At 36.1% G+C, this 72,089-nt stretch overlaps 1 protein-coding gene across 2 annotated transcripts; it reads right to left on the bottom strand.

Annotated features, from left to right (window-relative positions):
* Positions 1-22,493: 22,493 nt before the first annotated feature.
* On the bottom strand, positions 22,494-59,150 carry CDK5RAP1 (CDK5 regulatory subunit associated protein 1). 2 transcript variants are annotated; one of them, XM_003759059.3, is made up of 14 exons: positions 59,029-59,150; positions 55,381-55,723; positions 54,379-54,482; positions 51,812-51,846; positions 50,827-50,927; positions 48,748-48,958; positions 48,351-48,471; positions 43,858-44,088; positions 40,069-40,166; positions 39,359-39,414; positions 36,120-36,250; positions 35,783-35,932; positions 23,478-23,618; positions 22,494-22,730 (listed from the first exon to the last, which is right to left on the bottom strand). In XM_003759059.3, the coding sequence occupies exons 2-14, from the start codon at positions 55,700-55,702 to the stop codon at positions 22,650-22,652; spliced, it is 1,782 nt and encodes a 593-aa protein (XP_003759107.1). In that variant the 5' UTR covers positions 55,703-55,723; positions 59,029-59,150; the 3' UTR covers positions 22,494-22,649. The 2 variants fall into 2 exon arrangements, with proteins under 2 accessions (XP_003759107.1, XP_031809934.1); XM_031954074.1 differs by lacking the exon at positions 59,029-59,150 and adding an exon at positions 58,772-58,945.
* Between the last annotated feature and the right edge of the window lie 12,939 nt (positions 59,151-72,089).

Genomic DNA, 72,089 nt, shown 5'->3' with positions numbered 1-72,089 from the left:
TTTTAGAGTCAGATCATATTTAACTCTGCCCTAATCTTTCTTTTGAGCTACCCAATTGCTGATGTCAGTCTTAAACATATGCTATACATTTCTATGTAAAAAACATAAAGAATTTGTTCTAAGTTCCTTGAAATCTTTGATATTGACTCTTATATGTTACATTTTCTATTCAGTTTGGGTTTGGTTGAAAGAAAGTTCTGAAAATCTGAAAGTTTGTCAAATGTCCATTTTTTTCCCCGTTCAATATTATGGATAATTTTGCTGGACATGGTTTTGTTGCTGGTATATGTGATTTCAGGATTTGTGGCCTTTTATTGTGGTTGCTGATAAATTTTTATTATAGCTCTAGTGTATTTGAATTTTTTTTCTTGTTTCTTGCAAAATTTTCTCTTTGATCTGGGAGTTTCAAAATTTGGCATTAATATTTCTATGTTTTTTTTTAAACAAAGAATCTCTTTAAGGTGGTGATTGGTGGATTTTTTCTATTTCTTCTTTCCCTTCATGTTCTATCACTAAAGGACATTTTTTTTGGATTATTTTTGCATTGTTTTATTTAGGTTCTTTTTTTGGTCACAGCTTTCAGGTAGTCCAATTATCTTTATATTTTCTTTTCTTGATATGTTCTCTAGATCTTTTGTTTTTCTTAGTAGATATTTCACATTTTGTTCTTTTTTTTTAATTCTAATTTTTAAAGAGTAATTTTCATCTTTAAGACTCTATATCTCCTTTTCTAGTTGGTTAACTGCTTTTTCATAATTTCTTGTTCTACTTGGATGATTTTTGTTACTAGTATTGTTGTTATTTAGTTTTTCCTCAATGTCTCTCATTTAATTTTTAAATTCATTTTTGAGTTCTTTTATAAATTCTCTCTGGGCAGTGAGCCATTTAATATTACTCTTTGGGATAGAAGAAACTTTTTTTACTTCAATGTCCTCCTCTGAAAATGAATCCCAATCTTCCCTGTTCTCATGCTAAGTTTCTATGCTGGTTCTTCTTTGCTGGTTCATTTTTTTTTTAAATGAGAAGTATTAGTGTAAGCACCTCTAATCATGGGGTGGGAGGAGGATAGTGCCTCTAGCTTCACTTCAGCTTTCCCTTCTGACCTAGAACTCCAAATCAAAAGTTCCACCCAGCTGCAAGTGCCAGCAGCCAGCAGTATCCCTGCCTCACTGCTTTTTCACTCATCTGGTGTGCTGGTTCCTTCTCACCCAGGGCCAGGTCTCTGCAACACAGTTGGTCTTGGAGGTTCTTTCTGTCTTCCCAGACTCAGACCTTGGACTCCACATGCTGTCTGGGAGATGAAAGTTTCTATGGTTCCCCCTGAAGCTCCAGCCAAATCTAGCCCTTGGAGTACCCACTTGCTAGCCTGGAAGTACTTGTTGCATACTGGCTAATCCTCCCATCTGGGGTCTTTCTTCAGATTTTCTTGGGTTGTACCAAGAGATTCCCTTTTCTTCCCCAAGTCTTCCTGATTTTTCACCAGTCTATGTTTGCACTGAGGCGCAAAATTGTTCTATTTGTGGGAGAAATCTAGAGAACTTGAACTTTTCTGACCTACTCCATCATCTTCACAGAATCCTCCCTCTCTTCCTTTAAGATGCAAACTCAAGCCCCTTTAATACATGAAAACTTTCATGATTCACCCCCAAACTCTCACTTGTTTATTTACTTTATATTTATGTCGCATATTTTACATAAGTATTTATTGCTTCTCCCATTAGAATAAAAATTCCTTATGAGCAGGAATTATTTCATCTTTGGCCTTTAAATCTTAGCATTCTGCTTGGTACTGCAATAAAAATGAAAAACAAAGAAGAGAAGTTGCAGAAGGGAAGGTTTTGGTTAGATATCCAGAAAAAAAACCTCTCCCAATGAGAACTGCCCTTCACATCGGGAATGCCTCCAGGGGGAGGGTGATGTTAGGGGTATGAGAGGGGAGATTTTCATTCTTCACACCACCTTACTGGCTGAGTCATTCTCTCTTTAGTGATTCTCAACCACAGTCACCAAATAACCCACTCCTCTCTCTACCTTGAGTCTTGCCCCTAGATGGTGAGAATGCTCACTATGTGAGGCTGAGGATGCCACAAGGGATTCATGACTTGTCATATGTAAACCTGTTTTGTTTTTTTTTTTAATTCTTTTCAGCTGTGAATGACAGTGTACCAGGAGTTATAAAAGACATGTTTCAATATGTTGAAATAACAATGGGAGGTTTGTTAAAACTGGTTTTGTCCATGATGGATCTGGAAAGTAGTATAGGGTAAGATGGCAATTTTATACCTGCTGCAAGGGGTTCTTTCCCTCTTCCCACTGATACTTTGCTTGATGTCTTCAAAGCACAATCTTTGAATATGCCATGTTCAAGTGATTTGGTTGATCATACTTCTATGTGAAGTTGAGGACAGCACAAAGGATTCATGACTTATTATATGTTAACCTGTTTTCTTTTATTTTTTTCAGATTTGAACAGCAGTATCACAGAAGCTGTGAAAGATTTGTCTAAGTGTTCTGACGTGTCGTTAGGAGGAATGTTAATGCCACTTTTGTCCATGGTGGATTTGCAAAGTATTTTAGGGAACAATGGGCTTCCTGGGATGGGTTCTTTACCTCTTCCCATTGATAATTTGTTAGAGCTTCTCAGCTTGCAGTCTTCTCTTCCCATTGATACTGGTCTTCTCAAAAGTCTACCTTTAAGTGATTCGGTTGGTCCTATTTCTGACTCGCTTCTAAAGGGAAGTGGACCGATCGCTAGTAATGAAGAACTAAGCAATGTAGTTTCTGGAAATGGACTTCCACTGCCAGACACTGGAAGTTTGCTGTCATCACTTTTGAGTGGTAATAAAAATGAAAAGAACAGCAAAGAGTCAGACAAAAGTGAAAATCCAGCCAGTATTAAAAAACCTGCCTCTTTAGATGGAAGTGCGATATCTGGTAAAGGCATGGATGGCATTAAAGACATGGTGAAGGATCTAAAGTAAGTTGATTCCTTAGTCAGAAAGCATGCTGATTGATTAATGAAGCCAGTGGGTTTAATCTAGAGAAGATATGACTGGGGTATATGACAGCTATCTATCGTATATAAAGATCTGATATGTAGAAAAGGGATTAGATTTGTTGTATTTGGCCATACAAAGCAGGATTTATACCATCTAAATGGGTGGGGACTCTCCAGTTAATCAAAGTAGAAGATGAATGACCCACTTGTGCCATCTGTACTCTGGAAAGCATTCTTGTTCAAGTACATATTGAACAAAAAGTCTTTGTACTATCTTCCAGATCAGAGAGTCTGCAATCATAAGTTTTTAACTAAGGAACAGAAAAAGTAGATCCCATTTTTGTAAATAAATAGCATCTTAACATAGAGGCAAATGGATCTTCTGAAGTCAGTAGCTAAATGCATTGAAGAGATTCTTGGATTTTCCTCAAGATCAAGGAGGCAGTGAATTTTAGACGGGAGTGGGGAGAGGTAAATAAGAAAAAATGATTAGATGGAGAAGAAAGTGTGGGCAGAATTGGGTCTCAACTCTAATTTCAGATTTGTCTTTATTTATATAAACATTTGCTTTTGTAGCTTGGAAAAAGTCCCTCTGGGCACCAGGTTGACATTTTTCTAAAACTAAAAAATCCCTAAAAACAGAGAGTAGTTGAATAACAGAGCCAGAAGATACTTTTGAGGCCATCTAACCTACTTCTTCATTTTACAAAGGGGACAATATATAAATTTAAAGGAAAAGCTGTTTTTCCAACAAACTAATGTTCACATTCAATCATTTATTCCTTCAATAGCCATTTATTAAATATTAATTATATGTAGAATACCACACTATGGGAAGAACAATGATGCAATTGTAGACTTGGGCTGGACAGCTTCAGTGAGGACACACCTTGGATAACAGTATTCAGGCAGGTAGATTTAAAACTTGATATATGGAAGGAAAAGTTAGTAATATCTATCCAGAACTATCCAGCAATGGGATGAATTTTCAGATGACAGTGACTTTCAAGTTATAAAATTATTTACTGTTGAAACTAAAGAGAACCTTGGGATCCTCAGGTCCTGTCCCTTTCTCTTCAGATGTAGAGACTGGTATGTGGTGGGATAGCGTGAAGATGAGAAATGACTTGGGCCACAGCAAGTGGCACAAGGGATTAGTAACTGTGCTAGTAGATGGAACAAATGATGATTAACTTGGAAAAGAAGGTATTTGGGGAGAGGAATCTGACTGATATCTTTAGGTGTTAGAAAGGATGTTACAGAACACAGAGATGTGCCTTGTCCTGCTTGTTCTCAGAAAGAATAACTAAAAACCGTGGAGGGAAATTCCTGAGATGCATATTCTGAGTGTAGGTAATACTAAAACCAAAAAGAACTACCCTGAGATACCATGACCTCTCAGTCATAGAAGTTATGCAAATAAGTTGATCACCACTTACAGAGAGATTTTCTTCTCAGCTACAATGGCCCCTCAGGTCCTGCATGCTCTGAGAATCTGTCACTGTAAAACCTGGTCTTCATTATTGCTGAGTATACATTGAAAATCAGCCTAGTAGAATGGATAGAGAGCTGGCCTTGGACATGGGAAGAAATGGATTTTCGGTTCTATTTTGATGCAAAGTAGCTCTATAACTATGAATAAAACATTTTACCTCTCATACAACCCTCTGAGCCCACAAATAACTTTCTAAGACAATCAGCTATAAATCAGTTGCTAATCTGCAGTGATTTTGGGGAATTTTGAGGAAATAGAAGATTTGGACTTCTCCTTCTCTGCTCTCTACTCCCCCAAATTACAATCTACTCAAACCAAATTCAAGTTCTAAACTCCAAAACTGGTTCCCTAGTTGAAAATCTGATCAGGGTTCAGGAATCTTCTGTTAATTGGGAAGAGGGAAGAGAGTAAGAAAGGGTTCATGGGTTTTAAAGACTATCCCTTCTACAAAACGTTAAATATGCCCTGTGGAGTTGGGTTTAGAAAATATTTATCAGGTGTGTTGAAAAGGTGCCCTCCCCCACTTAGAGAATCCATTTCCCTGAGTTTTGTCTGACTCTGTCTTGTGCCTTACAGATTTCATGCCACCAATATCGTTATAAAGAATATGACTACAAAAATGGAGGGCAACTTCATACATGTCACAGTTGATATTAGTGCAGACATCAGTGGACCCCCTAGGTAAGCTTCTTTCTACCTTATTCCCCTACAGTCCAAGGATCTACCAAGGCTCAATTTTTGCAATGGCAGTTAATTTCTTCTGATAAACACTTAATCTTTCCTTAATTGCTCACTATAGTCATTGTCCTTCCCCCATAACAACTTAGGACCTGAGAGTTTTTGTTTCCTGAAGTCAACCTTGTCCTTTCACATTTATGTAGCTCAATCTTGTGTCAAGATTCATATTTCCCTTTAAAAACTCAAGGTTTTAACTTTGCCTGATTTTTATTTTTAATTTATGATAATTAAAGCCAGGCAATGTTTATATCTGGCTGAAAATGTTCTAGGAAAACATATAAATTTTATTGGAAGATTCATAGGTTGGCTGTACTTTGGATTAACAAATAGTTCCTTACTAAAACTGCTAAATCTTGCTTTTTCTTTAGCCTGACAGGTCTTGCCGTACAAATAATGGGTTTCCAAATGGACGGTGTAGCAAAAATAAAACTTAGTGTTGCTGCAAACAATAGTATATGTACCAAATTCATTTCTGAAGAAAAAAGTGTGGAGGTTCAAAATATGAAGGTGAAACTACTTGATATGTAAGTAGGAGAAACTTTTACTCATTTGTGGCACCCTCTTTGTTTCTCTCAAGGATAATCAGAACTGAATCACAGAACTGTAGAATGGCTAATGTGAAAGGGACTTTACAGAAGGCCAGACCAGCAAAGGAATTAAGAAAATAGAATCTTATGGTAGGAAGCAATATTAATACATGGAACATAGAATGTTAAGAGAATAACATTTGTAGGTTTTACAGTTTACAAGGGACCTTCCTCATAATAGAATTGTAGGGGAAAGGATCTGATTAGCATCATTATAAAAATAATTTTGATCTCATCAACCCCCTGAAAGGGTTTCAAGCCTCCCCAGGAGTCCTTGTATTGTACTTTGAGACCTATTGATCTACTCCAACCGTTTCATATGGAGGAGAAAACTGAAGCCAAACCACATGCAAGTTCGCATAGCTAATAAGGAACAGAAACAGATTTTAAATCAAGGTCCTCTAACCCCAAGTTCGATGCTCTTTCTACATATGGAAAGTTGCAGAAAGTGAGGAGGTCAACTAGGATACTTGAATGTTAGAGCATTCAATAAAGCAGAATGACCCAGAAGGACATTTCCTTATTCATTGGGTTTCTGAGTGCTTGTGCTAAAAACTTAATACAAAGAACCCATCCCTTTGCTTTTCCAGTCTCAAAAATGAAGAAAAAATTATTCCACTTCCAGTGTCTTCACTTGTTTCTGGCCTGATCACGTTAAAAATGGACTTTTCGGTAAGTTACAAGGTACCACCTCAGTGTTGGGCATGGTACTTGACTGGGGAAAGATGTATCTGGTGCTCTTCAGGTCTGGATATGGGATGCTAGATTAAGGGTCAGCTGCTTCTTTAAACTTGGGGATCACCCCTAAGCTTAACTGATTTGGAAGCAGGTACTGGCAAGCTGAAGGAGAAATAAGACAGGATGGAAGATCTAAAGAAAAAAGAGATTCAGATCTTCAGGTAATGATTACTGGCTTAAACATCACTAGGGGTACAGTTCTCACAGTCTACTCATTCCCAAATGAGACATTTGGCTTCTTAACCTGAATCTAAAATAGCTTTTTCAGAAATCAACAAACTCTGTGCGTGTATGTGTGTGTGTGTGTGTGTGTGTGTGTGTGTGTAATTTGTTGTTGTTCTCTTTTGTTTTAGTGAATGAAAGTTTAGTGAAAGTCAACAGTGTACCAGAGCATGCAAGTCTCATAAACTCATGGTATCTTAGACTGAATTAAGAGAAGAATAGTGTCCATAATGGAGATCATCATACTGTTCTTCTCATGAGACCACATAGGGAGTTCTGTGTTGAATTCTAGTGGGCTAGTAAGGGGCCATTGAATTTATACCAAATGAAGCCTGCATAAAGGAACTGGACCTGGTTAGCTGTCTTTGAAGGTTTGTCCCAGGAAAGGGGGATTAGACTAGCTCTGCTTGGCTCTCACGAGGAGCAATGGGTACAATGCAAAGAAGTAGCTTTAGGTGGGTTTCAGAAATATAGTTTTCTAAAGTGTGCTTCCTCCTTTGGGAGATGATAGATTCTCCCTCAATGAAATTCTTCAAGCAAAGGCTAGGGGACCTCTTATCAGGCACATTGTGGAAGGAATGCTTGTTCAGATGGGAACTAGACTAGGTTGTCCTCTGAAGTCTCTTTCAACCCTGAAATTCCCACTCTGTCCTCCCTGAAGCCCTACTGTGTCTATGTTACAGAAAGAAGAATGCCCTATTGATTTCCCGAATCCTTGGTGCAAAAATGGTGAGTGCTACAAACCCAAACACACTGGCTGACTGATTTTAAATGATGAAATGCCTCTGATAATAAGTCCTCATTACGCAGACTAAAGATAATGGTTATGAAATCAATATAAAAGCAAAAGGGGTTCTAAGAGGCTGAGTTCTGTCATTCCCACAATGCTTTCAGGTTTACGAAGCACTTTCTTCCCAACCATGTCAGGTAGTATGAGCATCATTATTCCCATTTTGCAGAGGAAGAAACTGAGGCTTAGAAAGATTAGGTGAGTTATCCGCCCAAGAAGTACAAGAGATAGGATTCAAATGCAGGTATTTCAATGCTAACTCCAACTGCAAGTTCTGAAGCTGGTGCCTTAGAGGTTCTTTAAACCAGGGGCCCTTAATCCTTTTGTTGTATCAGATTCCCTTGTTAATCTGGTCAAGTCTTTGTACTCTTTCTCAGAATTGTGTTTTTGAAGGGAATATTAGATTTCAGCTAGAAGTTAGGGAAAAACAAAGCTAACTTTTTCCCATCCAAAGGAAATTTATTCATGTACTATTTGGGGATTCATTGACCTCAGGTGAAGAACCCCTCTTCTAAACTAAAATACTCTTTTCTAAGGTTTTCTAAATTTTTAAAAATCTCTTTAATCCTAGTGGACAGGAAAAGCACTTTCTTGGGTCAGAGTATATCAGCATTCAGGTCAGCTCAGCCACTTAACCACATGAACCACATGACTAAAAAAGAGCCTTTTCCCTCTGCATATATCAAGAGCTTCCTCTGTAAAAGGCAGAGGTTGGACTAAATCAGTGGTGTCAGACCCAAATAGAAATGGGGGCCACTCAGCCATACATGAGGATCCTAGTAGGTCATATGTTAACTTAGAAAACCATAAATTAGTATCATCCATGTTTTTATTAATATTTCCCAATGATATTTCAATCTGGCTCAGGCTGTACTTAGCACTTTGCAGCCTGCTGGTCTTGTGCTTAATATCTCTGGATTAGTAGATTCTGAAGATCTCAATTCCATGCTTCTATGATCTACATAAATGGTCACCTAGATCGTGGTTGCTATTGTCTTAGTCATTCCCATTTGCAAATTATTGGGACTGATGCTGAGATTCTTTGATTGATATATATTGCACACAATAGAACTTTAAAAAATGCTTGGCATAATGTATGAATCATGCACATGTGCCAGATCACCTGGGCATTAGTTGTGTTCTGCCCCCAAATGCCCTGAAATCAATTATTCAATCAACTATTTGGATGGAGGGTTTTAGGGGTGAGGGCAATAAATTGCCCATAAACCTTGCTTCTTCATCTGTAAAATGAGGGTATGAGACTGGTGTAGTGAATGGATGCTGGTCCTGGAGTCTGGCCTTGGATACCTAAATGAGCAAGTCATTGAACCTTATTTGCTCATCTGTCAAATGATCTATGTCGTGTGTATGTGTGTATGTGTGTGTGTGTGTGTGTGTGTGTGTGTGTGTGTATGTGCTATAAAATGGATGATCTTTGGTGCTTTTTGGAATCAGGCTCCATAAACTAACCTTATATATATCAGCTACTGAGATGGTTTATCCTTCAGCAAAATGATTTTGAATGTAAACCCCATCATCTAAACTCAGTGACTGTTTAACTTTTGTTGACACGGTTCTAACATTTTCTTTCTGTGTCTGCCATCAGCAACTGTACCTGATAAACAAGATTTATTTAAATACACTTTTAAAAACTGCAATTTCATCTCTGAGAGCCTTGTGTGTGCCTATTGTGTAAGTACTATTTTTCATACAATGGTGAGACTAAAATGGGATGTACTTCTGAATTAAAATATTTTCTAGTAGAATAGGAAACTAGATCCATCTCCTGTCTGATCCCTATTCCTTTAATATGGGTCCATCCGGCTCTAATTCTAGGACACTGGGCAAATATCAAGACCAGCTAAATGAGATTTCTTATTCATTTTCCTCCATGACAGGTTAAGATAGTGGCTGGGATGGAAATCAAGCCAACAGGTTATATTGATGATGCCCCCAGATCAGTGCCAAGTTGTAGGGAGGATAAAGGAGGAACATAAACGAAGAAAAGAGGGTAGATGCAGCTGGGAATCTGGGAATTTACAGTATGGTTAAAGAAATGTCTTATTCACAAAAACTATTAGAAACCAGTAATTACCAAATTTTGTAGTTCTCATATTCAACATAACTTTATTTCCCAAATAAAAACTCAAGGCATTCTTTTCTTTTCTTTTCTTTAATGTGCAAATTTATTTTTAAGAAATCTTACAAATATTTTAAAAAATTAAATTGTGCTGAATCTTTTATTTGAAGAATGACTGAGAGGAAGATACTCACAGAGAATTAGGTAGATTATTTGAAACTGATCCCATCTGTGGAAAATCCCAAGTCTGGTTGCCGGGTACATTGAGGCTGTACAATTTGGGGTGGTCCCTTCCAGCACCAAATCTTATGAACTTATGAGGGAGTTAAGAGTAGCAGAAACTAAGGGGGCCCAGGGCAATATGGGAAGACTACTACGCAGAGGATGAATAACTGGAGTTAGGCAGGATTTGGAAAAGTAGGCAGGAAGGGGACAACTTTCCAAGTGGGCCAGGGTGGGGATGGGGCTGGATGCACAGACCAGGACACAGAAAAGGGACAAAGCATGATATTTGAGGGACAGCTAGAAGACAGAACTTCCTTGATTTTCCTAGCATTCCAATGAGAGATTTGAACTGAGTTTGGGAGAGGAAGACAAAGCTAGAAAACTGTAATTCGCCAATACCACGAAGACAGCTTGGGAACTGATTTTGCAGTGTTTATTTTACTCCACTCTGAGTCTTTGATTGGCACTTTCAAAGCCTTCTTTGCATGAGGCTGTTGATGAAATTCAGAATTACAGTCCTTGCTAAGCTCTTGGAAATGGGTTTTTGAGCCAGGAAGTGCAGTGCATCTAAAATGCATTTCAAGTCTTTACCTAAGATTGGTAGCTGAGTTTTCCCTGATTTCCCAAAGAGCCTCAAGTATATGCTGAGCAAGATTGTGCAGAATAATAGAATCAGCATAGACTTAAGTGATATCCAAGCAGACGGACATGTTGCTTAGAACGTGAAATACTGACTCTCTGACTTTCTCTCTAGACTGAGATAAATTATAACGATAAATCAGTCCCTGTGGCAGGTGGGCAAGCTCCTAAATTGCCTGCAGGTGCTAATGTTGCCTTGGAAGGCCATCACCACCTGGTAAAAGCAACAATTACTCATACTATGAAGAAAGTCTCTATAAAGGTAAGCATCGGCAAGAGAGATTTCCAAAGGAAGTATCCTTGGGGCAGCTAGGTGGGGCAGTGCATAGAGCACCAACCCTGAAGTCAGGAAGACCCTAAGTTCAAGTTCAAATCTCACCTCAGACACTTAACACTTCCTGGCTGTGTGATCCTGGGCAAGTCACTTAATCCCAATGGCCTGGGAGGGGGGGAAGTAAAAAAGAAAGGCAATATCCTTGGTCTGGGCCCTTTTCATTCTGAACTCATTTGAAAAGCCATTTTATTTTTAAATCTCTTCAAGATGGAGTAGTGTGGTAGAAAAGGGCCTGCAATCAGATTTGAAAGGTCTGAGTGCTATATTTACTAAGTTAGGTGGCATAGTGGAGAAAATACTGGGTCTGGAGACAGGAAAACCCAGGTTCAAATCTGTTCTCATTTGCTTTAGCTGTGTGATTTTTGGCAAGCTGGTAAACCTCTCTCTCACCCTCAGCTATAAACCTGGAATAATAATAATAGTATCTACTGCCTGCTTCCTTCCCTTCCTTCTTCCTCCCAAATTTGGCTCCAAAGGATAACAGAATAATAATTCATATAGAACTTTACATATATTATGTCATTTGAGTCTCACAACAAACTCAATATGGTAGGAGCTTTTGTCTCAGTTTTACGGTGAGAAAACAGATTGAGAGAAATGAATTTCCCATGGTCATAGAACTAGGGACAACTGAGGCAGTGCTTAAATTCAGATCTTCCTATCCACTACACTACATAGTCCCTTCAGGTGGGAGATTATGGTTTAAAGCACAGAATTCAATACGGACTTTTTTCTTTATATACATTAGTTTTATTGAACTGTTTTTTCCCCTCTCTCTTATTATTTGTTATAAGGGATTGCCCTCTTAAAGGGGTTTTGGGAAAGGATACAATCAGAAATACAGATGTAATTTTAAAAAACCCAGAAGATACCAATAAGATTTTTAAAAAATATATTAACAATCCTTTTCTATCTTTATATCTTGTTATTTTTCTTTTCATGAACAGACAAATGATACGATAATTCAAATAACAGCAGTGAAATATAAACTAAGTGACGTAAAATTGGAATTATTTTTACAAGCAGACATGAAACAGAATGGTGTCAAGACTGGTGAAATAAAATCTGTGAGTACTGAGAAGAGAGTTTGGATTCAGTGACTTTGAAAGTTAGACAGATGAATCATTGGGAGAGGTCAAAGGAGACTTGTGCAGCAGTGGAAAGAACATGGTTTGAATACAGCTCTGTAGCTTATCTTCTGTATGATCTTGAGAAGATCACTTGATCTTGCCTGGGTCGTAATGACTTCATCTATGAAATCCAGACCAGATGATTTCTAAGACCCCCTCAGTTCCAAATTCTATTTAAATGATAGAACTTAAATGGTTGGACATTGAAATAAGGAAGGCAATTTGATTGATGGAGAGAATGAGGAGGGTCAGTTTGAGTGTGAAATGGGCTAGATTCAATGGCATGGGACCAGAGGGTAGAGAAGAAAGGTTCTTGCTCAACATGTTCTTATGAAACTACTTTGTAATCTGTAGAGTCAAGAGAATCGCAGAGCCAATTATCATTTCTAATTCACTTTATTTTTTCTCTCAATTTAGAAGCTTTTATTTTCACATCGTGGTATGATTGATGGTCGTAACCATTTGAGTATCAATTTGAGCCTTCTAAGGTATTATATAAATTGCATCACCTATCTAGTACTTAGTAGAACTTCAGGCCATGTTTAGAGAGACCTGTGATAAGAGGCACAAGAAGGAAATATAGACTGATGTAATAGAGTCTGATTTAGTGATTGTGTGGCTTCTGCTAAGTCAGTTTACCTCTGAGCTTTGTATTCCTTATCTCTAAAATAGGGAAAATGTTATTTACACTCCCTATTTCAAAGATTGTGAGGAAACATTTTATAAACCTTGGAAAGCTATAGAAATCTATTGTTACTATTATTGTTACTCTCATCATCACATCATCATCATCATCATCAACATAATGATATAATGGATATGATTCTGGGCTTGAAATCAAGAAGACCTGAGTTTGCTAATGCTTATTAGCAATGTGTACCTCTTGCAACAGCTGGTAGCTATGATACAGCGCTGGGCCTAGAATCAGGGAGACCTAAGTTTAAAGCCAGCTTCAGAAACTTACTAGCTATGTGACTCTTGGCAAGTCACTTCACCCTGTTTACCTTGGTTTCCTCTCCTGTAATATGAGCTGGAAAAGGAAATGGCAAACCTCTCCAATATCTGCCAAGAAAACCCTAAAAGAGATAATGAAGAGTTAGGCACAACTGAAATGACTAATCAACATCACCTTTGGCAACTAGACAAGACAAACATGCTAAATCATAGAAGACTTAATCTGCTGGTGGTATAGAGAATTCCCAAACAGGAGTTTCCCATGCTGATAAAATCATAGATGTATCCATATCTCATTATTATTAGTTGGGAGAATTTACTTACTTATTTACTTACTTACCAGTTTTTGATTGGTATGGGATGGCAGATGAGTCAGTAAGTGATTAACCCAGAAGTTTTAAAAATCATCTGCTCTTGTCCAGTCATCTAGTTATTTCATTAACTATTTCCCAATGTATACTGGAACTCCTGAACTTTGAAGCTTATTGTAGACTGGGTAAAATGAAAGGGAACTACTAACAAAAATCTAAAAAAGAAAAAATCTTGTTTAGCAGAGGGATGAAAACACCAAATAAAACCAAACTTTTCTCATATTTCTTTTCCTGACAGCTCTGACCACAAGTTAGAACCTGAGGTAAGTCAAATAGTTTTGTATAAAATCATGACTTAAGTGCATACTATGTACACTATAGGAGTTCAGAAGGAAGAATTATTATGGTTCAAAATAGAGAAAACAGAAAGCAGGGTGAATCAAAAGTAAAACAGTCAGAAGAATTAGGCTTTAGCTCTAGGTTTTTCACTAATAGTGAGCGACCAAAGACAAGCTATTTCGCACCCTCTGCTTCCTGGTCTTAAAATTAAGTAGTTGAACATATACCCTTACAGGATCAGTTGAAGGAATTGAGGATGTTTAATGCAGACAAAATTCAGCATGACTGAATGCAGAATGCCACAGTAGCTAGCTCTCTTCAAGTATTTGAAAAGGCTTCAGTGTTGAACTAGGGATAGTCTTGTCCCGCCAGATGTAGAAGTTATAATGAAGTAAATTTAGGCTTGATATTAGGAAAAGCTATCTAATACAGATTTCTAAAGGTAGAATAAGCTGCTTTGGGAAGCAGCAAGTTCCTCCTTCAATGAGAGGCTAAATGACCACTTATCAGTCAAGGGGAAATTCTTTTTATGGTATGAGTTCAATTAGAGAGCCACTGAGGTCCTTTATAGTTCTAAAATTAAGTGAGGCCATGACTAAACGCTTATTAATGAATGTCCTTTCTGCTTCTGACATCCTATCTTAGATTCCTGTAACCTCTCATGTTCTAAGGTACCTTTCAGCTATAACACTATATATTTTAAGATTCTCTTCCAGTGCTAACATGATAACATTTTCAGAGAAAGCCTGAGGATAATTCTAATATTGCATTGTTAGAACAATGCTTTCTCTTCTGGGGATGGATCTTGCTCAAGGCTGAACATAGTTTTATGGAATTATGGGAAAGGATTCATATCTCTCATCATGATTGTCTCCTTATAAGGCAGAAGAGTGAGCATCAGAAAACATTTCTAAGCCCTGGTCATTAGCATAATTACTTACTTTCATTAGTAATTTCAATTTCAATTCATTTATTTGAAAAGTTAAAATTTAATTTAAAAATTAAAAATTATTTTAAAATGTGATGATGGACAAATTATATATCAATCAAATTTACAGGCTCATGAAATTTTCACATTTAAAATAACCTTTCAAAATTGCTATCCAGTCTCTAAACCCTACATCAGGCATGAATCCTGTGCAACATAATTCGTAGATGACAGTTGACTTCCAGCTAAAGATCGAGAACTCTGACTGCTATGAAATGCTTTATTTCAACTCTCTCAACTGTCTTAGACTTATTCACCCCAATGGCTGTGCAGAGTTTATTCATCCAACTCTGCTAGATACAGAAATCATATAAGACAATTCTGATCTGGGAATATTTTACATATATATCCAATGTTAAGTTAAATAAATGAATAAAAGCTGATTTATCTGGTAAATTGCATATTTGGTAGACAATTTTTAGCTGGAAGAGAGAAACTATAAGGAAACTATCTAAGTCAATACAAACATTTATTAACCACCTATGTATTTATCTAGTAGGGATTTATTAAAAAGGCAGTTAGTTCCCAATGTATGGCATGGGGCTGGGGCCAATTTCAATTTAAATGCAATAAAAAAAGAAATAGTATGGTGTCTTGGGTCTGGATTACAGAAGATCTGAGTTAAAATTCAGTGTCAGACATGTACTAGCTATATGATCTTGGGCAGATCCCAACTTCTGTGTGCTTCAGTTTCCTTTGGGATAATAACACTATCTACCTCACAAGATTGTTGTGAGGATCTATTGAGACAATAATTGTAAAGCATATAGCACAATGACTGGAACATAATAGGAGCTTAGTAAATGCTTCTTCTGACTTTCTAACCTTTTACTAGAATGAACAAAGGTTTTGAACTCAGAGGACTCAGTCAAAATGTGAATGAATTCCAGCTCTGCCGTTTTACTGTATGAGCTGGAACACATGACTTAATTTCTCTAAATCTCAGTTTAAAAATTAAATGAGGAAGTTGAAGTAAGCTATCTTTAAATCCTCTGGGCCTGTGAACTATTGTTCATAAATCCTTACTACTTCCCCAGTACATTCTGAATCTCTGAATGTTGCAGTTAGGCTTACGATCATGTTGGATTTAAATGTACTTTAACATGTTTCAGCTCTCTGAAAATGATAATCCACATATAGCATATATAGGAATTCATTATGAACCAGCTTACTTTTTTTTATCAACTATAGTGGAGAGTAGTTAGCAGAGACATCAATAATTTGAAGCATATCTGAAGAAAGACAATGAGAGGGAATGGGAGGAGAAATATCAGTTTAAGGAATTGGGAAAGCTAGGGAAGAGAAAACTTGAGGGTTGGGGTAGAGAGGAGAAAAGGATGTGAACATTAATTTCAAGTATCTGGGGTTGTCATGTGGAAGAATTAGGTTTGTTCAGCTTGGCCCTAGGAGTCAGTGAAAATGGAGTTCTGAACTGGAGGGCAGGAGCATCTCAGATCAGATGATTAATAGCTATGTGATCCTGGGCAAGTCATTTAATGTCTACTTGCCTCAAGTAGTTTCCCTGGATGTAAAATAAACGTACTAACATCACCTACCTCATAGGGTTGTTGTGAGGACCACATGCTTTTCAAACCTTCAAGTGCTTGTACAAATGCCAGTAACTATTAGCCTTAGAGGGAAGAACAAGGACCAACAGAAAAAGATTACAGAGAAGCACACAGAGCAATAGAAAGAAAAGTTTTCTTATGAAGGGAGTGCCAATGTATGGAGAAGGTCTCTCCAGAATCCCATTCCTCAAGGTCTTTCAATGGAGCACTCTGGGAATGTCACAGAGGAGGCCCCAGCATAAGCAGAGGCTGCATTTGGGGACCTCTGAGGTTCCTTCCCAATCTGAAGCCCTTTGGACTGATCAGATGAAAATCAAACGAATTGAGCTGCATATCAAGTTCTTTATACCACCTTTAGTAATCAGGTGGTAGCATGGGAATATCCATCACAATAACATTTAGAAAAATGAATTCTTATACTCTGATAAATGCTGTTAGCCCCAAAGGGTGATGATGAAGTATTATTTCTACCCCTAGGCAGAGCAGTGATGGATTAGACATGTAGAATGATAGCTTTTTTTTCAGACAAAACTAAAGTGAAGATTAATTTGGCTAGACTATGCTTTTTATTGGGGTTTTCTTTGAGCAGGAGAGTTAGTGATGAGGATGTCAAAAAGAAAAGAAAAAAGGGCATTAATGAAATATTTTGTTAAATGTATGAAACAGTACAGTGGGCAATTCAAAAGAGACAGCATTGAAAAAGACAACTTTGGAACTAATATGTTAAACTTAAATATCTATCTTTATAGTCATGTATAGTGTGTATTTCTCTCTCTATATATGGTCATGATATATATTGTATACATATGTATATTTTAGTATATGTGTGACATAACCTTATATTATACATATATATGTACATATATATCAAACTATACTTGAGACTTGTATTTTTATATAATCCTTTTTTCTTTTCTCTATGTGAAATTGTTCTTTGCTTGATATCTGTGAAGTTCATAACTTTAAAAAATAAGATCATAAAAATAAATATTCTTGCTTTTCTTGCAGAATGATAATACCAAAGAATTGGCAAAACGGTTGATGATGGAAACAATGACTCTATTAAATGGTATGTTGAATTGTCTATCGGTAAACTTAGAGGAGTAAATAACATAATGTTTGATCAGTAAAGATAAACTGCATGGTCTAAGTCACTGGAGATACCATAGCTTCCAAGTGCATATTTAATTCTATTATTGTAAGGTCATTTTTTGTTTTATTTAACCTGCCATTTGAAGACATAATCTTCACAATGGCCAAGAGTCAGGTCTTAAATCTTTAAAGATGTGAAGTGTTCCATTGCACTGTTGAAAGAGGGCTCAGGCTAAATCCAATCAGCAGCACTGAAGGCAGAGTAGCAGAGCAGAAAAAAAAAACAACAATCAATCTCGCATCTTAAAATCTGTTTTGTTCAGCTCTACTCTGATATTATTTGTGTGAACTTGGACAAGCCAGTGTCCTGTGAGCTGCAGGGATTCGACTAAATGCTTTCCATTCTATGATTTTATGTAAACTGAGTTCTTGAGAAACTCCAAAAGTTAAATAAGTAACTCTAGTATTCTACACCAAAGAATGACTTATTTGTGCATCTGATTCATTAGCACAGACCACAAAAGTGTGGCGCAAATGAAGACAAATGAGAACTTTCTATTTCCCTATGGTCAGTTAGTGTTGCGAGAAAAATCATTCCCCACATCATCACATACCAGAGGGCCGGAAGAAATGAGTGAATGCTTGAATGCACTCCATCCCCACTGTGGAGAAACAACTTAGAGCACATGGCCTTCTGATAGTCTGTCACTAGGAAAAAAGTTTGCATAATCTACTATCACACAACTATGCTCACATGTCTGCCCTCTTTCTTCATCTTCATACCCCATGAGATTTTAATATCAAGTTTCTCAATCCTAATGCTTATATAAATTTGGGCTAGTCAGTTAACTTGTCTAGACCTTGATTTCTCTTCTATAAAATGAAGGTATTAGATTCAACATTTCTAAGATCCCTTCTTGCTTTAAATCTTGATTCTATGTATACTGAGACTTAATGTGAAAATCCGAAGACATTTAAATTCAGATATAGAAACACTGGGAGAGAGCCAAGAACTTTTAAGTCTTTCACAGGAAATCATTTTCCATGTGCAAAATGGGATACAAAGGCTGCTTCTGAAGTAGTCCTTGGTTAGGATGATAGCTCCTCAAATCCCATGAAAGTTTAACCCAATTTCTTTTAACTTTTACATCTCACTAGAGTGTTTTCTTTCACTGCAGATGATATAAATCACATGAATATGCCATTGAGTCTAATGTCTGACTCTTTAAAAGGTAGCCCTGTTCACGTTGATGCTCAGGTAAGAAAGTTTCTTTTATCTTTTTAGGGATCCCTGGGGGTCTTTCCAGGAAGACCAAGAGCCCTCCTCCTGTCACCTTAAAAACTGTTTCTTTTCCTAGTTAGAATCAGGGTTCTGTATCCCCTAGCAGGGGTCCTCAAACTACAGCCCGCGGGCCAGATGCAACAGCTGAGGACGATTATCCCCCTCACCCAGGGCTATGAAGTTTCTTTATTTAAAGGCCCACAAAACAAAGTTTTTGTTTTTACTATAGTCCGGCCCTCCAACAGTCTGAGGGACAGTGAACTGGCCCCCTATTTAAAAAGTTTGAGGATCCCTGCATCAAGTCATCATCCTGGCTTCTCTTCTCTATTCTCTCTATACTCTTATTATGATCTTATCTGCTTCCCTAAACTCAATTATACCTACGATGATGCCGTCAATACAACCCTAGCCTCTGTCCTGGATCTTCAGTCTCACATCATTGATTATCTATAGCATATTTTAAACTGGAAATCTGAGTATCAAATTTAACATGTCCATAATACGACTCATCTTTTCCCCCCAAAACTATCCCTATTCTAAATTTCCCTATTTCTACTGTCACTACTGTCAAGGACATATTGTCTTTCCAAGGACCCAGATTCAGAAACTTAGTCTGAGTGTACTTCCCCTATAAGCTACAAGTTGCCAAATCCTCTCATTTCTCTCAAACCCATCGCTTCAGTATGTACACTGTTACCACAGGCTCTCACCACATCAGGAGTGGACTACTGTAATAGGCTCCTTATTAATTAGCATCCCTGCCCCAAGTAGCCCACTCTCTATCAGCCCTTACACAGCTGGGAGGGTAACTTACCCAAAGTTAGGTCTGACCAATGCACTCCCTAAACCTGTGGCTTCCTACAACTTGGTAGCAATTACTTTTTCAGCACTATTAGATACCTCTTCCCTCCATTTACTCTACTGCCTAATCAAACAGGACCTCTTACCATTACACAACACTCCATCTTCTGTGCCTGGAATTTCACCTTTCCTCAACTCCATCTCTTGGAATTCCTGGCTTCTTTTGTGACCAAGTTCAAATGGCATCTTCTGGATAAGTTTTCATGGTCCCCCTGGCTATTACACAGACGCTTCTTCACTCTCATCCTCCACCAAGTTACCTTGTTTGTTGTACATATACTTGTGCATGTTTTCTATCCCATTTAAGTTCTCTTTTGAGAGAATTTCCATTGGCTAAGTAGTGTCTGACATCTAGTAGGTGCTTCATAAATGCTTGTTAACTGATCAGATATCATCTAAGATCCCTTACAATTCTATAAGCCTGATGTGCCTAATATTGTAGATATAAATCCTTTTACTCATTAAATCCTACATAGGAGAGACTAAATGAGATGTTATGCCAGGGAAATTACTATCAATTCAAGAGGTGTTCAGAGGAAGGTGAGCTCAGGCAGATTGGGATACCCATGGAAAGTTTTATGGAGAAGTGAGATGAGCTGAATAATCAATGGGCTTTGAAAAGAAGTGGGAAGAAGACTTCAGTTAGGTGCTGGGAGTTTGGATGGCAGGAGGACCTGAATCTGAGATAGGCTGGGGCCAGATAATGGAAGGTCTCCAAAAGCAGCATCCATCATTCTTCTTGGTTAGGATAATCACGATCTAATTCTCTGGTCCTCTCATCTCATCATCTTAATTGTTTTTCATGGAAAGAATTATTAACAAACCCCTAACAGTATCTATTTCTTGGTTTCATGAAGATCCATGTTTAGCATGGTGTAGGGGGAAGAACAATGGACACCCAGGTTCACAGTTTCACCTTTTACCAATGGATGACCTCAAAGAATCTCTATCTCTTGAGGCTTGTTTTTTACATATAAAACAATGATACTAGCTCTGATGCAATTAACTCATAAGAATGTTGTAAGGAACAAATGAACATTAAGTACTTTGTAACCCTAAGAAGTTACCCAGTGAACAATGATTATTCTCTTCTCCCACCTCCTCAGGGTAATCTCATAGCAAGTCAATAAAACCAACCTGAAGCCAGGAGGAATTTTTCCAGCCTTCACCAGAAAAGCTCGGCAAGACTACCAAGTCCTGACTGACATACCATTTTTTTTTTCTGATATTTTGAGCCAAGAGCATCCACATGATTGTAGACATTTTGGCATGTCAAAGCACAACTGATTACTGGTATTTTAATCTAACATTTTTAATCAAATATGCAAAAAGTTCTAAGTACATCTTGGTAATACATACATTTTACATTTCTGTCACTGTTTCTTCAATAAATTACCTCATTTCTTTGCAAAAAAAAAAATAACTTGTTTCACTTAATTTTCCAAAAATAGTGAGATTTAGCTAATTATTGATAAAAGCAAGAGTTGCTACAGATCTGGGTAATCAACTATATTGATTTAAATAGATATGTATATCACAGACTAGGAAATGGAGTAAGCCATAGACCTACTGCTTAAGTACAGGATATGAGAAGTTTGATAAGACCATTCATATGCAAGAGCTGTGGAAGTGACAGCAAGCTCAATTATAAATCAATAGTATGGCAGAGTAACCAAACCTAACACTAGGGAAGTCTTGGGCTTTATCTATGGAAGTTTAATTTTCAGAATGAATGAGAAGATAGTCCTCCTGAGTTCTGCCCTGAACAAACCATATCTGAATAAAAAAAAAAAAAAAACATTCAATTTTCAGTAACATGCATTAGAAGGTATATCAGGAGGGAAGGGGATTTGAGAGTATGTCGTCTGGATCACTTGGAGAAACTAGGGAAATTAAACCTGAAAAGAAACTTTAATGGGGAGGTATAAAATTGAAGTAGCCTTCAACTACTTAAAACATGATCATGAAGGAAAAGGATTAGATTTATTCTTGGTCTCAGGGGGTAGAATTAGGACTAATGGGGGTTGGATGAAAACTATAGTAAAACACCTTTTACTTAAAAATTTAAAATTCCTTTAAAATTAGAAGTATCCAAAAATGTAATGGACTGTCTCTGGAAGTAGTGAATTTCCTATCACTGAAAGTATTAAAACAGAGATTGGAAAAACACTTGCTAGGAACACTGTAGGTATTCATGCTCATGTACCTCTAAAGTTCACTTCAACTCTTAATTGTACCCTCAGTGGTTAAGCTCAGAAAAAGGGGAAGGGAGAGGACACAGAGAGAGGAGGAGGGGAGAGTGCAAATGTTATGAACTAGGCACTATGCTAAGCACTGGGGATACAAATGTAAGACAAATTCCCTCAAAGAATATATAGTCAATCATGAGAAGTCAACACACAAAGGAAAGGGTGTAGAGGGCTGAAACTATTGAGTTGATGCACTGAGGTCAGGACTGCCGAGCACTTGAGGCTAACTACCGATTGGACAATACTCTATGGGCATATGCTTGGAAAATGGTCCTTTCTGCTATCTGTGCTGGCTCAATGTTTGGTATATACAGAGGATTGTAGGAGGGACTAGGGGGTGCAGTAAGACTAGCCAGAGTCACACTTTGGCGGTAAACGAGGGAGAAGGTGGTCATGGAAATTCTGTTTCCATGCTGTTCAATCCTGTGTCTAAGGACCAAGAATAAAGACTGAGGACTTTTGCTTATCCTGACCCCGGCTGATTCTGAGGTATCCTGGGTGCTAGTATGGTCGTCACAAAAGGGCACACGGGAATAGGGTAGGGAGAAGGAAAAAGAATATTTGTGGCAACATGAAGTAGAGATATCCAGGTGCCATAAAAGATGAGGTGAAAGATTATCTATTAACCCATCTATCACCCATCAACTAAATTAGAAAACTGATGTTCAGAAGATAAAACAAATAACTGACTGAATTTCACAGCATTAAAAAAAGAAACAAAAATCATTTTAGCTGTAGGGTAATCATTTAATAGTGATTCTTGGAGATGCTTCCATGTAGCAGGTAAATCCAGAAGATTCTTTTTCCATCTGACATAAAGTTCCTTCCCTAACCGATGATGATTCCTTGTCAAAGAAATATTACTATTTAACCAGTCACTTCTCAATTTCTCTTTGACAAAACCTATTATCACAGAATTTCAGAGTTGGAAGTGACCCCAGATTTGTATGTAGTACAATCTGTAGCCACAATCTTCTCACAACATCACTAACAGGGCATCCAGAAGAACTTTGGGGATGTCAATTCAGGTCAACAACGTGCTGAGAACTCTTGTAGAGATGTTCGGCAGAGAGCAACTCCTTTCAGGCTCTGGGAGTTAGAAGAGGTGATCTGGGAAAAAAGCCACCCAAGGGGAAAAAAAAAAGTCAACAGGGCCAAAAGCTTCAATTAGTAAAGAATTCATATGTAGCTCTTTGGGGAAAGGGCTACTGTGGAAAAGAGGTATGGTAGCTACTAAAGAATTCCAAGTTACAGTAGTACCAGACAATTCACACAGGAGGACCTATAGAAAAAAAAAAAAATTCTGGTGGTCCTTTGAAGAGTAAGGGTTTGCAGAAAGGGGAAAAGGTGGAGAAGTAGGTAAGGGAAAGGCAGAGCAATATGATAGGAAGTACAGAATTGGGATGCAAGTCAAAGGAGAAGTGAACAAGGCCTGGAAAGAAGAGAGAGGAGTGAGGACTCTGTGGTGAGGAAAAAAAAAGGAATGGAGAGTAGTAAGAAGAAAGAACAGGACAGAATTGATTCTCCCATTTCCTTTAAAATGGGGGAAAGGAGAAGTGGAAGCAAAAAAATTGCTTTTCTCTTCCATTCCTCCTTTCATTTTCATATCTCATGCTCTTTGCCAAGAAAAGTACTAAGGCAATGGTAAGAAGCCTTTGCCACTCTCCCTTTCTCTTGACTTAACATCAACTAGCACTGAGTCAAGATAAGAACTAAGAAGTACATTTTAGAGTAAGTAGGATTTCCATAATACAAATGTGAAGTCAGAAATTGTTGAAATGATTATTGAAACACATTTAATAGAAAAATAAAATGTAAATCATCTAAACCAAACTTAAACTAAAAATGGATCCATACCTTCACTAATACATAATCTCCTGGCTGGGCTCGGGTTAAGCTTCCAGAGTTAATGCAATCTTCCATCTCGATGTCAGGAAAGATCACTTTAATGTTTCCATCATTCCTTCCACATAACTCAGTGGTAGAGCGCTTACTGGGCTGCAGAGAGAAAAAAATAATGATATTTAGAATAATCACTTGGGATTGGTGAATGGCTGAAAAAAATTCAATTACATTAATGGAATATTATAAGAAATGACATATATGAAGCATATAAAGAAGCAGAAACTTCTATGAAGTGATGAAAAATGAAGCAGAACTAGAGAAACAATATACATGATGACTACAAAAATGTAAATGGAAAGAACAAAAATAACTACATTGAACATTTTGTAATTATAATGGTCCAACTTGTCAGAAAATGTTTCTTTTCAGAGATGAAAAGCATGAATATAGAATACTGTACATAGGGTCAGGTTTGATTTTCTGATTACCTTTGCTGAACTGCTTTTGTGCTTTAAAAAAAGTGCTTTGTTACAAGAGATTGGTTTTACATTTGAAAATTAAGGGGATGTAAAAGATGATGTAAAAACAAATGATATCAATGAATTTTTAAAAAAAGATTTATTACAGGAGGACAGAGCCAAGATGGCAGAGTAAAGGTGGATATTTGCTGAGTTCTCCCCCAATCCTTGCAAATACCTTGAAACTATGATTCTAAACAAATTGTAGAGTGTCAGAACCCACTACAAAATGAAGTTGAACAATTTTCCAGTGGAAGGTAGCTTGTAAAGTCAGCATTGGGGTGGGTCTGGGGCACAATCTTGGAATAGGCCAAGCCAAGCACAGCACAAGCCCCAGGAAACCAGGAATAGGCTGTGGGACATCTCCATTGGCATCAATGACAGTAATCTCCAGACCTCTCAGTCCAGAGGCCAAAGACAACTCAGCAAGAAAGGTTTGATGTACGAGGATATGAGGGGAGCCCCTGCTCAGGATTGGGTTTTAGGAGCCAATGAATCAACAGCTACAGCATCAGCATTGCAGTAGCAGCATCTGCCATGACAGTAACCAGGAAGCTTCCACAGATCTCAGCATACAGGTGGAAGGGGGATGGGGTGGGCATAGAACAGCTGGTCAGAGGAAGATTGCAGGGTCTTTTTGCTGGTACTCAGGCAGGACTCTGTTGCTTTGCCCATTTTCAGATCTAGGTAGCAGTACGGGTTCACAGTACAAGTCCCTAGAAGGATCTCTGAAAAAAGCTGCACAAAATCCCTGCTACAACCTGGAAATAGAGCCCTGCTTAGTTAAAAGCTAAATAATAGGCTGGGGAAATGAGGAATTCCATTTATTTTTGATAAAAAGACCAAAGCTAAACTAAAAAATGTGACCTCCAAATATAGAACTCAAGAGAAGCATAAAAAGGTAAAAAGAAAAAAAAAAACTCTTGAGAAATGTTATTTCTTTTATGGGTATACATAGAGAGCATATGTATAATCTGATTTTACTGTTATAATATAAAAAAGAAACTAGAGGTGAACAGAGGATTACAACAGAAACAAAAGGGGAAAGTAGACGTAAAATAAGGGAAATTACATCTCAGGAAGAGGTAAAGAAAATCTATTATAACTGAGGGAAAGAAGGAAGGGTGATGAATATTGTGTGAATCTTAACTCTCATCAGATTCAGCTCAAAGAAGAAATATTAGATATATTTGGTTTCACTGAAAAACTTTTCTTATCCTATAGAAAAGTGAGAGGGCAAAGGGGAAAAGGGAAGGAGTAGGCTACATAGAAGGGAAAACAGAAATAGTAGGGGAAAGGTATAAGAAAAGGGAAGGAACTTTAAAGGGGGAGGGCTGTTTGAGGCAAGTAGTGCTCATAAGTAAAATACTGGGGAGGAGGTAAAGGGGAAAAGGAAAGAGAAAAGTATAATTTGGGGTTAATAAGATGGAGGAAATACAGAATTAGTAGTTTTAACTGTAAATGTGACTGGGATGAACTTTCCCATAAAGCATCAGCAGATAGCAGACTGGGTTAAAAGCTAGAATCCTACAATATGTTGTTTACAAGAAACACATTTAAAGCAGAGTGATACATACACAGTAAAGGCAAAAGGTTGGAGTAGAATACATTATGCTTCAGGTGAAGTTAAAAAAGCAGGGGTAGCCATCTTGATCTCAGATCAAACAAAAGCAAAAATTGATTTAATTAAAAGAGATAAGGAAGGAAACTATATCTTGCTAAAGGGTACAATAGATAATGAAGCAATATCAATACTAAACATATATGCACCAAGTGGTGTAGCACTTAAAGGATGAAGAAGTTAAGAGAGTTGCAAGAAGAAATAGACAGCAAAACTATAATAGTGAGAGATCTCAACTTTGCACTCTCAGAATTAGATAAATAAACCACAAAATAAATAAGAAAGAAGTTAAAAAGGTAAATAGAATACTAGAAAAACTAGATATGATGGCTCTTTGGAGAAAATTGAATGGAGACAGAAAGGAGGACGCTTTCTTCTCAACAGTTCCTGGAACCTATACAAAAATTGACCATATATTAGGACATAAAGACCTCAAAATCAAATGCAGAAAGACAGAAATAGGGAAAATAGACCAAAAAGTAATTGGAAGCTAAATAATCTCATCTTAAAGAATGAATGGGTGAAACATCAAATCATAGACACAATCAATAATTTTGTTCAAGAGAATGACAATAATGAAACAACATACCAAAATTTGTGAGATGCAGCCAAAGCGATAATAAGGGGAAATTTTATATCTCTAGATGCTTATTTGAATAAAATAGAGAAAAAGATCAATAAATTAGGCTTGCAACTAAAAAAGCTAGAAAAAAAAGATATGGTCTCAAAGAAATCAAGGAAAAGAACATTAGACACCAAGGAGCTTAATATCTAGTTGAACAAACAAAATTAAATCACATATAGCAAAAGTGAATAGCAGAAAACAACAATAGATAAGCAGTATTAAACTGTCAAGTGGAATGAGACATTGAATTTGGAGTCAGAAGTGAATTCAAATTTCTGCTCTACTACTAAATTATCTCTAAGACCTTAATCTCTGTAGTCCTTCAAAACTTGACTAGATAAGCCCTAAGGTTTCCTGTGGTTTTCAAGTCAATGATCAGAGTAGATGAAAGACTAGCGAGGCTGCAGAGATTATAGAAATTTCACAAAAGAAAGAGAACTTAAGTTGGGACCAATAATGGACAGATTAGGTAAGCAGGAAGAAGAAATAAGATCGTTTATGAAGAGAGAATAACACAAAGTAATTTTAGGACAAAGTTAATCTCAGTAACATGAAGACTAAAAGCAAATTTAGCACCTCTTGATGCTAAACATCACTGACTAGTGAGACATAAGCCAAAGTGAAGTCAGAGAATGGTAAGAGAAAAGTACCACTGCCCAGATTAAAAACTTCACCATACTGGCATAGTGGTTTGTCCTCTTCCAAAACTTCTCATAAAACTATTGCATTTGTTCTAAAAACAATCTTGTAAATTCTATGAGACAGTACTGGTGAATGAACGCACAAGGGACTATAAATGACCTTAGAGTTCTGAGGGCAACACAGGATTTGACATGACAAGAAAAGTATTAAGGAGAACAGTTGCTTAAGATTTTTACTTCCATGCAGGATATATAAGAACACAAACACCTAACCCTAGAAGAAAACCTGGTCCAACTGTTCATAAAACCCCCTAATTTACTGTAATGCACTCAGGCAGAGAACATTAAGCATTTCTGTGAATACTTGTTGAAATGGGACACTCAGTACATTACAGAAGATTTATTTCCATTTTCAGACATTCCAACAAGGACTCTAAGATCCTTGAAAAGCAGAATACAATTCTATTCTGGAAATTGTCAATTTTTATCACATGATAGTTATACATCACCCTTAGCCAGAGGAGGATGGATGGGTGGGTAAAAACTTCTCTAATGGGGAATTTTAGCCTCAAAATTTTTTTTTAATGTTTATCAAGCTCTGGAGGATTTAGTGGGCGACGTACTCACAATGAATCAGAAGCATGAAGTAGAAGCCATAAATTGTTGTAATCATCTTAACAAGTAATATGAAACACCTGTTCTAGAAATAAGTGGGTATAATACCCTGGTCAAATAGAAATGTATGCAGCGTTTGTTACTACACTTTGGGAAAGAACCTGATGAGCTGGAAAGTATACAAAGAAGGATAATTAGGATGCTTAAGCATTTTGAATTCAAATTATCTGAGGAAAAAGACTTAGGGATGTTGAACCTGCAGATGAGATAAGGCTAAAGAGAAAGCATGATAATTTCAAATATGTGAAGGGCCAACCTAGGGAAGAAAGATTAGAATTGCTTTATTTGGTCTCAGAAAGCAGAACTCAGAATTAAGAGGTAAAAGAAAGAGGCAGGTTTAGATCTGATAAAACTCCCTAATAATCAGAGCACACATAGTTAGTGCTATACCAATCATACTCCCAAAAAACTATTTTAATGATCTAGAAAAAAATAACAAAGTTCATATGAAAAAACAAAAGGTCAAGAATTTCAAAGGAATTAATGAAAAAAAAATTCAAATGAAGGTGATTTAGCTGTACCAGATCTTAAATTATATTATAAAGCAATGGTTACCAAAACCATTTGGTACTGGCTAAGAAATAGACTAGTTGATCAATGGAATAGGTTAGGTTCAAAGGACAAAACAGCCAATAACTTTAATAATCTAGTGTTTGAGAAACCCAAAGACCCCAGATTTTGGGATAAGAACTCACTGTTTGACAAAAATTTCTGGAAAAATTGAAAATTAGTATAGCAGAAACTAGGCATTGACTCACACCTAACATTGTACACCAAGATAAGGTCAAAATGGTCATGACCTAGGCATAATGAATGAGATTATAAATAAATTGGAAGAGCATAGGATGGTTTACCTCTCAGACCTGTGGAAGAGGAAGGAATTTATGACCAAAGAATAACTAGAGATCATTATTGATCACAAAATAGAAAAATTTGATTATATCAAATTAAAAAGTTTTTGTACAAACAAAACTAATGCAGACAAGATTAGAAAAGAAGCAATAAACAGGGAAAACATTTTTATAGTCAAAGGTTCTGATAAAGGCCTCATTTCCAAAATATATAGAGAATTCACTCTAATTTATAAGAAATCAAGACATTCTCCAATTGACAAATGGTCAAAAGATATGAACAGACAATTCTCAGATGAAGAAATTGAAACTATTTCTAGCCATATGAAAAGATGCTCCAAGTCATTATTAATCAGAGAAATGCAAATTAAGACAACTCTGAGATACCACTACACACCTGTCAGATTAACTAGAATGATAGGGAAAGATAATGAGGAATGTTGGAGGGGATGTGGGACAACTGGGACACTGATACATTGTTGGTGGAGTTGTGAACACATCCAGCCATTCTGGAGAGCAATTTGGAACTATGCTCAAAAAACTATCAAACTGGGCATACCCTTTGACCTAGCAGTGTTACTACTGGGCTTATATCCCAAAGAGATTTTAAAAAAGGGAAAGTATGTGCAAAAATGTTTGTGGCAGCCTTCTGTGTAATGGCCAGAAACTGGAAACTGAGTGGATGCCCATCAGTTGGAGAATGGCTGAATAAATTGTGGTATATGAATGTTATGGAATATTATTGTTCTGTAAGAAATGACCAATAGGATGATTTCAGAAAGGCCTGGGGAGACTTACATGAACTGATGCTGAGTGAAATGAGCAGGACCAGAAGATCATTATTTACTTCAACCACAATACTATATGATGGATGATCAATTCTGATGGACGTGGCCCTCTTCAACAATGAGATGAACCAAATCAGTTCCAATAGAGCAGTAATGAACTGAACCAACTACACCCAGGGAAAGAACTCTGGGAGATAACTATGAACCACTACATAGAATTCCCAATCCCTTTACCTGCATTTGTCTGCCTGCATTTTTGATTTCCTTCACAAGCTAATTGTTCACTATTTCAAAATCTGACTCTTTTTATACAGCAAAATAACTGTTTGGACATGTATACATATATTGTATTTAACTTATACTTTAACATATTTAACATGTATTGGTCAACCTGCCATCTGGGGGAAGGAGGGAAAAAGTTGGAACAAAAGGATTTGCAACTGCCAATGCTGAAAAATTACTTATGCATATATTTGTAAATAAAAAGCTATAATAAAAAAAAAAGTTAAAAAAAATAGACTAGGCTAAATGGTAAGGAACAACAAAAAGCCAATAGGAGAAAAATGCCTTAAAAAGCAAAATTGGCCAAACAAAAAGAGAGGCACAAAAAATCATCAAAGGAAAAAAAATCTCCACAAAAAGTGGAATGGAAAAGGATGTACAAAAACTCACTGAAGAAAATAATTCCTTAAAAGTTAAAACTGGAGAGGCAGAGCCAAGATGGTAGAGAGTAGACAAGACTTTGTATTCCTGGCTTCCCTCAGAATCAACAGCAGATCAAGCCTCTGAACAGATTTTGGGGTGGCAGAACTCACAAATAATTGGAGTGTAACAAATTTCCAGCATAAGATATCTTGGAAGGACTTCAGGAAAGGTCTGTCTTAATTGGACAGGAGAGAAAGTAGCCCAATGCAAGTGCAGCCCAGGCCCCCCACCCTCCCCAATGGGAAATCTAGTAGAAGACTCTTAGCCAAAATGCAGCAGCATTAGCTATTCTGCCCTGGTTTGGAAGGCCAGTGGAGCAGTAGACTAATTGTGAGACCTCCAATGCAACTACAGAAAGCAAATAGTGAACCCCAAATCCCAACATAATAGGTATGACTTAACTAGGCCCACCAAGAACAGTGGGAAAGCTTGCAGCACCACCGGCCCCAGGGCACTGAGAAGCCCCTGTCTTTCTGTAGAGGAAGCTCAGGACAATCTCCCCTACCCTAAGGCCTCAACCTTTAAAAATGAGCAAAAAAGCAAAAAGAACTCTGACTACAGATAGCTACTATAGAGACAGAAAAGAACAGAACCCAAACCTTGAGAACACTAAAGACAAAATGTCTCCAGATGAAGCCTCAAAAGGAGTTATGAACTGGTCTCCAATTCAAAAGGCTCTTTTAGATGAATTCAAAAAGTTTAAAAGAGAGTTAAAGAAAATGGGGAAAGGAAATGAGGGTTTTGCCAGAGAGTTTGGAAAAAGTAACACAGAAATTGACTGAAGAAAAAAACCTTAAAAAATAAATTTGGTGAAATGGAAAAATATATATACTAAAGAAAACAACTTTAAAAAAATAGATTTGGCAAAATGGAAAAAGAGAATAACTCCTTAAAAAATAGAATTGGCGAAATAGAAAAACAAATCCAATGAACAAAACAAAATACAGTTGGTCAAATGCAAAATGAGGTTAAAAAACTAACTGAAGAGAATAATTCACTAAAAATTGGAATTGGACAAATGAAAATAAACAACTCAATGAGACATCAAAAATTAGTCAAATAAAACCAAAGAAATGAAAGAACAGAATTTAAACTACCTCACTGGTAAAACAACTGACCTATAAAATAGACTTAGGAGAGTTAGGAATAGGAAATACAGAAATTATCTGGAAAAACTCCTTAAAAAAATAGATTTGTGAAATAGAAAAAGGAAACAACTTGAATAACAGAATCTGTGAAATGGGAAAAAAGTCCAATGAACAAAAACAACTTAGTTAAGAGTTCAATTGGCCAGATCCAAAAAGAGATAAAAAAGCTAAATGAAGAAAATACTTCACTAAAAATTAGAATTGAACAAATGGAAGTAAATGACTCAATGAAACATCAAAAATCAGTCAAACAAAACCAAAAATGAAAAAAAAAAAAAAGATGAGAATATAAAATTCCTCATCAGAAAAAAATAATAACCTAAAAAATAGATCCAGGAAAGTCAATCTTAATAATTATTTATTGGACTACCTGAAAACTATGATGAAAAAAAGAGCCTAGACAATATCTTTCAAGAAATCATCACGGCAACTGCCCTGATGTCCCAGAACCAGAGGGCAAAGTAGCCACTGAAAGAATCCAATCACCTCCTGAAAGACAAATTTTTTAAAAAGTTATTTACAAATGTTCAAATTTCACCTTTTTCAGGAGACCTTTCCCAGATACCAGTGGTCTCCTCTCTGAGATTACTTTCCATTCACACACGTACTCATGGTTGTGCTCACACTCTCTCACGCTCTCCTCTCTGTTTTTCTTTCTTTCAATTTATCTAAACTGACAGATAGATACATAGATATCTTAAGTCTGCCTAGATATATATATAATTATTCCCATTGAAATGTGAGCTCTTTGAAGACTGTACATTGAAAGTTTCTTTGAAGGCAACCAGTATTGGTTTTACTTTTATTTGTATCTCAATCTCTCAGCACAGTGGCAGGTATTTAACAACTACTTACCAAATACCTGTTTTTGAGTGAGAAAAATAATATATTGTAACTTGGCCATGTTAAAGCATAACTAATTAATGAAAAATGTAAATGAATTATGATAATTATAGTGGAAAAGGGACGAAGGGGGAAAGTTTAAAAAAAAGGAGGAAAAATGTTGGTGAGAAATGAACAAACTACAACTATAGAAAATTATATTACCTAAGTATATGCCAATAAACCACTAACTTTAAATAAAATGAATTAAGGTTTATAAAAATACAAAATGTCCAAATTAATAGGAAAAGAAGTAAAGAATTTAAATAATCCAATTCAGAAGAATGACATAAATTGAAAAACTAAGCCATAAATGAATTTTAAAGGAAAAACTGACATCAAAACATCCACAAATTAATTCTATTAAACATTAATTGTTTGAAAAAAAAAAGTTGGAAAAGAAGTAATCCTACCAAATCCATACCAAGTTCAATAAAGAACTATGTTCTCATATAAACTCAGTTCACATGGTCTTGATATCTAAATCAGGAATAGTTAAAAAAGAAAAAAGAGAGAGAGAGAAAGAGAGAGAGAGAGAAAGAAAAAGACCAATATTCCTAGTACATAATGATATAAAAATTTTAAATAAAATTTTAGAAAAGAGGATACAGAAATTTGCATTTATACCAGGAATGAAAAAACTGATTCAGTACTAGGGAAACTATTAATATCATAAATCATATTAACAAGTAAAAAAAATCATATGATTATCAGTAATAACTACATAAATACATTAATAGAAAAAACTTCTGACAAAAAATACCATCCACCTTTGATAATACCTCACACTACACAGTGAGATTAACTCCAAGTGAATAAAAGGCTTAGAAAAAAATTACATCATGAACAATTTAGATGAACAAAGAAGAAATTATCTTTTAGATCTATGGAAAAGGAAATAATTCATGACCCAACAAAGGATAGAGAGGATCACAAAAGATAAAATGAATAATTTCATTTAAATAAAATTGAAAAGATTTTACATAAATTTGAAGGAAACAATTAAATGAGGGGAAAAAATTGAAGCAAGTTACTCTCATAAAAGTTTTATTTCCAAAATATAGGTGGAACTGATTCAAATCTATAAGCATTTAGGAATAGCTGAGGGTGGTAATACATGCCTGTACTGCCTGACAATATTGAGGTTGGTGGATTGCATGATCAGGAGTTTTGAACTTCAGTGGAAAGACTAAAGTTAACCAGGTATCCATGCTAAATCTGCAACTGAGTTGGTAGGCTCCTGGAAATAGCAAGGCAGTCACCAGGGTGCCTAAGGAGGACAAGATTAGTCCAGGTCTGAAATAGAGCTGGCTCAAGTTACTATGCTGATCAATAGTGAACTGGGTCTAACAGTTGTACTTCCTGCCTAAGTACAATGGAGAGACCCAAGTTTAAAAAAAAAAAAAAATTAACAGGTATTTCTCAAATAAACATACCCAAACTACCATTAAAAAAAATGCTACAAATCACTAATAGTTAAAGAAATTCAAATTAAAGTAACTTTGAGGTTCTTCTATCTCATAGCTATCATATTGACAATTATGATTAAAATGGAAAATGAAGAATGTTGGAGGAGCTGCAAAACAGGTATATTAATACAGTGTTGGTGGAGCTATGAATTTACATAGACATTCTAAAAAAGTTACTCACATCTTGACAGAGAGCTGTTAAATTCAAAGAGATATTGACAGATAGATAGACAGATATAAACATTTGGACATGTGGGAGTTTGCTTTACCATTTGTACTTGTTACAAATGTTTTATTTTTTTTCCCTTTTAAATTGGTTATATGTGGTGTTTTCTTCTTTTATATAATATATGATGGTTCTCTCTGGGAGCAGGTTTCTTGGGGAGGTTTTCTGGAGGCAGCCTTAGTTTCAGTTCAGAGTAATAATCATCTCAAATGCAGCCAGGTGTTAAAGTAGTTCTTTATTGTTTCTTCCAAAATAGCCCAGTTAGCTTTCTTTGGCTCTGAGAGCTCTTAATGCTAGCTTCAGCCTCTCTCTGAATCTTGGTTCTGTCCGACTGCAGATTAGCTTCTCAATCTCCCAAACTGAACTCTCACTCTGTCAATCTTCCGAAGTGACTTCTAGCTCTAGCTCATCTCCGACTAGTGGCTTCTTCTGAACTGTCTCACTGACTGACTGACTGACTGAAGCTCTTTTTATGCTTGGTGTAAAAGGGTGACTCTTCCTCTGAGAATGGGATTATGGGAGGTGTGAATTCACAAAGTTACAAAGTTAACTTTGTGTATGTAACTCCCCTACTTGTGAACTCCAATGTGTGAGCTCTAAAGTGTAAACTCTTAAAGGTGCAAATCCAAAAACACAAGCACTGCTTCCATCAATTCCACTTAGTACCTTGTTTCAAGTTCTGGCCCATAACATCTCCTTATAGGATCAGATCAATCATACTGAACCATGCTAAATTAGATAATTATTGTCTCTATCAATTCTAATGACTTAACACTTTGTAAGGATTCCAACAGTTATATGATTGGAATTAAGAAAAAATAAATGCTTGTTAATTGAAAAAAAAAAAAAAAAAAAAAGACAAATTGTAGGCTTTCTAAACCTATCCCAGAAACAAGCCTATTTATCTTGAAATAATCACAGATAAAATTGATGTAGTAAGAATTTTTGCTAAGGAGCTACAGCAAAAACAACTTCATATCATGATGGATATAGATTTTTTGGCAAGATACTTCATTACCAAAAAAGCTTCCTTTTTCAAAAGATAAGAACATACAATTTTATTGGGAAAAGAATTACCATCCTACCTATGTTTGGCCAAGTTTAATTACATTTGTACTCCTTGTGCACTCAGCACCTAAAAACTCAGGAACAAGTCATCTAGGTGACTAAAAACCATTACATTGAATTCCCAATCCCTATATTTATGCACACCTGCATTTTTGATTTCCTTCACAAGCTAATTGTACAATATTTCAGAGTCTGATTCTTTTTCTACAGCAAAATAACGTTTTGGTCAGGTATACTTATTGTGTATCTAATTTATATTTTAATATATTTAACATCTACTGGTCATCCTGCCATCTAGGGGAGGGGATGGGGGGGTAAGAGGTGAAAAATTGGAACAAGAGGTTTGGCAATTGTTAATGATGTAAAAAAACACAAATATAAATACAGAAAAAAAAAAAGAATATAAAAAAAAAAAAAAAAAAAAAAAAAAAAAAAAACCAAGTCATCTAGGAATCTATTAGGTGATCTATTAAGTGAAAACAGCCCAGGATAAAATATTGATTAAGAGTAATAATAGCTGACATTTTAATCAGGATGCTAGATAAATTGCCACAGGTAATCAAGACTAGCTGTTATTATCCTAAGTGATCAGAAACAGGAAATATTATCTTCAGCTCTAAATCTTAACATTCCTTCTTCCTACTATTAAGAAGTTTCATTTTTATTTTGGTGCAGGGAAAGCACTGGATCTGAGATGTCTTTGGGAATTTCCAAAGAAGACTCTCTATTGGTGCAGATCAATGCCATCTGCCCTGTACTTAGAGGGACTTGCCCAAGGACCCATAGCTTACCCTCTATCCTCTGTGCCAAGGAAATAGATTCACATGTAAGCCATTACCTAGAGCACTGAGCTTTGGGGTTAGAACCCCTCTCCTTGTTTTGCTACCTTGTACCTGGGAGATGCATTTGCCAGATTAAATTGCAAATCCATATGATTCATATGAATGTTTGGTTACCTGCCAAAAGCCAATCTGACACAAACATAATTATGGAAAATTTGCAAGTCCATGCCTATAGTGGGAGAGCAGTGAACAGGGGAAAGTTCATTATATACTTATAAGTAAATATAAGACTGAAGAAAAGTGTCCCACTGCCCTTACCCCTTCCACGAGGATAAGCTGAGTGTGGCCAACCACAGCCATGTTGGCTTCTGCAGCTCCTTCTCGGAAGGCAGTGATCAGCTCTGCAAGCCTCCTCTGTTTCACCTCCTCTGGAACATCATCTTGAAGCCTGTGATATGCTCGTGTCTTCTACAATAAGACAGGACAGAGAAGGAGTCAGAAAGACCTGAGTTAATTCAGCTTCCAATGTAGCATGCAAAACAGAGTACAGTCCTTTCATGCACAATGCACTATGGAGGCTAGATAGAGCCACTTTTCTGCCATTGTTTCCCACCTGGAAGCCTGCCATACCCAGACACGAGGACCCAGAACTCACCTGTCTCATACTGTAGGCAAAAAGGAAACCTACATTGTAGCGGACTTCCCGAAGCAAGGACAGAGTTTGGAGGTGATCTTCTTCCGTTTCTCCACAGAATCCAGCAATAAAATCACTGCTGAGGCTTACTCCTGCCGTACAAAGTTCACAGAAACTAACAATGAAAGGGACCTCACAGGACATCCAGTCTAAGTTATATCTGACTCTAACACAGCTGACAAGAAGTTATCTAGCCTCTGCCTGAAGACCCCTAGGGAGGAGGATCCATTACTTCCCAAGGCAGCCCATTCCTTCTGGATGACAGTAATTATGTTCTCCTCTTTGCAACTTCTACATATTACTTTTAATTCTGTTCTTTGGGGACAAGAACACTTCTACTTGTTCTTCTACATGATTGCCTTTCATGTACTTAAAACAAGCTATCATGCTTTCCTTATACTTTTATCTTCACTGGATTAAGCTGAAATCTAATCAAGTAAAGCTCCTAAGTAACAACTTTTCAAAAAACATTCCAAGTAGGCAAGCAATTAAGGCCTAGTTCCTTCTCCTGAACCTCCAATGACATGGTCTCCAGTTATTTTACCATAATGGTCACTCCTCTCTGAACATGCTCTCACTTTATTGCATTCATCCCAGAAATGTGTACCCTGCCAATAAAGCACAGGAATTCAGGAAGGTGAATCTACTCTGATGATAGTTCATGTACACACCAAGAAGAGTCCTTACTAAGTGCAATACAGACAAAGTGCCTACTTCAATTTTTCTGAGCCTATCACATATAAATTCCATTTACAGTAAGAATGACTAATGTTTAGAAATCAAAATTAAACCTACTTATCCATGTTATAGTTACCATTGACATTCTTTCTACCTGGTTGAAAAAATCAATTTCATTCCAAATGCTGCCTTTAAACTTAAATTCAAGTCCACATTTCCAAACTGGTCTATTTTTAATTCTCATTCATTGATGTATGCCTATAGAATTTCAGTTTTAACTGGGATTATATCCCAAAGAGATTATAAAGAAGGGAAAGGGACCTGTATGTGCACGAATGTTTGTGGCAGCCCTTTTTGTAGTGGCTAAAAACTGGAAACTGAATGGATGTCCATCATTTGGAGAATGGCTGAATAAATTGTGGTATATGAATATTATGGAATATTACTGTTCTGTAAGAAATGACCAACAGGATGATTTCAGAAAGGCCTGGAGAGACTTACACAAACTGATGCTGAGTGAAATGAGCAGGACCAGGAGATCATTATATACTTCAACAACAATACTATATGATGACCAGTTCTTTTTTTTTTTTTTTTAATTTAATAGCCTTTTATTTACAGGATATATACATGGGTAACTTTACAGCATTAACAATTGTCAAACCTCTTGTTCCAATTTTTCACCTCTTACCCCCCCACCCCCTCCCCTAAATGGCAGGATGACCAGTAGATGTTAAATATATTAAAATATAACTTAGATACACAGTAAGTATACATGACCAAAACATTATTTTGCTGTACAAAAAGAATCAGACTCTGAATTATTGTACAATTAGCTTGTGAAGGAAATCAAAAATGCAGGTGTGCATAAATATAGGGATTGGGAATTCAATGTAATGGTTTTTAGTCATCTCCCAGAGTTCTTTTTCTGGGTATAGCTAGTTAAGTTCATTACTGCTCCATTAGAAATGATTTGGTTGATCTCGTTGCTGAGGATGGCCTGATTTTTTTTGTACAGCAAAATAACGTTTTGGTCATGTATACTTATTGTGTATCTAATTTATATTTTAATATATTTAACATCTACTGGTCATCCTGCCATCTAGGGGACGGGGTGGGGGAGTAAGAGGTAAAAAATTGGAACAAGAGGTTTGGCAATTGTTAATGCTGTAAAGTTACCCATGCATACCTGTAAATAAAAGGCTATTAAATAAAAAAAAATAAAATAAAAAAAAAAAGAATAAAAAAAAAAAAAAGAATTTCAGTTTTAATATTGTTCGTTCTAAAGGAACAGAAAATTTGACAATCTCTTTTGATCTACACCAAAGAAAGTTTCATATAATGTGTCAATAAAGCAGTTACAATTTGTCTCATGAATTAAAATACAAAATATAAACAATCAAGGCCAATTGCCAAGTAAATAATTTTTATAATCTCAAAACTCAGAATTTAAAATTATATGACATTACATAAGATAATGTGTCTTAACACATATTAGCTATATGAAATCTAAATCTAAGATTAATTCTTCCAGATCTTGTTTATGCATTTAGAGAGCATAAGCTATCTTCTATATGATATGAACCTAATGTGGAACTGGATCTGGTAATCTCTATAGCACTAAATTGAAGCAATTTGCTAACAAATATATGGGTGCAGCAGGACCAACTCTAGAAAGATCAAATGTGGTAAGTGACATAAATGTAACTTTGAAATAAAACTTTTCATCTGATCTCTATTTTCTTTATAAATAAAATACACTGTTATTTCAATTGATACAGCTTAGTCCCTTATAGTATTCTTAAATTATGATCTTTGTAGGGCTAAAAACAAGGTAAGGAGAAAGGGACTCAAGGACAACTGATTGAATGATCTTAGAGGGCAAGAAAAATGGCCCAATTTATATTCCCAATATCTGGCAGAGCACAACACACAAGACAGGAGTTTAATAAATGTTTGCTAGGAAAATCAGGAAGCTAAAAGGAACAAAAGGTGAGTATGGTGAAGTGGGCACCTACTAATAATTGTTTTAGGGGCCCAGAATTACCTATGTTTGGATTAAAGGAACTTGTGATTTTAGGGGAAATATGACCAGAAAAAAAGGCTAATGAATATTAACCTGGAATGAAAATGCTAGATAAAGTAGGTGAATATTAATAAATGGAAATCTCCCTCCTCCAAAAAGGAAGAAGGGAGACCACGAGTACAGGATATATTTGTGTTATTTGGTCTTGCTTAATTCAAGTTTCTTAACCTGTGAACTTTTTTTTCTTGTTTCATATTTTGATAATTATATATCAATATAATTGGCTTCCTTATGTATTCTACTTTATGCATTTAAAAACATTTTAAGAAGGGATCCATAGGCTCTACTAGATTGCCAAAGGAGTCTAAAAACACAAAAAAGTTTAAGAAAGCCTGACAAAATTTTTCTTTATAATGAGGGGAAGTTTGGAAATAAGGGACACATTGGGGAATTTGAGGTGAAAAAAGCAAAAGATATTACTTGAAAAAAAGTTTACCTGGAATAGTTTCTCTGATATGATGAATCAAATCCAAATAAGCTTCCCTTGTATATCTACAATGAGAGATAAGGAAAAGATTAACTCAATCTGAGAGGTTCAAACTAAGTGTCCCCTTTGCCTCTAGGTTCTAGACTCCCTTCCATATCGAAATTATAATCCTATGAACTAAATTATATTATGTAAGGGATCCTAAATATTGTGACTTGCCAAAATTTGCTTCCATTTCACCAAAATATCACATCCCAAAGATTTTGTGTTTTTATAGTATAGTTTAAGTAAAAGTCCAGGAAAATCCTGCTGTAAACAAAAATCTGTACTTTAGACTAATCCAGGGACTCAAGATAGCAGTGTTAATTCTTTTTACTTCTTTCTTAATAAAGAAAAGAATAAGTAAACATTTAAAGTCATTTCCAAAAGTCTGTACCAATGTAACAAACAAGTCAGATGGTATAGTTTAAACTTGCTCTATACTGAATTATCTTCCTTAGCCTCTGTTAACTCTGCAGTGTTAATTTCCATGAGAAAAGATAAGTAAACAAGGGCTGTTAATGTTAAAAACAATAAAAGTATATCTGCTTTTCAGGTTTTTGCTTTGTCAAACATATGTTAAATTCCATCTACAGATTCATGAGCAATGCTGAAACTAAGACAAGCAAAAATACATTGCAATTTATGGTGGTAAGCCAATAGTCCCAAACAAGCCTGACCCTCTTCTCATGATTTCCAAGACCCGGCTGCTTCCACTCTGAGCTGGCAAATGGATCTGTTTACAAATATTATTCCGCTCCTGGATCAAATGTAGAACCTGGACCAAAGAGAACAATTGAAAAAGTCATTAAAGTTTCAACAAACGGTACTGATTCTTCTATGGCCAACAGCTAACAATTCTTACTCTTCATAGTCAATTACTGAATAAGTGAGAATTGACCAAAGAGAAGTAGGGACAGTATTAGCTTGGGTTGCCTAGACCACAGCTTCTTAAACTGTGAGTCATGACCCGACATGGGGTCTCGTAACTGAATGTGGGAGAAAATCATGAAATTACGATTTATTATCAGTAAATATTTGGTTTGCATACCTATTTTATATACATATGTGCAAAGGGTCATGTAAAAATTTCTCAGGGAAAAGGGGCTGTATGTGGAAAAAGTTTACCCTGGTCCAAACTGTGGTTTTATTCTTCCTCCTTTATAGTATGTCATAGCACTTCCACAAAAATGAAAGGAGAAGAAAAATAAAGGATTTGCAAGCTATGACTGCACAGGCAAAAAGTTCAATCAGGGAGGGTGATGAAACTAATGGCTAAATTGAGATTTAAAAAATCATTCATGAATTTCTAACCATCCACTAATAACTGAGATCTAAGATCTGGCTGAATTTTCTTAAATAAATATATAGTTATTTTCTTAGAACTCAAAATGAGTTATATAGTGTGGAAACAATAATGGCCTCAGAGGCATGGGACCTGGATTCCAGGCTCTCCTCTACACTCTTAACTATCAGTAATGAAGTCAAGAATATCAAAAATAACAAAAGCCATTAATTGTTGCTCATTTCATATGGTTTCAAATTTGTATCTGACTACAATTCAATTTCCTTTCATATTAAATTGGTTCTAACTTCACACACCATACTACTTAGTCAGGCACATCTTAATAAATACTGGCTGACTGACTAAGCTCTAACGTCTGGTGATTGATTCTCCCACCCTCACCAGTTACTGGCATAACAACATAAAACCTTCTGAAAATAGAAGAACACCCACAGAATGCTACTGTCACAGAACAATGACAACACCTGCTTACATGGATGGCTGTATTAACTTTTACTGAAATAAATGTTATGTTTCTGATGCTGAATTTGTTCCATAGTAAATTTAAGTTCATTAGAATGTAGATGAATTTTTACAGTGGCATTCTAGTGAAATTAATCCCCTATGCATTACATCCTGCAATATGGAAACAGAACCTTATTTTAACAACAAATTAAAAGCTAAAAAATATACTGAGAAAATAAGCAAAACAGAAAAAGATTCTGATCACAGAAAGTTACTATGGTGACAAGGAAGATCAAAACACATTCAGAAGAAGATAAAATCAAAGCTCGTACATCCAAAGCCTCCAAGAAAAATAAAACTTTTTTTTATTGAAGAGCTCAAAAGGGATTTTGAAAATCCCTTGAAAATTCACTGAAGAAAATAATTCCCTAAAAATTAGAATTAAGCAAGTGGAAGATAATAACTTTATGAGAAACCAAGATATAATAAAACAAAACCAAAAAAAAATGAAAAAATAGAACACAATGTGAAATATCTTATTAGAAAAACAACTGATGGGGAAAACAGATCTAGGAGAGATCATTTAAAAATTATTAGTCTACATGAAATTCATGATCAAAAAAAGAGCCTATATATCAACTTTCAAGAAATTATCAAGGAAAATTGCCCTTATATTCTACAACCAGAAGTAAAAAAGAAATTTAAAGAATCTACCAATCACCTCCTGAAAGAGATCCCAAGATGAAAACTCTCAGGAATATTATAGCCAAATACTGGATCTGCCAGGTTAAAGAAAAAATACTACAAGCATCAAGAAACACACAAATTCAAATATACTGGAATTGCAATCAGAATACAAGATTTAGCATCTAATCATTAAAGGATCAGAAGGCTTGGAATATATTCTGGAGAGCAATAGAGCTAGAACCAAGAATCGGGTGATTACACCCAACAAAACTATGATTCGAAAGGGGAGAAGATGGACATTCAATGAAATTGAGGACTTTCAGCATTTGTGATGAAAAGATCTGAGCTAAATAGAAAATCTGATTTTTAAATACAAGACCCAGGAGAAGCATATGGAGGTAATCAGGAAAGGGAAATAATAAGGGACTTAACAAGATTTATCTGTTTTACATTACTATATGCGAAGATGTGTAACTCTAAGAACTTTCTCATGGCAATTAGAAGGAATATAGATAAAAAAGAGGGCAGAGAATGAGCTAACTATGAAGGGATAATATTTTTTAAAAGAAAATTAAGGGATGAGAGAAGAATGTTTTAAGAGAGGGAAAGGGAGAGGTGAAATGATGTAAATTATCTGCCATAAAAGAAGCAAGAAAAAGCTCTTACAATGGAGAAGAGGGGGGAGGGAAAGGAGAAGAGGAGTTTGAATCTTACTCTCATCAGAATTGGCTCAAAGAGGAAATAACATACACACTCAATATGGATAAAGAAATCTATTTTACCCTGCAGAAAAGTAAGAGGAGAAGAGGAGGGGCGGGTAAAAGAAGAGAAGGCATATCAGGGGAGGGTAGGAGGAGAAGAGGAGATGAGAAGGGGGGAAGGATAAAAGAAGAGAGGGCATATCAGGGGAGGGTCTGGTAAGAATCAAAACTATTTTGAGAAGGAACAGAGTGAAAGGAGAGAAAGAATAAAATAAGCAGAAAGAAATACAGTTAGAAATAGTAATTGTGAAAAGAATTTTGAAGCAAAATTCTCTGATGAAGGCCTCATTTCTCAAATATATAAGAAACTGAGTAAAATTTTAAATATAAAAAAGCCTTTCCCCAATTGATAAATTATCAAAAGATATGAACTATCCCCAAAGGGCCATAACATCATGCATATCTTTTGACCTATCAATACCACTACTGGGCATGAATCCCCAAACAGATTAAATAAAAAAAGGAAAAGGAAAGAATTGGAAACTGAGGGAATGCACATCAATTGGGGAATGGCTGAATAAATTGTGGTTTGTGATTGTGACTGGAATATTATTGTTCTATAAGAAATGAGGAGGAAGATGTTCATCCACGAACTCAAGCAAAGTGAAGTGTACTGTTTACAAAGTAATAGCAATGTTATGTGATGACCAATTGTTAATGACTCCGCTATTCTCAGCAATACAACGATCCAAGATTACCCTGAAGGACTTAAGATGAAAAATACTATCCATACCCAGAAAAAGAACTGATTGTGTCTGAATATAGACTGAAGCATACTTTTCTTTTTAAACATTGTTCTTCAGTTTTTTTGAGGGAAGAAGGGGAGAATCTGCTTTCTTTAATGATATAACTTTTATGGAAATGTTTTGTATAATTTCACATGCACCTTCTCAAAAGGGAGCAGGAAAGATGAAAATATGAAACTCAAAGTTTCAATACCAAATGTAAAAAAATTTTTTATATGTAATTGAGGAAAATTTATTTCCTTGAGTAATACAATTAACAAGAGTAATATAAAAACCCCAATGACCAATCCTCTCTTTAGGCTTGCCACTTCTCTCAAGATTTATTTAGCCAACAGTTTTAGGTTCAACTTTCCATCTTTAACCGCAGAAGCATTTTACATTCCTGCAAAAGAACAACAGATTTCAAAGACAGGGAATAAACTACACCAGTCCTTTGATTTCTTCTTGGTCCTGAACCTGTACTTTCTAAATGTAGGAAAGGCTTCCATCAAAATAAAATCACTTCTTCATACATTCAACACTTGCCTCATCTGGAAAATCCTTGGGGTGGGGAGAAGTGAAGCGAATCCTCATTTCAGGATCAATTCTGGAGACCTGATCCAGAAGATCAGCAAATCGAAGACCTCCTTTCTTCATCTTATAATTTGCACTAAATCCTCGACTCAGATTAGTAGGTGCTGCATTATTGAATTGGATTTCAGAGTTGTCTCGGTAGCTGTTGACATTCTGACCAAGGAGTGTCACTTCTTTCAGACCCTGCATAATGGCACAAATATATAACAAGAGGAATTAGGAAGTACTCACTTTACCTTCATACCAAACCACTATTTTGAAAATAAAATTGATAAATAAAACAGAAGTTTAAATTTTTAGCAATTATATCATATTAAGCACCAGATAAGATGTGACTAAAACTATTTTGGTATGATTGTCATTCAGACTTACCAATACACTCCCGCAAAGGATGGAACAATTTAGGCACTAAATTTTACAGATTTAACCCAATAGCAATCTAAATTAAAAAGGGGCTATATTACTCCAGCTTCTGCCTGTTCTAAAGAGAACCTATTATTCACATGCAATATTTTTTCTTTTTTTTATTGCAAGTTTATTTGTTTTTATTTAAAAAAAAAAAAAGCTTTTTATTTTCAAAACCTATGAATGGATAATTTGACAACATTGATTTTTGCATAGTCTTATGTTTCAGATTTTCTCATCCTTCCCCCCACACCTTCCCCTAGATGGCAAGAAATCCAATATATGTTAAACATCATATGTAATATTAAAAAGAAAGACATCTATGTTCCAGAATCTCAGGACATCCAATTTCTCTCGTCTTAATGGGATTAAAAATTTTAGATTCTGCAAAGATGTACATGAATTGATGTTGAGTGAAGCAAACAGAACCAGGAAAACACTGTACACAGAAATAAGACTGTGTTGATGATCAACCATAATAATTCTGGTTCTTCTCAGCAATTCAAATAAACTTTGGATGGAAACTGTCATCTGCATCCAAAGAGAGAACTATGGAGACTAAATGTAGATTAACACATACTATTTTCACCCTTTTTTTCCTGTCTTTTTTTCCCCCCCTCATGGTTTTTCTCTTTTGTTCTGATTTTTCCCAATATCACTCATATGGAAATATGTCAAAAATTAATGTATATGCAAAATCTAAAAAAAAAAAGAACAAAGAAAATTTGAACAAAAACAAAAGAATTTTAGGCTCAACAGAAAAAGGAAACCAAATTAAATTTGCACCCTCCACTTCCTTTGTCATTCAAGTATATGAGAAGTTCTTTATTAATCATAATTTCGGAGGTAGGATTCTGGGAAGATGGCAAAGTAGATTGGTAAATTTCAAGCTCTTTAGATTTCTCCCACAAATAGGACAAATTTGATCCTAATGATTTGAACATAGGCTGGTGAAAAATCAAGACTTGGGGTAGAATAGGAGTTCTCTGGTACAGCTCAAGAAGATCTGAACAAAGTCCCTAGACTGGGGATTAATTTATATAAAGTGCAAATACCTCCAGATTAGCTGCACCTAAACAAATAGAGAGTCTGGGGCTAGCTGGGTATGGTGGGAGCCTCAGCAGGAACTACAGAAACTTTCACCTCCTCCACTGCTTGAAGTTGGGAGTCTGAGCCTGGGAAGACTGGGTGAACCTCGACTAATGAGGGACACTAGGCCCAGCTGTTTGCCTGACTCAAGGAGGAACCAGCATACCTGGTTAAGTGCAGTGGTAGTGGAGCAGGCTGAAGGCACTTCCAGAAGAGGGGAGCTTTTGGTTTGAAGTACCAGGTCACCATTCCCTCACTCCATGATTAGAGATACTTATACTAATATCCCTTATTAAAAAAAAATGAACTGGCAAAAAAGAATCCAATCATAGAAACTTACTATAGGAACAGGGAAGACTTGGGATTCATTTTCAGAGGAGGCCACTGAAAGTAAAAAAAGCTTCTACCCCAAAGAATAACATTAAATGGCTCCCTACCCAGAGAGAATTTATAGAAGAACTCAAAAAAGAATTTAAAAATCAAATGAGAGACATTGAGGAAAAACTAAAATAATAACAACAACAACAACAACAATAATAAAAACCATCCAAGAAAAACAAAATTATAAAAGAAAAATTTCGAACTAGAAAGAAGATAGTCTCAAAGATGAAAATAATTCTTTGAAAATTAGAAGTGAGCAAGGGGAAGCCAATGAAACTATGAGAGACTAAGAAATAACAAAACAGATTATAAAGAATGAAAAAATAGAACAAAATGTGAAACATTAAAAAAAAAAAAGAAAAACAAGAGACACAGAGAACAGATCAAGAAGAGAAAATATAAGAATAAGTGGATTGCCTAAAAGTTGTGAACAAAAAAAGAACCTTGACACAATGCAAGAAGGATTCCAAGAAAATTATCCTGAAACAATGGAACATGAGGGGAAAGTAGAAATAGAAAAAAATCTACTGTTCACCCCACCTTAACAAAATACTTTGTGGAAAATGCATAAAAATATTATTCCCAAATTTCAAGACCCTGAGATAAAATAGAAAATTTAGCAAGAAACAAGAAAAAAAAAATTCAAATACACTGGAACTACAATTAGAATCGTACAGAATTTATCAGCAGTCACAATAAAAGACCACAGGTCCTGGAAACATATCTACTGACAATCAAAAAATTAGGCCTGTGACCAAAAAATATCATATCCAGCAAAATTATCTATAATATTAAATGAGAAAAATGGACATTCAATGAACTTGCAGATTTTCAAGACTTTCTCTCAGGACATATGGAAATTCAATAGGATATTTAACATATAAGAGCTAATATTAAAGACTAATTTTAAGGAACTTAACATGGACAAATTGTTTATGATTTTTTAATATGGGAAATGTATACCATATGTTCAAGATTGACATCAACAACAGAGTAGCTCAAAAGATTGGGGCAGAGTTAAGGTAAAAGTACTAATTATGTAATGCAAAGGAGGTACAGAGGAAGAATAGACACAGAGGCATTAAAGGGAGGAGGGCTTGTAGTTCTGAAAATGTACTCACATCAGAAATGTATTAAATAGGAAACACTATATACATATCATGAAAGGTATAGCAGCCTTCAAAATTTGTAAAGAATTAATGGGGGGGAGGGGCAGAGGGGAAAGCAAAGAGTGAGGAAAAAAGACAAGGGAAGGATCCTGGAGTGGGAGGAAGTTAAGTAATAGCAAGGCAAATTAAGAACAGAATTAAAGCAAAAACTCAGCAGGGATAGGAAAGATATGTGTGTTTTGGGGCAGGGGGAAGAGGTGAGATGTACATAAATATATCTTTCCTTAACTATGGCTTGCTTGGGCATGATGAGGGGATAAAAGCAGGGACAAAAGTTGCACAGCAAAAAAATCAAAAGAACAATTTACATGGATGTAAAGAAAAGATGGACATTCACGAGTATAATTTCTTCCTCTAATATACTTTTTTGAATTGGCAATTTGTTGTTATATATTTTGAATCCTGCCTGATGTTCTGTTAGGCACATGACAATGTTTTCTTTTGTTTTTGTATTCCTTTTCTATTTTTTTTTTTTAATAAAATAAAATTTTTAAAAATCAATCATAACTTCAACATAATCAAATTTGTTTTTCAGGACTGGAGTGGACTACAAATTCAGTGTGAAATTTTAATAAGGGGGAAAAAAAAATTCGATCTTAAGATGCATCGATATACCAAGCTAGGTGAATATGAAACTATGAAGAATGAGTATAAATAATGCTCATGAGTTCAGTTACTGGCTTGAACAAGAATGAGATAACAAAACATTCTTGTTCTTCAAATCTCGTGATAACTTCCAAAGATGATGACTGAGAACAGATTTTCAAATTTGACAAGTAAAAGATAATTGATAACTTTGGAAAGAGCAGTGACAGACTGTAAAGTTCCAAGAAGTGAGTGAGAGAAGAAATAGAAACAGTGAGTGAAAACTATCTTTTGGAAGTTTGGCTGAAAAAGGAAGAAGAGAGATAGGATTTAGGATAAATTTTTTTTCTTATAGTTTTTTATTTATAAGATATATGCATGGGTAATTTTTCAGCATTGATCCTTGCAAAACTTTCTGTCCCAACTTTTCTGCTCCTTCCCCCCACCCCATCCCCTAGATGGCAGGTTGACCAATACATGTTAAATACGTTAAATATAATGTTAAATACAATATATGTATACATATATAGGATCATATTTTAAGAAAATAAGAAGATCCTGAGGACTTCTTTTAAGGACTGAGAAGAGTTGGGTATATTTGAAGACAAAAGAGAAATTATCAATGGACATCAAGAAGTTAAAGATACATACATAAATAGAGATACATATCAACTACTTAGAGATCTTTTACTTAACACCAGTTGAGAAGTTCCCTCTTCCAACTTTTAGGTCCTTCATTTATGGGATTAGCAGACCACATCAGCCTCTTACTTTCCCCCAGTACTAAAAAGGAATAATGCACAGATAATATATCACCTGCTCAGAGAGTTTCTTCACTTCCTCCAGAATGGAGGCAACTGGCCGGCTCCTTTCACGACCCCGTGTGAAAGGAACGATGCAATAACTACACATGTTGTCACAACCTCGCATAATTGACCTGGGGATAAAAGCATCAGAAATTATCAAAGGATGTTCTTTGAGATCCAAAAAATAATTAAAAGGTTCCTAAGATTGCCATCTTTCATTGTTCTGGGTTTCTTTTAGGGTACATACCTACAAGATTACATTCAGATCTTAGAGACATGTGGAAACTTGTCCTCTTTTAAGAATTAAGGCATAAAACACAAGACTCTAATCTGTATCATTTGTATCTAATCTAATACAAGAATCATCAAAAGGAGAACTTTAAACTCATCACTGAGGAAATGCTCACACAAATGCTGATGTGGCGTTTGGACTTGTCTGAACGGGCATGATGTCTGCATAGGTCTCTTCCAGTGAAAGCAGAACGTTAGCAGATCGCTGGCCAGAGTCAGCTAAAGTGAGCAGTCGAGGAAGATCCCGGTAAGAGTCTGGCCCAGCTATAATGTCCACCAGTTGTTCCCTCTGCAAGATCTCTTCCTTCAACCTTTCAGCCATACATCCTGGGAAAGGGAAAATATAGCTATGCAGTGGTATTTCTCATAGCTCATGCTAAACACACAAACCTACACCCCCCTATGAATATTTTTCTACAAAAATAAATCGAGAAGAAGCTTAGATCATCAAAGTGGTCATCTGATCATCAAAAACCTTTTAAATACATGAGTCTTAAATTGAACTGACCATTATCTGTAATGATTTATAGGCCAAAAATAATACAGTAATAGGAAGGGTTTTTTTTCCCCCCTACACCTGTGTCACTGCCTTTTCTTCTCCCAACCCCTTTCCCAATGGGTGCTGCTTTTAAAAATATGGGAAATATATGACCTATGTTTGAGAGTCCCCCCATAGTGCTTGGCTGTAAGGAGGATGTGTCTCAAGTTTCCAGGAACAAATCCTCTTGGATAGTATGTCTTAGATACCTAAGATACCTTAGATACCTTAGATATCTAAGACATACTTAACTAAGCAAAAAACCTGGAGCATTTGACAATGAGCTGATAATGATGTAGAGGCTACTCTGGGTTCTCAAAGGCTAGGCCAGGATGCATAAACTCTGGCTAGAATAGCATGCTAAAAGGGACTTATTGACAGACTTATGTTCAATTCGGAAAGATTTATTACTATTGTCTGCAATGTGATAAGATTTTTCAAACACAACAATTCTCAAAATATTTTTGCTAAACCAGAGGAGTTACTCACATTGGTAGAAGAAGAATGACTACCAATACAGAGTAATGAAATATTTGAGGAAGTTTTAAAATGTATCTTGACATATAATTCTTAAGAGAAATTCCCAAGAAGTTCATGATAGCATGAGAAGCCAAAAGATTGTGAATTTAGGACTGGACAAGGCTTTAAGGTGAGGAAAATGAGACCCAGAGACATTAAAGGCCTTGTGTAAGGTTTCACAAATAGCAAATGTAAGAGGTGGACTTTAAACCAAGTTCTATGACTCCAGAGTCAATGCTTGTGCCATAGTATTACATTGGCAAAGACTTTATTACCACTGTATGATCTATCTTTTCCAACAATGTGCTTTAGGTCAAAAGTATGAGAAGCAATCATAGATGCTCACCCCATTCCCCATTCTCTTTGAAATTATTAAGGACTGTCTCAGAGAAGTCTCAGCCCCTACTTTAAAGGCTTAGGAAGAGGAAGCCTTCATTAAAGTGCTACTCTCATAAGTCATGGCATAGAGGTGACCACAAACTCTGGAAAGGTCATACCACATGATAAAAATTGTTGTAGAATAAGGTCTCAGGGACCAGCTTTATGTTGTGATTGTTATTTGAAAAAAATTAGGCTTCAATTTTTTCCACTTATTAAAGAAGGGGAGAGGAGAAGATATTCTCCAAGGTTCCTTTTAGCTCTAAATCCTAAGGAGAGTCTATTTAAGCTCATAACTAGGGGGTTGGCCACCAGATGATGACTTTTAAGCCATGGTAATTATGAATATCGTTAACTATAATATGAAGAATTGTTGTAATCTCTGTGGAGAAAGTACTCGCACTAATAAAATGATAGTTCTTTTGGGGTAACTAAGGCACTGTCCTACTCAGCCTTCTTTTATTACACATACTCCCTAGGTACATAAAGCCATGTGTTTCCTTCATTCCTTCAGACTGCCAATTGCTCAAAGAAACTACATTTTCTTTATTCTCTATTTTCTTTTCCAACACTGTAATATATAAGACTTTGCACAATGGAAGGCTTTGGTATAGTAGAGCCAAGATACAATGATGTCCTGTTGGGTCTGCTCAAGAGTTCACAAGTGGCTGTCTCCAAGGAAGAATCTATATTCCAGCAATATTAAGCCATATAAACCCCAATCCACCAAAATAACTGTCACTTCCAAACTTTAGGATACCTAGAATCCCAATTCGAAGAGGAACCTGTGATTTGAGACGTCTAGCCTTTACAGATTTAAGTCGTTTTAATCGATGCCAGATAGCCTGTTCAGCCTTCTCCCTGTAGCATAAAATAACAGACCAAGTTAGAATTAAAATGATCGGCACATTTAAAAGTAGCAACCCTTTAAATAAGTGGAGGAAGAGAAAATAATGTTATAAATTACTTTAGTCCTCTCAGTAGCCTTGCAGAGAGGGATCATTCATGTAATGTAATTTTAATGTAATTACTGGTAGAAAAATAACTATGAAAAATATGCATGAACTGATGTTAAACAAAGTAAGCAGAAGAAACATTTTACACAGTAATAGAAAGGAAAACAATATGGAAAGGCTTCAGAACTCTGCTCAATGCAGTAACTAATAGTGACCTCAGAAGTCTCACCATCAATCAAACCTTTGGCCACTTATAGACAAGATTTGGATGACAGATATGGAATGTAGCATACATTTTCAGACATGGCTAACATCAGTTTGTTTTGCATAACTGAATTTTATTATTGGGTGTTCTATGAGTAGGGAGAGAGAGATTGGAAACTGACAATTTTCTAAAAGTAGCATTATTAAAACATACAGCCATATTTAGAAAGAAAAACAAGAACAAAACACCTATGTTTAACTCAAAAAGCACCTATATTTAACTAGAAAAGGATGCTAGTAAGACCTAGGTGCCTAACTTCAAATGGGAAAATTAGGTCCTCTGAACATACAGTATATCCTTAGTCCTAGAATCAAAAGAACTATCCAAAGGGTAAAGAAAACTGAGCATAAATCAATCCCCATTCCCACTTTTAGAAAAAGCATTACAACTTACAGTTATTCAATAAACATTTATTAAGAACCTTTTAAGTGCCTAGTACCAATAGCCTCCATATGGCAGGTCAACACTTCATAATATGAATGACAGAGAATTATTCTTATCTGCTAATATGGACAAATCCTCACCTGATTGAACATGTGACAAGAAGAATCACATCAGCCTGAGATGAAAGCAGGAAAAAAAAAAAAAGAAAAGAAAAATGATCATTTTTAAAGTGAAGGAATTCCTTTAAGAATTATTAGTACATCTATGCCTCTACATCCTCATGACAAGCTCTGGTCATTCTGCCCTGCCCTGATCTCCTTCAAGTCTGCCTTCTCTGGAATCCTTCCAACATCTTATACTCAGGCCTCTACCCTTGAATCTTCTGAACCATTATTCTATCACTCAAAACTCCAATCCTAGTGGCAACTAGTACACAAAGACAGAGATAGAAGATGAGATATTAGGTATGAGAAACAGTAATTAGGCCGATTTGACTGGACTGTAGAGTTGAGGAGAGTAATGTGATATAAGGCTGGGAAGGTAAGCTGTAATCAGGTTATAAAGAACTTTGAATGACAAAGAAAGATCCTAAAGACAACAGAGAACAAGTAAAATTTACTGAGTTAGGGGAGTGACAAGGACAAAGAAAATCACTTTGGCAGTTATATAGAGGATGCATGGGGTAGAGATGAGGCAAGGAAACCAATTAGAATGCTATTGCAGGAAAGGAATAAAGGACAAGGAAAGGTGGTGGATGTGTAAGCAGACAAAAAGTAAATGAATTTAAGAGATATTATAGAAGTGGATATGACAGGATTTATGGAATGACAAAGTAAGGAAATAAGGATATTGAGGCTGGTTCAAACCTGTGTAACTGGAAGGATGATAATATTCTTAACAGTAATAAAAATTCAGAAGAAGATTGAATTTGGTGATTTGAGAGGAAGACAATGAGTTCTGTTTTTAACACATTAAATTGAAGATGCACATAGGACATGAAGTTTAAAATGTTCAACAGATGATGCAGGAGTTTCATTCAGAAAGGAGAATAGAGCAGGATATAATAGATTGGAGTCAAATGGAGTCATAACCTATCCCTCTTCTATCTTTCTAGTCTTCTTACACTTTACTCCCTAGCATGAACTTACTCTTCGAGCCAATGACCCTGACTTTCTTGGTGTTCCACAAACAAGATACTCCATCTCTGTCCCAAGTATACATTCCAAGTAACTGTCCATATCTGGAAGGTTCTCCCTCATCATCTCTAGTTACTGGCTTTTTAAGTACCAACTAAAATCTCATCTCTCTAGTGCCTTCTCTGTGTGCTAATGATTTCCTATTGATCCTGTATATACTTTGTTTTGTAGCTGTTTGCTTGTTGTGTCCCCATCATATTGTGAGCTCCTTCAAGGGTGGGATTGAGTTTTGCTTTTTTTTTTGGTATTATCAACCTTAGTATAGAGTGCCTGGCACATAGCAGGCACTTAAATATTTGCTGTTTTATTGAATGAATTGTATGCACCTGATCATTAAACCCAATAAAGGGAGAAGCAGGTGGAAGACAAAATTTTAGAGCACATCCACAGTTATGTGGTATGAGGAATGATGACTAAGCAAAGGAAATCAAAAATATAATAAATAAGAGGAAAACCAAAAGAGAACTGTATCTTGAAAACTTAGAGATTATATAGAAGGAGAGGACTGTCATTGGTGTCAATGTTTTCAGAGAAGTCAAAAAGGACAAAAATTAAGAAAAAACCTCGACACCAGATAATTAAAAGGTTGATGGCAACTTCTGGGAGAACAGTGTGGGAGGATGAGGTGGCCTTCCAAATGCTAAATCATATACATCTCATCCCCTCTCCTCTTCCCTGGGATTTTGTTCCAAAAATCATTCTCAACCTCTCTCTCATCATCTTTAATTCCTCCCTATCAGCTTTCCCTACCCCCATCACTTACAAATCAACAACTAAAGACCAAACCTTGAACCTGACATTCCCTTAAACTATTAGCCAATAGCTCAACACCCTAACTGCTTAACCTCTAAAAAAGAATGATCAACATTCCAATGATTCCACTAATTTCCTCACTACCCACTCACTCCTCCAACCCTAGTGAATCAGTTTCTGACCCCAGTGCTATAAAGGAAGCTCTTCTCTCCAGATAACCAATCACCTCCAAATTATAAAACCTAGTAGCCTCCAAATCTTTATCCTCTGCTGTGTTTGCAGTAATCACACTATTTACCATCTCCTTGTTTTCAATATTTTTCCTTTGGTTCCATGAAAACATTTATATGTAGAGTATCTAACTTATAAAAGATATTTAATAATGAATTTAATAAAACATCTCATACATAAGAGATTTTTTTTCCTTTAACAAAAAGACTCCAATGTACATCCCCTACAACATTTTTTTGATTTAAAAAAAAATTTACTCATTCTTTTTCCATAAATTATTTCCTAATAAGCACCATCTTCCTAAATCAATAAATCTTTCCTCACACAACAAAGAAAAAGTTAATAAAACCAACTGACAAAACAATTATGCCTGATAGCTTAAGCAACATTTTGTTCTCACAATTTTCCACCTTTCTACCAAGAGAAGGGAAGTATATTTCTTCATTTCTTCTATATAATCAATATTCCAGACCATATTTAGGAACTTCTAGGCCCATGGTATAAGAAAAATTAAAATGATATCGTACCTCATGAAGGCTGTTAGTTCTTAAGTAGCCATTCTTCTCCAGAATGGACCAAGCAATCTCTGCATCATTAACATTCATTTGGCAGCCATATGTCTCCAGATAGACTAGAAAAAGAAAGGAAATCATATATGAACACAGTACATAGGAGAGAGGAAACAAAGAAAGGGTCCTAGATAAGAATACTTTTTAAAATGCTCTGACAACACCTGAAACTACATTGATATACTAGGTTTACTAGTAATGGCTTTATATAAACATTAACAGAGTCATATCATCAATTAGTTATCTCATCTATAAAATGAGAAAAGGAGTTGAGCCAGATAATTTATTAAAGTAGCTACCAGGTATAGAATGTATAATCCTGCTACTCTGAAATAACACAAGTTATTTTACAAAACTCTCCATAAAGCTAAAAAGTGTGACTAAGGTTTTGCTGACTCCCCTGTTCAAAAATGAACAGTGAATTTATTTAACCTCATAAGCCTAAATGATTCTTTATTCTTTTATACCTTTTGGCAATGATTTCAACAATTAAAAGAGCAGAGACTATGCAAAGATGATAAACCAAAACAAAGGCATACTAAAAGAATAAATTTCCAAGAATTCAAATTATAGGCAAGCTGAACATAAATTTCTTCTTTGTTAATATGCAAGTCTATAAAAGTTAATATCTGCAACACTTTCAAAGTTTCTTCCATGGAAATATCTAATTGTATAATGAACCTCTGCTGGAGCCAAATCTTCTGAACCCTTCAGGCTCAGGACCATTATGAAACAGCATGACAGATACTAAAAATTATTAAGTTAAAACTAGAGGTTCTAATTAACAGAAAATAAAAATGAATGATCTTTATCTTAATAATTAAATGTCACAGACATACAAAATAAAACAAAAGAGAGAAAAAAAAATAAATGTAACAGTAATCGATAGTTAAGACCTGGGACATGTAAACTATATTAACACTGAGGCATACCAGAGACAGAAAGGAAGTAAAAACAGACCTTTTCTCCTCTTTCCTACAAGGGCTTCTGTAGAAAGGTAAGGAGGCAGATCCTCTACTGCTGCAGAGGAATCAGATTTTTCTGATTCCTCTTGAGGTGTTAAGGCATTTCTTAAAAAGTGCTGAAATGTTGGTCCTGTAGCCAGTCTGGAGCTGAAATCCCTCTGGACTCCATTATCTTGCTGTTTTTCTAACTCTGGATATACTTTTGTCTTGAAATTACTTGTTGTTCTGTAAGTCCTGAAGATCTGCCAAATTACCAAGGACAACGGACTCTGCCTCAGAGTCTGACTGGTTTTCAAGGCGTATTTTAAAGGTTGCATGTTGAGAGGAAGAGATCCAAACTGTACAAAGATTAAAAAATGACAAATATATTATAATCAAATTACTTTCAATGAATAATCTCTATTTAAGTCCACTTCTTTTTTTTTTAAAATTAAATTATTTATTTAATAACCTTTTATTTACAGGATATATACATGGGTAATAACAATTGCCAAACCTCTTGTTCCCATTTTTCACCTCTTACCCCCCACCCCCTCCCCCAGATGGCAGGATGACCAGTAGATGTTAAATATATTAAAATATAAATTAGATACACAATAGGTATACATGTTAAGTCCACTTCTGATGCCCTCCTTATTACATGAAGATAAAACTGAATCCACACAGACCATAATAGCAGTGTGCAAATTCTGGTTATCCTACCAAGTCAAAAAGACTCAAGTATGGACTTAGTGACCAACTGTATGTTGGCTATTCAGCAGATGTGCCTAAGTTCATAAGGGCATAAAATGGCTAACAGAAATTTTTTTTTATATATAATGAAAGCATCTCTGAAGAAGCATCTATCAAATTAAAAAGGAGTGCGATTTAAAGGGTGTCTTCACATCGACAAAATTATTGATCCCAAGTTTCAAAGTATGATAAAAATGAAACCAAATTTTTGAAAAATAATAAAATACTTTAAACTTGAGATATTTCCTTTGTAATTAATTCTCTCACATGATGCCATTTAAAGTGAAGGATTACATATACATTTCCTTGCACAAAGTCCTTCAAATCACACACTTTTTACTACATTCCTCTCCAACTCATGCCAGGTAAACGTCATTATATTCTAGCAAAGGAATTTCTCATTCTCCTCACATTATATATGTCACGCTGCACATCTAGAATACCACCCCTACCCATGTGCACTTTGCCATTCCAAAACTGCACGGAAAACGGCCATTTTTGCGAGAAATTTACCAATGAATCTCACCTAACTCCAGGGCTGTCACATATGTGAGGTCGGGGCAGGGAGAAGACAGCTAAGATAACATTCAGTTCTGCACTTCTTTTATTTATTTATTTATTCATTCATTCATTTATTCATTTATTTATATTATAGTAACTTTTTATTGACAGAACCCATGCCAGGGTAATTTTTTTACATTATCCCTTGCACTCACTTCTGTTCCGATTTTTCCCTCCACCCCCTCCCCCAGATGGCAAGCAGTCCTATACATGTTAAATATGTCACAGTATGCCCTAGATACAATGTATGTGTGCAGATCCAAACAGTTTTCTTGTTGTACAGGGAGAATTGGATTCAGAAGGTAGAAATAACCCGGGAAGAAAAACAAAAATTCTGCCCTTCTTTTTAAAGTGGTCTCTATACCTCATGATTATTTATTACCAAATAATTCTGCGTATTTCCATCAGCATTAAGGAAGAGAAGTTTCCCCTCCGCTATCGGTGCACTCGGTGACATACCCTTGCTTTTAACTAAGACCTGCCCCATCAGTTCCATCATCTTCTATCCTACTGCTAAGTTCTATCTAGCGCAGGGAGGCGGAGCGTTCGTTTTCACGGCGCTCTTCCCCTTTGCTAAGGCTCACAAAGAACGTACAGTCAGATCCCACCCAGCCCCTTCGGTTTCACCGTGCAGTGGGGTAAGCGCTGAAAATGGAAGCGGGAGATTTATATTTTAATACATTTATCATCTACTGGGGGAGGGGGTGGGGAAAAGAGGGGAAAAACTGGAACAAGAGGTTTGGCCATTGTTAATGCTGTAAAGTTACCCATGCATATAACCTGTAAATAAAAGGCTATTATATAGATAGATAGATAAATAAATAGATAAACAAACAAACAAACAAATAAATAAAAAATAAAGAAAATGGAAGCGGGAAATTTATATTTTAATACATTTATCATCAACTGGGGGAGGGGGTGGGGGAAAGAGGGGAAAAATTGGAACAAGAGGTTTGGCAATTGTCAATGCTGTAAAGTTACCCAAGTATATATCCTGTAAATTAAAGGCTATTATATATATATATATACAAACAAATAAAAAATAAAGAAAATGGAAGCGGGAAATTTATATTTTAATACATTTATCATCTACTGGGGGAGGGGGTGGGGGGGTAAGAGGTGAAAAATTGGAACAAGAGGTTTGGCAATTGTCAATGCTGTAAGTTACCCATGCATATAACCTGTAAATAAAAGGCTATTATATAGATATAGATATAGATAAATAAACATAAATAAATAAACAAACAAACAAATAAATAAAAAATAAAGAAAATGGAAGCGGGAGATTTATATTTTAATACATTTATCACCTACTGGGGGAGGGGGTGGGGGGGTAAGAGGTGAAAAATTGGAACAAGAGGTTTGGCAATTGTCAATGCTGTAAGTTACCCATGCATATAACCTGTAAATAAAAGGCTATTATATAGATATAGATATAGATAAATAAATAAATAGATAAATAAACATAAATAAATAAACAAACAAACAAATAAATAAAAAATAAAGAAAATGGAAGCGGGAGATTTATATTTTAATACATTTATCACCTACTGGGGGAGGGGGTGGGGGAAAGAGGGGAAAAATTGGAACAAGAGGTTTGGCAATTGTCAATGCTGTAAGTTACCCATGCATATAACCTGTAAATAAAAGGCTATTATATAGATATAGATATAGATAAATAAATAAATAGATAAATAAACAAACAAACAAATAAATAAAAAATAAAGAAAATGGAAGCGGGAGATTTATATTTTAATACATTTATCACCTACTGGGGGAGGGGGTGGGGAAAGAGGGGAAAAATTGGAACAAGAGGTTTGGCAATTGTCAATGCTGTAAGTTACCCATGCATATAACCTGTAAATAAAAGGCTATTATATATATATATATATATAAAAAAATAGATAAATAAATAAACAAACAAACAAACAAATAAAAAATAAAGAAAATGGAAGGGGGACATGGGGCGCTTTCCGGCGGTCCTGTTTTCACGTTTCTCAGGTTACCCTGCAGTTTCTAAAAGACCACAGGTTTGGCCCCGAAATAAAGCCCCCCGAGTTTAACTACTGCACGCTCTTTTCCCCCAGCCCTACCCCGGTGCGGGAGTCACTTCCGGGCGCGGCTCGGGCAGCCGCCTCCCCCCTCCCCCCGGCCCCACAGGTAGGACTGCCCGCTAGTGCCCCGGAAGTCTCCGCCCGCTCCCAAGGTTTAGCGGTCACATCTAAAACCGGGGGGAAGAACGTCTGGAACATTCAAGATCGCGTGGGAGAACACGTGCCCATTAATACAACTCGGCCCAATCAAACGGCGGCAGGGTCCGGAATCCGCTGACAAGGGCGCTCCCTCCTACCTGCCGGTCCGTGGTCCCGACTTTAAGGGGGGCCGCGGCAAACGGGCCCACGCCACCATCTCCCAGCGGCTGCGCAGGCGCGCTAGTCCCCTAGTGCCCGGCGTCCCCCCGGAAACAAGCCCCTGGCGGGGAGTTCCGCCCGCGGGCTTCGGTTCCGCCCGCGGGCTTCGGCGCCGCGGGAAAAGCTGCCTTCCCCAACGCTGGCGGATAACCGTCCTCTCCCCAAGAAAACGTTGCTAAGGAAACACGGAGGGCCGGGGCCGGGGCCGGGGAAGGGGCCTGTGACTTGTAATAGTAGGGACTTCCCACGGGCCGACCCTCCGTCCTTCCGCTGAAGAATCGGGGGTCTCGAGCCTAAAGAAGCACCTCCACCTCGGGGGAAACGTAAGGTCCCAGCGTGTGGCGGTTTGGTGTGGAAGCGGGATGTCTCTGCCCCGCTTGTTCCGAAAGCTAGGGTTAGGAGCAATGCGTGGCGGTTTCGCGTTGCCCTGGCCCGAAGAAAACTATTAGGGATTGCAAAAAGCCGCCGTCTTGTAAATCTATTATCCATTTTGTAAAAAAAAGTAAAAAATGAATTTAGCTACTGCACGCTCTTTTCCAGGTAATCATGGTTACCTGAAAAAGAGCGTGCAGTAGTGAAAGTCATGGGACTTTATTTGGGGGCCAAACCTCTGCAATTTCCCCGAAGCTTTTTTCCCTCCTCTTGCTAAGTTTTGGTGGAAAGCCTTTGTCCATTTTGCAGGGTGTCTCCAAAACGTGAGTGCCGATGGGAAAGCTCTAGGATGCGCACAGCCACAAAACACTTTTCACACAAAGTGAAAGTAATAGAAATAACAGTACTCCTAAAGTAATCTACCTATCCAGTGCCATTCCGATCAAATTCCCTAGAAGTTGTTTTATAGATGTAGAAAAAGTAAAGTTCATCTGGAAGGAAAAAAGGTCAAGAATTTCAAGGGAATTAATGGGAAAAAAAAAAAAAAAAAACGTCAGTGGCCTAGCTGTGCCAGACCTAAAATATATTTATAAAGCCGTGGTCATCAAAACCTTATGGTACTGTTATGCCAAAGTCCCCTTTTAATGGGGTGACCAGCTCCTCCAATTGTCCTATTTTGTAATTCTGCCTTAGGTTATAACCGTCCCCTCTTAATGTTTGAGATAAAGGTTGTATAGACATTCCTTAATGTTTGACAAGATAAAGGTTTATCCAGTTCAGGTGTCATTAGAATATCAGTAATGCCATTGTTCTTGTTGTTCCGTAAAAAGCTCGCTGCCCCATACTCGGGCTAGACTCTTTGAGATGATAGTCTCGTCTAGCCCTCGGATCAACATGGATGCATCAGTCCCAGTATTTCTCTCCATTTAATAAACTATTGAATTGGTCTCTAATCTCTGTCTTGCTCAGTTTCTTCGGCATTACAATACTGGCTAAGAAATATGATGTGGGAAAGATTCCTATCTTTGATTCCCAAATCCCTCTAGCTAATGTAAATTACCCTTTGACTCACAAATCCTGGTCCCTTTGAATTCCAATAGAAGGTCCGGACCTGTCCCAGCCCCACCCGGATCTGAGCCAACTTTGGGGCTACACCCAAAAGCCCCTCAAGCTAAGTCTCCGACTTAAAAGGACCACACTGGGAACCCCTCTTTGCAGAAATTCCAAACATACCAGCCATGTGAGGACCCTCTGTCCACTGTACCCTCTGTCCAGTGCCCTCCTTATCTCTACCTTCACCTATCTCCAACTTCTAAACTCAATAATAAACCTCTTTTATCAATCTAGCTCTCAGGCTAATAAATGCTTTTATTGGGAACTCATGCTGCTACTAGACCTCATTTACAGTGGTATCCTTGCACCGAATTCAAGGAGTGGCAGGGGAGCTTTACTTGACTTCCTTCCCATACCCCAAACCTGCCACTAGACCTCATTTAGGTACCCCAAATCTAGACCTCAACAAATAGACTAGTTAATCAGTGGAATAGTTTGGTTCACAAGACAAAATAGTCAATGACTATATTAATCTAGTGTTTGACAAACCCAACAAGCTCAGCTTTGGGGATAAGAATTCACTATTTGACAAAAACTGCTGGGAAAATTGGAAACTAGTATGGCAGAAACAAGGCACAGCTACCGCCAGATAACAAGATAAGGATCAAAATGGGTTCATGATTTAGACCTAAAGAGTGATATTGTAAGCAAATTAGAAGAACATAAAATAGTTTACCTCTCAGATCTGTGGAGAAGGAATTTGTGACCAAAGAAGAACTGGAATTCATAATTGAACACTGAATAGATAATTTTGATTATATTAAGCTAAAAAGTTTTTGTACAAACAAAACTAATGCAGACAAGATTAGAAGAGAAGCAATAAACTGGGAAAACATCTTTACATTAAAGGATTCTGGTAATGGCCTCATTTCTAAAATAAATAGAGAATTGACTCAAATTTATAAGAATTCAAGCCATTCTCCAAATGATAAATGGTCAAAGAACATGAACAATTTTCAGATGAAGAAATTGAAACCATTTCTAGTCATGTGAAAAGGTGCTCTAAATCACTATTGATCAGAGAAATGCAAATTAAGGCAACTCTGAGGTACCACTACACACCTGTCAGATTGGTTAAGATGACAGGAAAAGATAATGACTAATGTTGAAAGGGGTGTGAGAAAACTAGAACACTAATATATTGTTGGTGGAATTGTAAATTGTTCCAATGATTCTGGAGAGCAGTTTGGAACTATGCTCAGAGGGTTATCAAACAGTGCATACCCTTTGATCCAGCAGTGTTACTACTGGGCTTATATCCCAAAGAGATCTTAAAGGAGAGGAAAGGACCCAAATGTGCAAAAATGTTTGTGGCACGAACTGATGCTGAGTGAAACGAGCAGGACCAGGAGATCATTATGTACTTTAGCAACAATACTATATGATGACCAGTTCTGATGGACCTGGCCATCCTCAGCAATGAGATCAACCAAATCATTTCCATTGGAGCAGTAATGAACTGAACCAGCTACGCCCAGTGAAAGAACTCTGGGAGATGACTAAAAACCATTACATTGAATTCCCAATCCCTATATCTATGCCCACCTGCATTTTTGATTTCCTTCACAAGCTAATTGCACAATATTTCAGAGTCTGATTCTATTTGTACAGCAAAATAACGGTTTGGTCATGTATACTTATTGTGTATCTAATTTATATTTTAATGTATTTAACATCTACTGGTCATCCTGCCATCTAGGGGAGGGGGTGGGGGGTAAGAGGTGAAAAATGGGAACAAGAGGTTTGGCAATTGTTAATGCTGTAAAGTTACCCATACATATAACCTGTAAATAAAAGACTATTAAAAAAAAAAAAGTTTGTGGCAGCCCTTTTTGTAGTGGTAAGAAACTGGAAGTCCATTAGGTGGAGAATGGCTGAATCAGTTATGGCATATAAAAATTATGAAATATTATTGTTCTGTAAGAAATGATCAGCAAGATGATTTCAGAGAGGCCTAGAAAGACTTACATGAACTGATGCTGAGTGAAATGAGCAGAACCCAGAGATCATCGTACATGGCGACAGTAAAATTATATGATGATCAGTTCTAATGGGCATGCTCAACAATGAGATAATTCAGGATAGTTTCAATGATCTTGTGATAATGAGAGCCATCTACACCCAGAGAGAGGACTGTGTGAACTGAGTATGGTTCACAACATAGCATTTTCATTTCTTTTGTTGTTTGCTCAAATTTTATTTTCTTTTACATTTTTTCTTCTTTTTGATCTCATTTTTCTTGTGCAGCTTGATAATTGTATAAATATGTATGCCTATATTAGATTTACATATTTTTTTTACCATGTTTAATATATATTGGATTACTTGCCATCTAGGTAAGGGGGTAGGGGGAAGAGGGGAAAATTGGAACACAAGGTTTTACAAAAGTCAATGTTGAAATATTATCTTTGCATATGTTTTGAAAATAAAAAACTTCAATAGAAAAAGGAAAAGCTCTAGGGAATATCTGTTCCAATACATGTCTTTATAATGGACAATAAGCATTGCTTTGTGTTTCCCCCCTATGTAGATCATCAGGCCAAACTCCTGGGTGATTTTAGAATTTTTAGAGTATTCTACAATGTTTCAGGGCTTAATACAATCTACACAAATCTCATATGCAAACAGGAATACCTAGAAGACTTCAGTATCTATAAGGAAATCTTCAATTTGGACTCTGCATTGGATATTCTCCCTGCCTATTGCAAACACCTTCAAGGAACATGATAGAAGGAAACTATGCCAAATCCCTAGAAAAAGATGTCTCCATTCATTGTTCCATCCTCTGTAATGCTGGTAGTGTCTTCTCTCTGTTTACCTGTATACATCCTGTTTGTACATATTTTTTTGTAAATTGTCTCCATTAGACTGTGAGGTCCTTGATAGAAGGGAATGGTTTTATATCCCTAGCAATTAGCTCGGTGCCTAACACATATTGAATGATTAATGAATGTTTATTGAGTGACCACTTTCTCACTTTACTCTAACTTCTCTCTCTCTCTCTCTCTCTCTCTCTCTCTCTCTTTCTCTCTCTCTCTCTCTCTCTCTCTTTTTAAATTTTAATAGCCTTTTATTTACAGGTTATATGTATGGGTAACTTTACAGCATTGACAATTGCCAAACCTCTTGTTCCAATTTTTCCCCTCCTCCCCCCACCCCCTCCCCCAGATGGCAGGATGACCAATAGATGTTAAATATATTATAATATAAATTAGATACACAATAAGTATACATGACCAAATTTTGCCAAAAAAATAACTTGAAATATTGAAATTAGCCTGTGAAGGAAATCAAAATCAAGTGGGCAAAAATATGGGTTGAATTAATATAAGGTTTTAGTCTCCCCAAGTTTTTCGTAGGAGGCTGTTAGTTCATTACCTCCTTGGAAATGTTTGGTTATCTCATTGTTGAAAGGGCCCATACATCAGAATTGTCATCATAAATATTGTTTTGAATTATAATGATCTCGGTCCTGCTCATTTCACTCAGCACGTTCTTAATTCTCGGCCTTTCTAAACATCCGTTGGTCATTTCACGAAAAAATTTAAAACCCAATCACAATTTATTTAGCCATTCTCCAACATGGCATCCATTCAGTTTCCACTTTACCACTAAAGAGGGGCTGCCACAAACATTTGTGCACATACAGGTCCCTTTCCCTTCTTTAAGATCTCTTTAGGATATAGCCCAATAGTAACACTGCTGGGTCAAAGGTTATGCACAGTTTGATAACTTTTTGAGCATAGTTCCAAATCGCTCTCCAGAATAGTTTGATGTATTCACAATTCCACCAACAATGTATCAGTGTCCCTGTTTTCCCACATCCCCTCCAACATTCATCATTATCTTTCCCTGTCGTTCTAGCCAGTCTGACAGGTGTGTAGTAGTATCTTAGAGTTGTCTTAATTTGCATTTCTCTGATTAATAATGACTTGAAGCATCTTTTCATAAGGCTAGAAATAGTTTCAGTTTCTTCATCTGAGAATTGTCTGTTTATATCCTTTTTACTCTAACTTCTCAATCCCTTACAATCCAGTTTTCCTCACCATTCAAGTGGGAGTGCTCCAAAGAGGTTAACAATGATCTCTTGATTGCCAAACCTTGTTAATTCTATTTCCATAATGTATTTTGTATGTGTTATTCATACTACAATCACCCTAATTCAGGCCTTTATCACCTCTCACTTTTACTACTTCAATAGCTTCCTAATTGAGCTCCCTGATCTTTCCTCTCTGGATCCAGAGAAATGACAAATTGATATTGATAAAGTCCAAGTCTAATTATTTCACTTCCTTACTCAAGAAGCCCTAGTGGTTCAATCTCACCTCTTAGAATATTTCTGTGGTATTTAAAGCCCTTCCATCTAACTCTACCTTCCCTCTAACTCTACCTTCCCTCTCTAGTCTTATTACTCACATTATTCCTTTTCATGCACTCTACATGGTAAATGCTTAACAAACTGCTCACCCACACAAAAACATACCCATGGCATATTTTAAAATTTTAATCTTTATTAACATTTTCTCCATTCCTTTTTTAAGTCTCTCCAACAGCAACAACAAAAATCATAATAAACCAAGTCCTAATTGGTAGTGTTTGCTCATTTAGGAAGAGTAAGCTTTATTAATCCAGTAGGAGATAGTCCCTCCTACCTCCTTTGGGAATTTGCCTCATAAATCACTGCCTCGGTCTCCCTTATCTTCTTTTTTGTTTTTTGTTTTTTTTTTTTTTATATTTTTATTTTCTTCAGTTATATGTAAAACAATTTGTTTACATTTGTTTTTAAAATTTTGAGCCCCAGATTCTTTCTCTTCCCCCTTACACCCCACCTTGAGAAGGCACATGTGAAGTTATGCAATGTTATAATACAAAATCAAACATAGATCTGCCTCCAAAAGGCCCTCAAGAAAAAAAAAAGTATGTTTCAGCCTTTTTGAAAAAAAAAATATGATTCAGACACAATCAGTTTTTTTCTCTGGGTGTGGATAGCATTTTTCATCACAAGTATTTCAGAGTAGTCTTAGATCATTGTATTACTGAAAATAGCAAAGTCATTCACAGTATATCATCCCACAATTTTGTTATTACTTTTTACACAGTACATTTCACTTTGCTTGAGCTCATGGAGGTTTTTTTGATAGCATCCTGGTCATTATTTCTTATAGAATAATAATAATCCATCACATCACCTACCATAATTTATTCAGTCATTCTCCAGTGAATGAGTATTCCCTCAATTTCCCATTCTTTGCCCTGAGAAAAGAGCTGATATAGAAATTTTTGTACATATAAATCCTTTTCCTTCCTGATTCCAAGCTCAGCACTCTACACTCTCTATCCACTGCCCAAACATTCATCAAGTACCCATAATTTGAAGGACTTAGTGCTAAAAATCAAGGATTTAGAGACTGAAACAGAGCCTTACATTTAAGAGGGGATGATATGTCACTAATGCAGATGAGTAAATTAGAGTTGATTTGAGGATGGAAAGAGCATTGCCACAGGAAGATTAGGGAAAGCTTCACAAAGATGGTACTCCATGAGCTATAGGATGGGAATATGTTAAAGATATAAAAGATAGTCTGAGCAAAGGCTCAGAAATGGGAGACAGAATGGCAAGTGTGACTAGTATGATTAGAATTTTTCAGGCCACAAAGCAAAAATAATCTAAAAGTGGGAGACAGATTTTTAAGGAATTTAATATCAAACTGAGGAATTTGCATGTTTCCTTAGAAGGAAATGGGAGCCATAAGAAATTTTTGAGCAGAGAAATAACCTCTGTATTTTTATCTGGTAATAGTGCCTGGAAATTTCCAAGGAGACAGACAGATGAACCGTAATTTGTAAGATACCTCGAAGTAAAACTACCAATCCTCTAAGACAAAGAGAACAGGAAAACTATACTTCCTTATGGTAGTACCACCATAGGACATCTCAGTGTAGGAACAGACATGATATGTATCCTGTGGCTGCCAGAATTCCTAGATGAACAAAGAGGATGGTGTCCTACCCTTCAGTGATCTAGTCTTAACAGAGATATATGCTTAACAGAGCATAGGCTGCAAGATTTGTCCTGAAGCAAGCAGTAGAGACAATTTTGGTCATTTCTCCCGGAAGCAATACCTAATTTACTGGAAAGGAATATCTTTAAACCCTGATTTGAATATACTTTGGAGATACTACAGAAAGAAGAAATACCCAATAAGGAAAAATAGAAATTCTTTCATTTTTTGTATATATATATATGTGTGCGTGTATATTTCCAGTTTTTTATGTAAAACTTTTTTTTTACATTTGTTTTTAAAACTTTGACTTCCAGATAGATTCTTTCCCTTCCTCTCTTCCTCCCTCACCCCCATTGAGAAGGCAGATGTGAAGTTATTCTAAACATTTCCATAAAAGTCATGTCACAAAAGAAAAGATTCCTCTCCTCCCACAAAAAAAACCTTAAGAAAAATAGTTTTTAAAATTTGCTTTAAGTTGTTGGCAAGATCAGGGTGGTAGACTTATCTTGTTCCATCCTCTTACCCTCTATTTTCTCCATTTTTTTTGGCAAATCTAGTTTTTACAAGTTTCAAATTCTAATTTTTCCCTTAGTCTATCTATCTCATGAACTATTAACTGAGATTTGGAAAGCAGAGATTATTGGAGAAGGAATTATTTTTAGTTTTGCTATATGCTCACATATAACTTTACTTGTATTATTTTACTAGGTTTAACAAACCAAGTTTCTCTCGACAAACCAATTATCTTATGAGTGAGACTGATCAACAAAAAGCAGTAGATTTCCCAGAGTTGATGTGGGATGAGAGAATTCATGATTTTAATATTTCAGATTCAGAATATTCCTTTTCTTTCCCCCAAACAAATTCAAAGCTAGCTAGTTAGTGCATGTGACTAAAACTGCCTAGCTGTCCTTAAGATGTGAAAGAGAGTATCTATGAGTTTATAGGTGAATGTGCAATAGGTGAGTTTATAGGTGAACGTTTACTAGTACATGTGCAATAGAAACCCTCTGAATTGAACTAGTGGTTTAAGGTTTGAGATTTGAGGATGGAGCCATCTGATGGCCAATATGCATACTACACTCTTCTGTGGATTTGCTGAAAGCAGAACCTTGATGCAATGTAGGATAAGAGATGTGTTCGAGCCAACTCATATCAACTGGCCAGAGCGAATCGCTAAATCTTCAGCATGAACATTTACTCCTCCAAAATCGGCGAATTAGGACTTAATTTGCTCTAGACTTAAGAAAATGATGGGAAAAGTTAACAATGCAGATTAAACTTACACATATGCTGTATTTATTAGAGATCTGGTTATTAAAGAATTCTAGTTCTCAAAAAAATATCCATGTGGGAAAATGCTCCAAAATGCTAACAAAAAAAGTTAAAATTAAAACTCCTCTGAGATTCTTCCTCATCCCCATCAAATTGACAAAAATGATTTGATTTTTGAAAAGGAAAATAATTATTAGTAGGACTTTGGAATGATAGGCATATTAATGTACCTGATGGTGGAATTATGAAGTAGTTCAAATTTTCTGGAAAGCCACTTGTAACTAATAACAAAAATTCACTGAAACGTGCATAACCTCTGATCACTATACCTCTAATAAGATATACACCCTCAAGGAGATCAAAGGCAGACATAAACGATACCAATGTGCAAAAAGATTTATTCCAACAATTTTTGTTGTAGCAAAGAAAGGAAAACAAAGTGTGTGTCCAGCAATTGGAAAAGTAGCTAAAGAAATTATGGGATATACATGTAGAAGAACATTATTGTGCTTCAAGGACAGATTCAGATAAACTTGGGAAGATTGATATAAAGCAGAGTGAAGAGAATTGGGAGAATAATTTATATTAGAGAATACAGATTTTCAGGTTTGCCTCAATCTCTAGGAGGTCCTTGCCAGGGAAATAAACCTGGAAATGTCAGAAAAAAATTATCATAACTTAATCCCATCCATGAGAAGGATTTTATGGGTCCCCAGAAGCAACAAGCAATCCAACGTGGTAGGAGATCCTATGAACCTGTCCATACTGGTGCCTTTGCTTTCTGTTCTCCCAAGCACACATGAGCACTAGGGTGGGGAATGTTGAGAGAGGAAAAATGAAGACAAGGGCAGAGAAAGCTGCAAGAGGAAAGAATTTGACAGCTGCTACTATATACTAGTCTAATTCATGTGAAAATGTGTTCATATGAATATCCTAATAAAGGTTAGACTTTGACTATCCAATAGTATCCTATTATATAAACATTCTTGAAAAACCCTTAACTGAGTAGAAAATGTGAAATGGAACTATAGGAACCAAGAGAAATATAAAAAAGTTAAATACACTTAAGTAATTGGAAAGAGCTAAATAAGAATATGACTTGGATAAATTCACCTATAAAGTGAAAGAGGACTCTCTATGTCTCTGTTTTTTCATCTATAAAATGATGTTGGATGACATAATCTCAAAGTCCCCATTGACCTTTGTTATTATAATTATATAATATTTGATTTGGGATTTACATTATTGTAGTCATCATTTGCATAGTGTTCCTGATTCATATTTACTTCATTCTGTATTAGATCATGTCTTTCCATGCTTTTCTGAATTCTTCATGCTAATCATTCCTTATGTCACTATATTTTTTTTAAACATTTTTTTCACATACACAATTTGTTGAGTCATTTCTCAATTGATGGACATCTGCTTTTTTCCATTCCTTAGGTACCACAAAAGTTTTACTCTGGATATTTGGTGAGGGCAGGGAGAACCTGTCTTTCTATCTTTGACTTCTTTGGGATACATGTCTAGATTGGGATATTCACCATCAATAAGGAAGTCTTAGTTACTTTCTCAGGATAACATCTTATTGTTTCACAGATTATATACAATTTCAAAACCAACAACATTTTAAAGCGTGTTTGAATTCTTGCAGCCCTTCTAACATTATTATCTCAATTAGGATATATGATTTCTAGTCTAAAATGAGATGAAGATATGAGATAATGATTAACATCCATAAAAATGTAGATATTCACATATATTTACTTTAAAAAGGCATATATATACTTGTATATGTACATTTATATGTATTTATGCAAACATATTATATATTTAGTTTTATATATATGCATACAATGTATATAGTTGTTAGAAGAAAGGAGAATGGCTACTTTCTATCTTTGTGATTTTATGCAAAGCCTTTTCCATTTATGGGTCTCAACTGCCTTCTCCATAAAATGAGGAACTAGAATAATAGATAAATTCTGAAGATCCTCTTAAAATCTAAATCACATAATTTTAAAATCTTGTGTTGAACAGAGATCAATGTCACCCACATGAGTAATTATCATCATCCAAACCATAATGGGGAACTTAGAGCCACTTTCTCCCCTAGCCATACCAAAATGGAGTGTTAGAAAAAGAAAAGTCTACATAGTTTATTTTCTCTATGGCATAAAATCTGAGTTATAAATGGGAAGATAGAAGCCACATCTTCCAAGATCCTGCCTTTCTCTAAATAGTCTATGCATACTTCAAAACTCAGCTTGTAGCCTATTCTCCTCCATGAGAGCTCCACTGGCTACTGCAGCTCTTTACATCAATATATTTTTTGACCCTGCTTTCCCCTCTGTCCTTTTACTATGTGCACCCTTCACTGGACATTTGAAACTTCATGACTTATATCTTGTAATTTAATAGGGTATGGGACTTATGTCCTATGACTTTTGTTCTATCACTTATGTTCTGATATTTAGTTGGATATGAAATAATTCATTCAAGAAACAACTGTTGATTTCTCTTTATGTACGACCAGGTTTCTATGAAAAGCTATGCTGTAAGGGAAGCAGAGATGAATATGGCAAAGACATTGCCTTCAAGGAGAATGCTGGGTTTGTGGTTAGGTGACTATGTCCAGATAATCCCTGGAATAAATATCATTATCTTTCAGAACTCAATTACTTAGCATCTCTGAACCTTTATACTAAAGGACAGATTGGATTAGATGATTTCTAAAGTCTCTTCTAGCTCTATTATTAACCAAATGATGAAAATGGAGGAGGTGATAACAAATATGACAAAAGTAAAGGAAGACATAGGACTGTGAGGGTAGGGTTCTTTGGAAGAAAAATTATATACTACACCTCTGAATGAACTGTGAATTGCTTGAAGGGAAAGGCTTTGCCTTATTCACCTCTATATCTTTATTCTCCCCATAGCAAAGCCAAGCCCACGGTAAAGTGAGAACTCAGTAAATGTTGAATAAATGAATGAAAACTCATTCCCTGGTCCCTGAATGGTCCCTGAAGCTGTTTTATGGCAATATTTCAATCCTAATATGTTTAGACAATTTAGGCAATGTTTCTAATGCATGCAAGAAAGCTGGTATCCCCATAGCAGAGATGACTACACCTTTTTCCCATCATATTCTTAAGACTAGACAAAAAACAAAAGAATAATTCAAGCCCTAATTTGTGGCTTGATGATTTCTGAAGTGTAAATGATGGTCAAAGGATATGAAAAGTTAATTTTCAAATGATGAAATTAAAACCATCTATAGTCATATAAAAATGCTTTAAATCACCATGGATTCAAGAAATAAAAATTAAAATAACTGCATTATTACTTCACACTCCTCCAATTATCTATGATAACAGGAAAAGATAATGATAAATGTTGGAGGGGATGTGGGAAAACTTAGACAGTAATGCATTGTTGGTGAAGTTATTAAATGATCCAATCATTCTGGAGAACAATCTGGAATTATACACAAAGGGCTATCAAACTGTGTACACCCTTTGACCCAGCAATGCTACTACTGGGTCTGTATCCTAAGGAAATCATAAAGGAGGAGAAAGGACCCACATGTGCAAAAAATGTTTGTAGCAGCTCTTTTTGTAGTAACAAAGAATTGGAAAATGAGTAGATGCTCATCAATTGGGGAATGGCTGAATAAGCTGTGGTAATTGAAGATAATGGAATATTATTGTTCTATAAAAAATGATGAACAAGATGTTTTTAGAAAGGCCTGGAAAGATTTACAAAAATCAATGCTGAGTATAACAAGCAGAGCCAGAAATACATTGTACACAATAACGCAAGAATGTGTGATGATCAACTATGAAAGACTTGGTTCTTCTCAATAGTTCAGTCATCCAAGGCAATCTTTGTAGACTTTGGACAGAAAATGCCATCCGCATCCAGAAAAAGAACTATGGAGATTTAATGTAATGAACATGATGTGTTCACCTCTTTTTTCTGTTTTTTTTTCTCTCCCATGGTTTTTCCTTTTTGTTCTGATTTTTCTCTCACAACATGATTCATAAAGCAATGTGTATTAAAAATAAATACGTTAATTAAAAATTTAATAATTGGATTATAAGCTAATTTAACCTGGAAAAAAACAACATTGATATTTCCCAGTGTGCCAATATTTTGGGGTGAACATACCTCTATAGCATTCATCTGACCCAGCATCCACATATATCATGATATTTCAATGGTCTTATACCATG

Source organism: Sarcophilus harrisii, chromosome 2, assembly GCF_902635505.1.
Source record: "Sarcophilus harrisii chromosome 2, mSarHar1.11, whole genome shotgun sequence".
NCBI classification, from domain to species: domain Eukaryota; kingdom Metazoa; phylum Chordata; class Mammalia; order Dasyuromorphia; family Dasyuridae; genus Sarcophilus; species Sarcophilus harrisii.
Note: the sequence above shows the minus strand (reverse complement) of the source record. Positions and strands in the feature narration are given on the sequence as shown.

Coding starts and splice junctions, on each gene's coding strand:
- CDK5RAP1 (XM_031954074.1), bottom strand. CDS start 58,930: ATGTTCCAGACGTTCTTCCCCCCGGTTTTAGATGTGACCGCTAAACCT. Junction 48,472..48,747: donor AACGCCACATCAGCATTTGT/GTGAGCATTTCC, acceptor TTTTATCCCCAG/GTCAATTATGCGAGGTTGTG. Junction 40,167..43,857: donor CCAAGGATTTTCCAGATGAG/GCAAGTGTTGAA, acceptor TCTTTGGTCCAG/GTTCTACATTTGATCCAGGA.